Below are 72089 nucleotides of genomic sequence, written 5' to 3' on the forward strand. Positions count from 1 at the left end.
TGACAGGAGCTTATCACTCAGGCACAGACTTACTCCATTTGTTGCCAGTCGCCCTAATGATCTCTTGAGTTTGGGCCATCCCCATATTCTACAAGGGAAAATTAGACCTGTTACTTGTCCAAGGACTCATTATGGTCCTATTTGTATTAGACAAACAAACAAACATGGAAATCTGGACCTGGAAATCACTTGTTTAGTTTCACCAAAAGAAATGTTCTTTCCCTCAAAGGAATGAGGAAGTTTATGGTATGGCTTGGGAATGAGAAGATTGAGGTGGGACCATGGAAGCAAGGCTGGTCCCTTTGAGGATGGTGAGCAAATTTGCCTTCAGGCACTGTCATCCACCTCTCACACTGAAAGAATATTTTGGGACCTTCTAAATTTCAATAGGGTGTGACTGATAGGAGCTGTGGGTTCTAATCTGAGTGGCTGCTGTGGTGAGTACTCCTGGCAGTCACTTAACCTCTGTTTACCCTTGCTTCCTTGATCGTAAAACAGCAGTGGCAGAATCCACTGTGTTTATCTGCTTAAGGCGGACACCATAATGATGGTGACACAGCACTGTAAATGTACCAACTGCTGAAATGGAGAACAGAATGATGTTGAAATGGGAAAATGGTGGGGCCTGAAGAATTCCTTTTTACACTTACAATTTCTATTCATTTTAATCTCAATGGATTACTGTCCTTTCATTCTACGAATGGAAATGAGGGAAAACAGCCCTCACAATCCTTAATTCTTTGATTACCAAATGTTTCAGAAGCTTTACTTAAGTGAAAAGTATTTTCCCCCTTTCCCATGTCTACCACCTCTCCAAACATATATTCAGCTTGGAAAATTATTCAGAATTTGAACAGGTTGAGCAAAGAAATGCAGTCAGAAGTAGCAGATTCTAATACCAGCTATTCTGTGTGTTCATTATGAGACCTTGGGCAAGCCGTTAACAGTGCCCATACCTTAGTTTCCCACCTGTGCAACTACAGTGATACTTATTAATTTCACAGAGGTAGGAGAGATGACTAATGGTAAGGCACTTTGAAATATTAATTGTAATATAGACTACAAAGTATCATGTAGGTGTTTTTGGCAAACTAAAGTGTGGTGTTAGTTTGTACACGACAACTAGGAGATATTTTTGTAACAGAGAGAGTACTCTGGCACAATATCTGTGGCCAGGGTGATACCACCCACAAAACAATGACAGCTTATTGCATTTGAATGAAAATGCCACTGTTCCATATGAGAGTTATATTGCTACAGACCCAACTAAGTAAAAAATACGATAACAGAAATGGGTGGGGAAGGGAAGCTTCTATTCCACAAAAACATGGGATTTCCTCACACATGCCCCAGAAGAAAAACTACATTAAACTTCTTAAAAATGGATGCCACTATGTGAGTACAAGTCTGATGAAAGACTAGAATGATCGTGAGAAAATGGCCTGATATAAAAATTAGACAGACTGGTCAGAAGTACATCAGAAGATAGAAAAATAGTCTTAATTTTAAAATTTCATAACAAAATGAGTAACACAGGAATTAGACATTGGGGAAGGGAGGATCATGTGCTCAGGGAGGAAAAATGGACTCCTAACCTAAGTAAAAAATAGGAACAGTAAGGCTACTAAGAAACAGGGCAAAGAATATGGGCTCTGGAAATACCATAGACCAAGGGTTGGATTTTCTTTCCAGTGCTTCCTAACTTTGAGACCTTGGACAAGTATTTTAGTTTCTCAGAGCCAGATGGAGTGGGGGTGGAAGGTGATAAGGTTTTTCTTACTGGCTTGTTATGAGTCTCAAGAGTCTCAAACTCTCAGCACAGGGCCAGGCTGATAGTGGGCCCTCTACCAGTAATAATAACCTCTAATATTAATTGAGCAATTACTTTATGCTCTGCACTGTTCTGAGCCTTTTCATCTAATGGCTCACTTGATCCTCACAACTACCTTATGATGTTGCTGCCATCTCTTCCTCACTTTCTATCTATGTGGAAGTACTATTCCAGGAATAGTATCCTGCTATGCAGTAAAAGTCAAAATTCTCTTTTTATAGGTACTGGAGATATTCCAAACATCTTATTTTTCTATAGGCAACCTCTTCCTTGAACATACTAAGAAAGAAAATAACATTTAAAACTACCATTGTCTTACTTTGATGTGGAGTGGGCTAATACAGCCTTTCCTGGTACCTAGAATATCAGGCTACAGTGAGCGCTCGGTAGCACATACATGACAGCAAAGCAAATGAGGGATTCAGAGTTTGGCAGAAAGAAGGCCGTAGAAAACAAGTGCTTCAAAACTCCAAACCAGTTTCCAGATCTCAGATGGTAAGCTCCTAGAAGATGTGGGCTTCTAGACAGTGTGCTCCTCATCTGGGTTTGGGTTTAGTGGAAGTTAGTTCCCTTGAGGCAATAATATTGGAATGATAACTGGCTAGCCAAAGAAGGAAAAAAATGGATGATCCCTTAGAAATGAATTCTATCATTAGTTATTATGAATACCCCAAATTATGACAAATTCATGTGTAAGTATGCCAGGGAAAAGTAGCCATGCACTATAATACACACAATCATTTATTACCCAAGAGAATTTAGGTGCTAATGTGCATGGTATTGCATCTGTGAAATTCTGAAACTCACAAAGGATTCCAAGATATAAAGCCAAATAAAACATAATACAGAGGGAAATGATTTTGATTATGTAACATTTATATATAGCATTTCATTTTACATTTCAAATTGCTTTTCAGTCATTGGTTTATTCTTCACAGCACACCTGGGGAGTACCTCTGTGCTGTTATCCTCTGTTCACAGCTGAGGCAGCTGAGACTGAAAGAGGCAAAGTGTTTTGTCCAAGAGCACAACAGGGGCAGGGTGACAAATCATGCATTCATTCAATCATGAGTCTATTCAGCACCTACTCTTGGCAAGGCACCATGGTCTGTGGTGTACACAGGTGGGTACTGTATACAAGGCCCCTGCATTGCAGGAGATTGCAGTCTGCTGGGACAATAAGTGGTTGGTGGATTATGTCTTCCGGAGTGATCTAGACAGCAAGGACCAGGGTTTAGAGGAGGAGAGGGTGAGTCCCCTAAGATTCCTAGAGACAGTGGGATTTGAGACCCTTGAGAGATGGGTAGAATTTTGGCAAATAGAGGCTGAGGGTGGTGGGAATGACACAGAGACACAAAGATGGGCAAATTCAAGATGTATTAGAGAATGTTTGACTGAAGCAGGGCAGTTGAGGAAAAAGGGCTGGAGAGTGGAAAGGAGATTTTCCAGGGCACTGAATTCCCAGCTAAATATATAGATTTTAGCCTGTGGGCAATGGGCACTGGACTCATTTCTGACTTCTCCCATTCACTCGTTATTCTAACTTAGTACGAGTGCTATTGTTATATGCTTAGTTTTCAGGTATTTTCCCATACATCAGCTTTTCTAAACTTCACAGAATTCCAACAAGGTACATGTTATTTTTCCCTCCTTAAGTGGATGAAAAAACGATCATGTAGGTAATAACTGACAGATGAGGAATTCCAAAGGAGCACTCTTCACTTCCTCATGAATATGTACTTATGGGAGAATGAGTGCAAATTCCAGACAGTGTACTCAGGATGCCCATCTAATAGTATGCCCCTCACTCTAGCCATTGTCTTTCCAGAAACAAAAAGTAAACAGGCTAGAAATAAATCTAATTTCTTAACATGTAAGTTATTCCGTATCTAAAGTCAGCTCCAAGTTAAAAAGAAAGACAAAGGGTATTTCCCCCTATTCTCTCTGCCCTACAATTAACAACAAATGTCTGCATTTTTATAACTTTAGTCTTGTGAGTATCTTTAATACATTCTGACCTCAGCTTAGTGTTTCCACTAAACCAGAATCTCTTTCTGGAGTTGGTCAATTCTATCCCTCATCCCTTCCCCTTAGCATGTAACCTAACCTGTTTATCTTAGTGCCCTGTGAGGTCTCCATCTCAGCTTGAATTTTGGCCATCAAGAAATAGCTTTTTCTCTCCAGATACAGGCTACTAATTAGCATTTTTACTGTTTAATCATCAGGACTAAAATACAAGTGAGAGAAGCATTACTGTTAACCCAAAAATATTTAGAAAGGAAAAAGATTGCTTACTTAAATCTTTCTGTAAAGGAATAAAGAGATGCTCTAAGGAGGTGGGTGGATGTTTAGGTGACGTAAAAATTAAAAGTGAAAAAATTTAACGTCTGTTAAGTAGGGTGCTTTTTATCTCAATCTGGTTTTGTGGAAGAGTTTTCTTTGAAAATGCCTATCCATGATCAGTCAGGGAAGTCTTCCTCTAGGGTAAATATCTACCACAAATGACAGGCCAGTTTTGACTTTCTGCATGAAGACAAGTGGGAACCACCAAAATGGGGCATTTAAAAATTCTAGATGCAATACACAACATTCTCCTATCTCTCGACCCTCTAGTGCCTTGTTTGGCTTTGCCCAGATTGTGTTTTATGACCCAAGCCATAGATTCATGAGTAAATGGTTGAGTGTTTCTCCATGTTTGTTTGTTTTTGTTTATGTGTATGTGTGTGTGTGTGTGTTTTAAGAAGTTGAAAGAAAGTACAGTTAATAGGTAAGGATGATTAAATTTCATCTCAGATCTTAAGATCTTAAGATCTTAAGGATCTCCTGTGAAAGATATGGGGACAAGCACTAGACCAGAAAATTGTACCTGATTTCTCCTGTCTTAAAATGCATGACTTTTCCCTCTGATTTCAAGTAAAGCAATGGGCTGGCACGTGGTGACCTGTGTTTCACTGAGGAAAGTGATGAAACTAATTCATAGTATTTTGACTTCTAGATCCGCAAAGCTGGCATGCTTACCTTGAGATATGGAGAAAACAAGACTTTGAAAGACTCACAGGAAATCAGATAACTTATTGTAACCTTTTGTATCTCTTTACAGAAGAAAAATCCACCATGGGTACTTCTGGGGATTCTCCATATTGATGGAGAAAGTGTTCAGAGTACCAAGTGAATCCCATTGAAGGCATGTATTAACATTAATTTCTCCTAACCATTGAAATGAAGCCTGCATGGCTCTTTCTCCTCTTAAGATGTTCAGCAAAAATGCTGAGACTCTCAAAGATTATTGAGGTAGAAACATGCTGGAATTAACCTTATTTAAAAAATAATAACTATGCAAAATAGATAATTTCCTCAACCAATAGGCTTCCTGTATGGAGGCTCTTTACACAGGAGCTTTTGAATTCTCACGGAGGGCTAATGGGATATCGCAGGTAGGAAAATGTTGTGTGAGAAGTTAAATGACATTTCAACTTGGTGTCTGCCAAAGGCCAGTCTAGGAGTCCCCAGGAAACCAGTATGTCAGCTGACCAAACCCTAGGAGTTTCTGTGGGGAGGTTGTTGGTCTTGTCCTGACTCAAGGACCCAAGGTCTTGAGTTATAGCAACCCTGTAAGCCTATCAAGGAACTCTTGATAGCCTCCACAATAAGCATTACTGTATTATCCACAGATATAAGTACTCAATAAATTTAATTGTTAGCAGGTCCTGAGCTTAATCAAAGGAGACAACTTCCCTTGGGAATAAAACCAAAACCCTCAGAGGCCCAAGGAGGAAAGAGCATGGTCAATGTCAAGTGGCCCCAGAAAGTTCATGCTTGCTTGGGATTCCTGGCTCAAATCTGCTGGGGTGGGCGTGAGGGCACTAATTCGCATTCAGAGTCACAGAAACTATTCAATTGTAAATGAACTGGAATATGTAATTGGACCTGGCCCTTGAAATTTTTGTGGCCCTTTCAAAGCAAAATGGAAAAAAAGAAAAATCATGTCTGTTTTCTGACCTTTTCCAAGAAGCTGAAAATATAGTGCAAATGAGTCCTTAGTTGTGGGTCATCATCCTTACGAGATTTGTCTCTGATTCCAAGGCTGGAGACTGTTCTTCTGCCTCCCCATTTTTACCTACCTCCAACTTGAGATAGGTCTCAAAGTCTCATTTTGACCATATATTCTTCCAGCCACGTGAGGGAGACAGGAGAGGCTAAATATAACCACATTAAAAACCATCAGCAATGTTGGAAACAGCTTCAAGCTTAACATCAACAGTGAGTATGCAGCAGCAGCTTAAAGACTTGTGTGAACATGCCCAAATGTTTTCTAAGAATATTTTTCAGAAGAGTGTATTTATAGATATAATCTTTAATTGCATTATGAATGATAAATGAGAAGGTTAACAAACTATATTTCAGGACTGTTTTATATATTTATTTGCTGCTATCATTAGCTCTTTCTTTGTGACTGCAGATTATTTCTGCTTACTAGTCTTAGTGGAAAGAGAGAATTGCTGTACTTTAGTGCTGGGAAAGGATGTTTCAGTTGACAATGAAGGTTGCAGGAAGTCTTGTTTAAGAGTTTATTTTGGTATTTGTCTCATTTTAAAGGCTGTGACTAGGACTTCATATCTGTCTAATAAGCATGCATGTAACATTTTTATGTTTGCTGAGTGCCTTACAGTTCCCCATTAGTCTCCACAGTACCCCTTGAGGGTGGGTCAGTATTACCGCCTACAGTTTACATTTGAGGAAATTTAAGATACTAAGGGATTATGTGATTTGTACAAGGTCACCCAGCATGCAAGCCTAGCTAATAAAAGATGACTTCAAAGCTCTTTCCAAATAAAAGCGCCTTATAAATGTTAGGTAGTATTAATGGGCATGATCCCACGATGAGTAAGATACACTCCAGGAGTAAAGTGCTCATACATGCTCTATAAAATTAATTCTTTTTAACCTCAGAGCAACTTTTGAAATAGGAATTCTTGAACCTGGCTGTGTATCAGAAACATCATTATAGCTTTAAGAACATGTGAGCACCTGGGCCCCTACCCAAAGTACAGAATCATAATCTGGGAAGTGGGACCCAGATAATGTGTATCTTGAAAAAGCTCCAGGGAGGGGATTCTGATGCTCAGCCAAGGTTGGGAGCCACTACTGTAGATTAGAATAATAACCTCAGTCAAGCAACAATAAGACATCGTGGAGTCAATTTAGGAGAAAAGGTCTGGTGTCTCCCAGGTTCTGCCCACCAGTTCACAACTATTATTAGCAAAAGAACTACCTCCATGAAATAATCAGCTGTGGAATACATGTGTGGAATTCCAGGAAATAATGCAGAGATGAAAGTTTATTTAAGAACTAACATTGTTTGAATGTTATAATTACCTGGGTAAACTTACCGGGTCTACTCTTGGATTATTATTGGGTCCACCCTAATGTTTTTATTCTGAGTACCTTGTATGATATCAGCATACTAAGAACCTGTAGTATCTGCCTTTTCATCCATTTTTCAAACACTTATTTAATACTTGCTATGTGGAGACTGCAGAGTAAAATAATGGTTTTGGTCCACAGGGAGTTTATAATCAAGTGATAGAACAAGACATAGGCCAAAAAACCCAAAACCCTATAATACTAAGCTGCACATATTAAGTGGTAATCAAAGTGTATATGAGGCATTATTCATAATCACTAAAAAGCTGAAACAACCCAAATGTCCATCAGTTGATAAATGGATAAATAAAATGTGGTATATCTATACAACAAACTATTATTCAACAATAAAATGGAATGAAGTACTGATACATGCTACAACATGAAAAAATTATGCTAAATGAAAGAAGCCAGTCAGAAAGAACCACATATTGTATGATTCCATTTATATAAAATGTCCTGAATAGGCAAATCTATAGAGATAGAAAATAGAAAATAGATTAGTGGTTGCCTAGGGCTAGGGAGTTGGGCCGGGGGAGGAGATGGGGAGGAACCGTTAGTAGGTACAGGGTTTCTTTTGGGGGTGATTAAAATGTTTTAAAATTGTGGTGATAGTTGCACAACTCTGTGACTATTCTAAAAGATGATTAAATCATATACTTTAAATGGGTGAGTTGTATGGTATGTGAACCATATCTCAGTAAATATATATATATATATATATATATACACTTTATATGTGTGTGCTATATGAACTTGGTGAAAAGAGTGATTAATTAGTATGTACTGGAAGAAAGTGGTGGAAAATTTCCTGGAGGAAATGGCATTGAGCTAAGTCAAAAAGGGTGATTTTTGTAAAGAAGGAAGGCACGCTCAAATATGTAGTCAAAATGATGATGCTTTCATGCAAGGGCAAGTTATCTGGAAAAGATGAAGTTTAGGATACGTGAAGGGTACAGGAGATGGGGGCTAGGTGCAGAGCTTTTACTGCCATACTAAATTCTGCAGTTTGGTTTTCATTTTTGTAGAGCCATGATAGGTTTGTGAGTGGTTTGATTAGGGCTGTGATTTGGAAGGATAATTGGAGGTGGTGATGAGGTCGATGGCGGATGGGGTGGGAGGGCAGTGAGCGGGGGAGACCATTTAGGAGACTAGGCTAGTGTAGTGTATAGGCAAGAGATGATGGAGCCCTCAACTATGACAGCAGCGGTGAGCACTGAAACAAGGACAGATTTGAGAAAATATTTAAGAAGTAGAATCATAAAATTTTGTGAACTGAGGAGTAGGTGAGAAAGCACAGGATATATACAGCAGGGTATTTTAGACCACAGAAAGGCTGGGTCCTTTTTTGTTCAGTTATTTAGAATCATAATGTAAAAACTGTTGTTGAAATAACACCAAGCAGCCAAATTATAGCTTTTTAACACCTTGTCAACAAGGGTTTGATTACAGAGATTCTTACATTTCTTTTTTTTTTTTTTTTACATCTTTATTGGGGTATAATTGCTTTACAATGTGTGTTAGTTTCTGCTGTATAACAAAGTGAATCAGCTATACGTATACATATATCCCCATATCCCTTCCCTCTCGTGCCTCACTCCCACCTTGCCTATCCCACCCCTCTAGGTGGTCACAAAGCACGGAGCTGATCTCCCTGTGCTATGCGGCTGCTTCCCGCTAGCTATCTATTTTACATTTGGTAGTGTATATATGTCAATGCCATTCTCTCACTTCATCCCAGCTTACCCTTCCCCCTCCCCGTGTCCTCAAGTCCATTCTCTATGTCTGTGTCTTTATTCCTGTCCTGCCCCTAGGTTCATCAGAACCATTTTTTTTTAGATTCCATATATATGTGTTAGCATACGGTATTTGTTTTTCTCTTTCTGACTTACTCTGTATGACAGACTCTGTAGGTCCATCCACCTCACTACAAATAACTCAGTTTCGTTTCTTTTTATGGCTGAGTAATATTCCATTGTTATGTGCCACATCTTCTTTATCCATTCATCTGTTGAGGGACACTTAGGTTGCTTCCATGTCCTGGCTATTGTAAATACAGCTGCAATGAACATTGTGATACATGTCTCTTTTTGAATTATGGTTTTCTCAGGGTATATGCCCAGCAGTGGGATTGCTGGGTCATATGGTAGTTCTATTTTTAGTTTTTTAAGGAACCTCCATGCTGTTCTCCATAGTGGCTGTATCAATTTACATTCCCACCAACAGTGCAAGAGGATTCCCTTTTCTCCACACCCTCTCCTGCATTTATTGTTTGTAGATTTTTTGATGAAGGAATGTATATTGTGAATAAAGGGTGGAATGAATAGAAATGCTATCACCCCATTTTGTGAGCTCTTTGGAATCAGACCTCCACTTGTTGGAGACGAAGCAGTTATTTATGACCTGTTGAATGACTAAGTATTTACCTCTTGCTCAGATAGCTTCCCTAGAAACACTTCCTTTGGTGTGAGCAACTTGGATTTACTGCCAGGGCAACACCTTCCTTCCAACACCCACGCTGCCTCTTGGCTCGGTCCTCATGGGCAGGTGTTAGTAAGCAGCATTTTGTTTTGCTTCTAATAAGAGCACAGCCTCTGAAAAGCATAGGCTGAATGTACCACACATTGTAACTTTCCCTTACAAGTGTTCTTATAGGGAAGATCTGAAACTGTGGGAGTCTTAAGGATCAGGAAGATGAAGACTGCTTTTTCTCATAATCGTGCAGGGCCACACCTATGTTTTCCATCTGAAGGAGGGGCAACCAGTTCCTGGGCAAGGTCAAAATACACCAAGTCTCTCTCATTGCATGGCGTTACACTCACTGGGGATCTGTTATGGCCTTCTCTGGGGACTGTGGAAGGTGTTGCCATGACACTGCCTGCTGCTAGCCGAGTTTGGGAACAGCATTTCCGATAAGTGCCTTACATGAGTTTACCCAAGCCTGGACCACCGTTTAGAACACCAGTTGCTAACTTGTGGCTCATATCTGTGCCTGTCGGTGAACAATGACTACAGCTAGCTGTGTTCAGTCACAGTTGTTAGCAGAGCTAATTACAGCAGTCTCGGGTGGGAGGAATCCTAGAAGATACCTCTAAGGGACTTCTACCACACATTCAAACTTTGGCTTTGTAGGTAAACAATGGAAACAGGCCCCTTGGGGAACCTTTAAACAACAGTTCTCTGCAACTCTGAACAGGGATCCATCTTCACTCCACAGTTGGTGAGGGATCATGTTCAAAAGAGAACCACCAAAGGGAAAAGGAGGAAAGGGACGCTTAAAGCCAGTAGGGTAAATGTTCTGGATTAAATGAGAGCAGAACTGGGTATTCTTCCTTGGGATGCCTTTTACTCACTGCATGACCTGATGGAGGCCACTTCCCCTTTCTGGGCCTCACTGTTCTCATCTCAAAAATAAGGATAACAATTGTGGCCCTATTTATATCCCAGGATTTCTGAAAGGAAAAAGTAAAAAATATATATTTAAAAAATAAAGGTTGGGGGAACATAGAAAATGCAATATAACTCTAGGTAGTGTAACTATTATTTCCTATTGCTTGTTCCACATTTTACTTATAAATGATGAAAAGGAACAAGGAAAAAAAGTCTGGGCTGTTTTAGAATCTCAGACTACATTTTCTGATGCCTCTGAGGGATTCTGCGGTTTGCTCGTCTTAAGTCTTCAGATTTGCCTCCCTCTCCCCCAGTGCACCGATTCTCGTGTAAACTCATCTCCAGTTTGAGGGGTGGAGAAGACCTCAGGAATATAAAGAGGCAAGGCCCTGCAGTCATCTGGTCTTGAATCTTAATGTCACCTGCTGAAGCCCAAGTCCCAAAGGCTTCCTCTCTCCCCTCACTGAGACACCCGATTTGGGAGGACGTCAGCTATGAATGAGTCACACAGTCAAACTGGGGCTTCAGGGGATACCTCCAGGATAGAACCAAAAAGAATTTGTAATGTGCTCTGAATGTGTCTCAGTCTGGATCTCTAACTACAGTCTTGTTCTTGCTGAAAATCACAGCACACTTCTAACCAAGCAAGGCAGGTCTACTTATCTGATGGTGCTGTCAGTGATAGACTAGGATCACATTATGGATTTGGCAGGGAGGAAAAAGATTTATTTCCAAAATTTGAAGATTTATCTTTTCCACATATGCAAAACCAGTCAGAGCATTAAAAAATATCAGTGAAAAGTGATCATGTTTTGTGAGCAGGAGGAACCATTCTTGACTTCAGAATAATACAGAAGATTTTTAAGGATCCCAAATTCATGGTTTAAAAAAAAATGATTTGACGAAAGGATACCAGCAGGATTATCAGACTCTTAACTGCTCCCTTATGGTGAGGTGCTATCTCCATTTAAATGAACGCCTTACATTGAATGCTTAAATTTCCCCCTTTCTTTTTTTCTCCTCCCCATCATTTAGCTTTTTTCAGTGTTCAGCATAACTAAAAAGTCTAAGTAGGGAATTGCACATAATTGTAGGCTCTGCACCATTAGCAAAGTGATGCTTCTTTCTAAGTATTTGTAATCATCTATTCCACTCTTCCTTCCTCCTCCTGGAAAATTTACTTGGAGTGATTGTAGTGTCCTTTATTTCTCTTGAAGGCATCCTTTTGACCTCACTTTGTGTACAGGCTATAAAAAATATCAAGAAATGAAATATTGTATTTTCCATGTAGTCACAATATACACAAATAGAAAACACCACTTTAAATGAATAGAGCAAAAGGGGGGGCTAATCTCTAAATTGCGTTTTATCTTTCAAAGTTATTTGGTAAGGTAAAGAGATTTAAAAAAATACTTTTGTAACTCAAAGGTCATGATCACCCTGGATGTACGGCCTGCACCTGCCAGCTAGGAGGTTGTTTTGTGCTATTCGGTGAGAACTCAATGGCATCCTTTGCCCTCTCAACCTTTATTACTGGCTTAGAGAAATGTGACATTGCTAAAAAACTCTAACTTGAAAATGCTTCACAGAGCAGGATCCTTGCCACAGTCAGGAATCTTGCTAGTTTGCAAGACGAGAGCTGTCATGCAGAACAAAAGGCTGATACTAGAAGTCAGCAATCACAGTGGGAATAAATACCACAAACTGTGGTTTCCTAATGTCTTAATCTCCCCCAACCTTAAAAGAGTGATGCTGGCCTTACTTTGAAGATAACTTTACAAAGAAAATGTAGGGACAGGTGGAGTTAATTCCTGAATCTTAGCTCCTCTGGCAGTTCTTCCCCAATTTCTAATGCCTCTTTATTACCCAGATTATAAATAGATGCCCATTTTTCTTGTCTTGACATTAAGTTCCTGACAAAGAACATACAATAACACCTTCCTTACCTGGTCAAGGAATAAGTTGTCCCGAGTAAGGGAGTTTGCCAACTGATAGTTAACGTAGTCCCATGATGCAATCGTATGTTTTAACCCAGTTTTGAGGAAAGTGTTTTTTTATGATTTGTTTCTCTCTCTCTCCTGCTTTGGTAGGCAGAGCATGGACTGACCTTGTTGAGAGGACGTGGGATCATTGCTGGGTTTTTGTACAATGCAATGCTGCAGTAAGGCCATCAATGTTTCTCAGGGGAGTTGGGTCACACTGGTACATTGTGAGTAGCACAATGAGACCTTAGGCTGAACTTGCCTTTAACTTGTATCCTTTCTACTTCTTCATGTTTCTGAATCATTAAGAAAAGTTCTACTTAATATGCTGTGTACCCTGTTTCTGAGGGTAGAAAACTTTCCATCAAGAATTGTTCAAATACAGCATTTTGGCATGAGGAAGGGATGCCTATGGCTGGATTCTTCTTATTATGTGTAATCTATTGGTTGGCACTGATCCTATGAGTTGTTCTCCATCTTTTGTATGATTTTAATATTTCCCCCTTTTTCCGAAGCTCTATGCTCCTCTAGGCTTTAGAATTCAGAAGTATTGTGGCTTTGGTGGTCATTCTTTTTGAACCTGAAAGGGGAGGTAAAATGTGAAACATCAGTGCCTAAATTAAAGACTGGCCAGATGAGGCCATTCTCTGTTGGCTCTACCTCAGTGGTTTGGCATGGGTTTCTGTGTTAGTGGAGAGATATAAGATCTGTGCCAGATGCAGGACTTTGGCTCACAGTATCAAAGTATTCTGGTCTCTGTGGTGAGCAAGAGTCTTGGGTTTGGTGCATGTCTGCAGACTAGAATGGATTGCCATGGTTTACTCTCCAGTGTCAGGGTTGCTCTGGAAGCCCCTAAACTCTGCTGCCCAGTTGCTTAGCTCTTCTAAGATAGGTTGAAGGTTATGGTACTTGCCCATCACTGCTTACCATTTTGGGGATTTGAGCTAATCAATTAATCAGGTCTTCAGCTCTTCTCTGATGCTTTTTCTTAGAGGGTCAATTGAAGTATGTTTGAAAACTTCCTGGAAGATATGTACCCTGCCATCTCTTCTGAACCTTTCACTCATCAGCCACATGCAATTTTCTTTGTCTACGTCTTCTTCCCTCTCCCCACCAAAATTGTTCTCAATAAGGTCAAGTTACCTGTTGTATTAGTTTCCTATTGCTGTTGAAACAAATTACCACACACTTGGTGGCTTAAAACCACACAAGTTTATTCTGCGACAGTTCTGTTGGCCAGAAATCTGAGAGCAGTTTCACTGGGCTAAAGTCAAGATGTTGGCAGGGCTTGCCCCTTCTGAAGTCTCTGGGGAAGAATCTGTTTCTTTGCCTTTTCTAGCTTCTGTAGCCACTTGCATTCCTTGGCTCAGGGCCCCTTTCATGCATCACTCCAACCTCTTGCTTCCTTTGGCACATTTCCTGCTTCCTCTCTGTAGTCAAATCCTTCTCTTTCTCCCTTTTATAAGCACACTTGTGGTTCATTTAGAACTCATCTGGATAATCCACAATAATTTCCTCATCTCAAGATTCTTAACTTAATTGCATCTGCAAAGTCCCTTTTCCATATTACATTAACAGGTTCCATGGATTAGGTACTGGATATTTGTGGGGGGGGGCATTATTCAACCTACCACAGCATTGATTTCCTAATTTTCAAATCCAGTATCTTCTTTTCAGTCCCCATCCTAGCTGGATTGACATTTGATACTGTCAATTACTCTGGGAAAAACTCCTCCTCTGACCTCAAGATATAGGTTATTTTATTTTGTTATTCTTGTTGGGATATTTTTATTGTCTGTCTCTCCCTCTAGAATGCAAGCCCCTGAGTAGAGTCCTAGGTTATCTTGTTTCTAAGCTCTATCCCCAGAGCTTAGAATAGTTCCTACTACTATCAAATAATGAAAGACATTGGATAATACAAATTGGATGAACTTTCCCACTCCTAGGTCTATTACCTTTCATTATTATTTTCCTTCAGTGGCCCTTCCTCTTCCCATGCAGTCAAGATTGGTATTCCCTTCAGGACTTGGTCCTAGTCTGCTTTTCTCCTCATCTGCCAGGTAAATGCTGCTCCTACCATATTCTGGGGTCTCTCAAATCTGTACCTCAAGCCCAGACCTCTGATTTGAACTTCCAGCTTTGATCTTTACCTGGATGTCTCACAAGCACAGCCCACCTTTCCCATCTAGATCCAAATACAACCAAAAACTAACCTCACCTTCCTCTTATACTCTCAGGGAATGAGAAGTGCCAAGATTTACTCAATAGCCATAGCAAGAAGACTGGGAGCCATCCCAGACTTCATGCTTTCTCTCTACTCACTCTTCCCCTACCCCCTCCAGTCAGTCATGAAGTTTTGTCAACCTGACTCCTAAATATCTCTTTCTGTCTAACTCCCATTGCCCTGGTTCAAATCCTTATCACTCCCATGAGTAGGAGTGATGAACTTACCGAACTCTTGACTTCTCTTGAATATGATAGAATGACATGCTCTTAAACTTTTGGGATGTGTACCAGAGCTGCTGATCATTGCCAGACATGCTCTCAGGCTCTGCTGAGTGGGCAGTGACTATGATTTGCATACCACATGAGCTTGGTCACCATAGCTGACTGGGCCAGGGATGGGTGCCTGATCCAAGGGTGGCTCTTTCTATGGGCTTGATCAGCCAACATATGATTTGGGTGGCTGGTTGTAAAATATAAGTTGAGTAAAATTCCTCTTTTGGAGTTTCAGAATAGAGAAGTTGAGAGACTAGGATCACTGTATTGCTGAACAGAAGGGTCAGCAGGAATGGCGGGCATGAGCAAGCTGCGGTTATAAGAAAGCAGATACTGTGAGTAAGGAGGGGAGCCGGTGAGCAAGATGAGAACAGGAAAAGAAAGAAGCTGAGGCACTGTGAGTAGGGTGCTGCCTCAGTTTCTGTGGTTCTTTTTTTAAAAAATTTACCATTTATATTTAATAGAATTTTAAAAATTCATATTAATCCAATGCTTTATTTTTCAAGTTTTATTGAGATATAGTTGACATATAGGACTGAATGTTAAAGGTGTACAGCATAATGATTTGACTTACATACATCATGAAATGATTACCACAGTAAGTTTTGTTGAACATCTATCTTCTCATATAGATACAAAACAAAAGAAAAAGGAAAAAAATATTTTTTCCTTGTGATGAGAACTCTTAGGATTTACTGCCTTAACAACTTTCATACATAACATACAGCAGTGTTCATTATATTTATTGCATTGTACATTACATCCCTCTGTGGCTCTCTAAGAGTATTTCCTGAGGCCTGGCCCTACTGTGATTCCTATTGTCAGGTTTCTATGAGTCTCTGCATTATTATAAGCAAACAAACAAAATAACCCTCGTCTGAGTGAACCCCTGCTTCCTTCAAGAAATTGGCCAAAGAGTTATGTGTTCTGGTAAGCCTTTACGATGTTATGATGAGACATCTGGAAGAAAGCAGCACTGTAATCAAGAGCAGCAATATGCAGTCCCAAACTCAATGTTAATTCCACTTCTTTTTAAAGCATTAGCTTAGGAAAAAAAGAGGTTATATCACTATTTCCTTTGGGAGTGGGAGAATATTATGAGCTTGTGTCAAAATCAGTCTTTATTTAAAAACAAATCAATCCCTAAACATAGTTTTAGAAAGGAAAAGTAATTGCTGCTACAAATATCATAGGAAAATGACTATAATAATTGACATAACATCGTCTGATGCTTATCAACAGTGGGATAATCAAACCACCTTTTTAGAGGACATGTTTCTAGATAGCTGCCTTTCCATTTGCCAGCTGTTGGGACCAGAGGGATTACTGAAAGTCTCCAGAATTCTTAGTCACATGACCACATTCCTCTCTCAAATAAGAATAATTAAATTCATTGAAGATCTTTAGGTAAAAAACATTAGGCACATGTAATCAATGCTCTGAATATGGAATACAATTAGGAAGCATTTTTATTTATGTCTCCCACTATCCCTATAAAATGTATTCACTGGGGAGTTTCTCACTCTGTCTAGGATAAAATAAAAACTAGGTAGTGTTAGGACTGTTTCAAGCATTCTTAGGCAACAGAAGGTCCTTGGTCACTCTAAATACTGTTTAGTGCATCTATTCCTGTGTTATATAATGTGGAACTTCGTTGAAAATTAAGTCTTACCCTTATCCCAGTGAGAAGCCACTTGCAGGTGGGCAGCTGTGGAAGGGGAAGGTCTTTCTCTTCTTGCTCCTGGCAGGAGCAAGATCCTTCTGGGGCTGGGGTGGGGCAAGGTGGGAGAAGCAGGGAGGGGCAGGAGTGTGGTCCCTTGAGTGATGAAGTTGTAAGATGGCCTTCAGCTTTCTGGGCCTGAGAAACATTTAAAGCAGACCACATTTCACAGAGACTTTTGCAGGTTCTTGGGAGATTGCACTCATAGCTGGTGTTGTCTCACTTGCCATTTCCTTGATTCAGGCAAATGCGCTCTCCACTTGAGCAGCCGCCTACTTCCTCAACCCCGAGGAGCCAGTCTTGTTGCTCTGCTTTGCCTCTTCTGAGCCCTGCCCACACCCAAGTCTCTCCCCAGCCAGCCCTCTCTCCCGTTTGGCACACATCAATCCATGAAGATACACACACACACTCCCTTTCTTCCCTTCTTCCTTGGACAAACTCAGGGCAGCAGCCTCCCTCCTTCGCTCTGCACCAGAAGTGCTTGCAAGCTCTTCTTTCACATGATTTTCCAGAAGGGAGCTAAACCACCATGTTCTTCCTACCCAGAGACATACATTAGGCTTTCTGATGAGTTCCACTTATGTCCCTTTTTCTTGACATTACATGACCTCAAGCTTTTACTTTGGTGGGAGGTGAGAGCACATTTTTCTCTTAAAAAATCCTCCAAATATCCAACAGTCCTTATGTGATCTCGTATTTCCTTTGGAATGTAGCACCTTGTGTGTCTTGGTGCCTCAGCCAACACTTTAGTTTTAACACCCTGTTAAGTTTGTGGTGGATTTTGTTTGCTTGTTTGAAATTCTAACGTCAGAAATGTGTTGTTTGCATGAAGTCTGTGTACATCCTACACACCTGTGACCACACAGCTATACTCAAGCAAGAATTGCTCCAAAAAACAAACCTACAGCGTCTCTGGCCAGCCCTGATTTCTGAAGGGAACCAATGGATTCTCTCCTCCTTAGCTCAGCAGACCCTGAAACTCTCTGATCAACAACCCTAGGACACGGCCCACATAGCTTTAAAGCTGTCTGGAGCAGGAAGAAAGGAACACATGGTGCCAAGATACATGAGAGGGCGATCTGGTCTATGGCCCTCTCACTCCTGGTTGTATTGAAGATGTGAATGTCCTGCAGGGCTACTCGGGGGACTTCTGAGCTTAGCATGCTTGAGGACTAGAAAGACTGAGAAAGGCTGGAATAGAGAGGCCAGAAACCTCTGAGGAATCAGGAGACAGAAAGGCTGACTCTGGATGAGGGCAGAAAATAAGGGAGGATACTGCTGCAGGGAAAAAACCTTACCTGAGGTCCTTCACAATGTGAACCCCAATCTTTCTTATCAGTCTCATGTTCTTCACTCCCCTCGCCTTCACTCCAGCCACACAAAGCCACCCGATATTTTCTAAATATGCCATTCCCTTCCACACTCTTTTATTTTTCACCTAATTTAAGTCTAATTTTCTACGATGCCTTCCTGCCACTTTCCTCATCTGGCTACTGTACCATTTTTTACATGTCTCAGCTCCAGCTCTCACAGCACTATGTTGTAGTGCTTTATTAACTTGCCTCTCTCTGCTGCCCAAGACAGTGAGTGTCTCTAAGACAAAGACTGTGCCTTATTCATTTTTATACTCCCACCACCTTCCACTGTGCTTCAGTGTTGTAGGGACTTCTATTAGTTTTCTACTGCTGTGTAAAAAATTACCATAAACTTAGCAGCTTGAAATAACACACATTTATTATCTCACAGTGTCTGTAGATCAGATGTCTAGGCGTGGTGTGGCTGGATTCTTTGATCAAATTCCCACTGCGCTGAACCCAAGATGTAAGCCAGGGCTGTGATTCTCACATGGGTTTCATGGTCCTCTTCTAGGATCACTAATTGTTGACAGGATTCATCTCCTTGAAGCTGTAGGACTGATGTCTCCATTTCCCTGCTGGCTGTTGGCCAAGAACTACTCTTAGCTCCTAGAGGTTGCCCACAGTTTCTTGGCTTGTTGGCAGTTCACAACATGGAAGGAAGCATGTTTGCTTCCTTCCAGGCTAGCTGGAGCACATCTCTTTGATTTCATCTTCTGCAGCCAGCGAGAGAGAACACTCTGCTTTTAAAGGGCTCACCTGATTAGACCAGGCCCACCCCGGATAATCTTCCTTTTGCCCTGTACTGTAATGTAACATAATCACAGCAGGGATATTTCATCATATCCATAAGTTCCACCCATATTCAAAGGGGAGGGACTACAAGGGTAATGGTTCATTGGGGTCACCCTAGAATTTTGCCTACCACAGGGCTCAATGAATATTACAAAATCAAATAAGATGTGTTCCAAAAATTTATAAATTAGAAACAGTGGCATTCAATTGTAAGATTTCTTTCTCCTGCTGTTACTTTGGAAGGCTTTTAAAGTTGTTTCTTAATTTGTGTTGGATCCACAATGGTTAAGAATGCTTTATGTGAGATAACATGAGGCCCCCACAGGGAACCCAGGTAGTACAAGAAATTTGGGGTGGGTGGCAAGACCTGGTCTGATATCTGACTGTCTGTGTGACCTTAGCTAACTTCCTGAAACTCTCTGAATGTCAGAGTCCTCTTCAGGTATAAAATGAGGGGGGCGGGACTAAACAATGTCTAAGGTTGGCCAGCTTTAAAATTCTCTAATTTCTAAGACTAACTCATACTGATAAAGTTAAAATCTAGCTAAGTGAATCACAATATTCAAATTCATTGAAATAGTTCTCAAAAGAATTTCATTACAGATGAAATTGCAATGATGCGATTTTAAGAGGAAGAGGCAGTTTTGTTTTTAAATGAATCCATTCCTCTATTGGCTGAACCTGACTAAATACAAATTAGAGTACACAACTACATTTTTAATACTTCACATAAAATGGTGAAGAATATTTTTTTCTTTAGATGACATATCTGTTCAGTTATGGTCAGATGTGAATTTTCCCCAAGATATTAAAACTTGATAAAACCACTGTCTTAAAAATAGCTGAATTAACTCAGTTGATGATAACTGAAAAACTATCAAAGGCAGTACTCAAATATTACAAATCAGTTTACTGACTACCTGTAAAGCACGTTGAGATTCTTATATACATTTTGGGGTTTAAGTCTTTTGTTTTTCTCAAACGAAGCGTCTTTGGCTAGGATAATTATTCTCTTCTATCCAAAAAAAATGAGCTCTAATTTTAAACAGGTATTATTAAATTCCTCTGAGATAGACTTCATGCAGATGTATTTGTTAAAACATCCTTTTATTGACTGTGCACAGTTATTAACAATTCATATTTCACTTTATCTACCAAGTGGAAGAACATTTATTCTTTCATTAAAAAGTTAAGCCCTTAGGGCAGCAACGGGAACACAGAGCATTCTTCCTATAAACGGCTCTGTCCAGTGAATGTGAAATGCTTCCATATTAATACAAAAGAGAAAAATAAATAAAACAAGTAGATTTCTCCCACCTTCCATCATCCCCTCCCTGCCAATACACTCCTCTTATTTTATAAAATGCCAACAGGTGAACAGTTCCCACATTGGTACTTCCATTAATCACAAGAGGAATATTACCATTTATTTGGCACCACTGAGTTCAGAACATCCTTAGAGCTGTGTGAAAGTGACAAAAGGAGCATGAGGCCACAGTCATTTCCTCAGGAAAATGAGTTCCGGACAGAGAGGGTAGAAAATCATGAAGGCGTTCATCAGCCTCCCGCACCTTGCTGCTCAAGTTTCTGGAGCTGTTTTTCAAGTTTTGAGACGTCTACTCGATGCATCATCAGAAACTGGCCATTCAAATGAAAGACGGGGATGTCAAATTTATACCTGTCATACCAAGCAGAGTTTTCTGGAAGTGTGATGTCCACCTCCTGTAAAATAAACTGAAACAGAGACAGACTAAAGCTCTAGATTTCAGAGAACATGGAACAACGCAACGGCTGTAGTGACAAACTGATCCCCAGACTGGTTCTAATGCTGAGAGGTTTTTACTGTTGTTGTTTGAGGTCCACAGTCAGCTAATGACCCTGAATTCTGTAACCTGATTGATTTCTTTACATTCCCTAATTTTGCTACTTTTCTGTTACATCTGTTAGGTTCAGCATCCACCTACTACTTAGTTTCCAATGAAATAAACAATGTCCCAACTGGGAAGCTGCCTGAGAATCAAGAAAGACATGTTTTGGCTGTAAGATTGGGAAAGGTATCATGGTTTGCTACAGGAAAACACTTTCATGGAAATGACAACATAAGATAAAAGGAATAGGGACAAAAACTTAACAGAAGGCCCAAATGCTGTACCTGCTAGTTAACTTTGATCATTTTAAGAGTCAGAGTAGGAAAACCAGTACTGCTCAGAGAAAAACACTTAGGTGTAATGACTTTTATGGAAATCAGCACTAAAATCTCTCTCTGAAGAACAGAAAGAAAATTTAAATGAAAAATCATTCAATCTCTTTTCTTAAAGGAAGGATCCAGGCAGATACTTTATACTACATGCAGTATCTATTCCATATACATAAAGCCACACTGTATTATATTACCCTGTTTTTGTAAGGCTCCAGTACTTCCTTGGCTTCATCACAAAGGGGGCACGGATCCTACAGGATGAAAAAAGCCATTAAACCCAAAGAATGGCATTCAGCCTGACAAAAACCACAAGAAGCAGATTATACTTATTTTAAAGGACAGTTTTCTCCCAGGTTAATTATACTGTTTTATTTTCCAAAGCAAAACACTGCCACAGAATCTTATAAATAGCTAGTATTTCATGGTAAATGGGCTTTCAGCATTTTTTAGCTGTGTTTTGATTTTTCTTGACAAATAAATCAATCTAGTAAATGTTGATGCTTTTATTTGTTACACATATATGTGTGTATATATGTATATATGTGTATATATATGTACACACAATACATTTAGATGCTTACATTTTTTTGTTACTGGCTTCATCTAATTGATATCTGGGAAGATTATTTTCCATATCATCTATAGTCCTAGGGCTTTGTCCTTCCTAGGTCAGGAGCACCTTCCAGACCTGGCTGACATCACCAGAATGTCTTAAAGTCTGTTTTGATTTGGGGGGGGCACTGAGATTTGCCAGTCTGTTTTTCCGTTTTTTGTTTTTGTTTTTTTTGGCCGTGCCGCGCGGCTTGCAGGATCTTAGTTTGCCGACCAGGGATTGAACCCGGGCCCATGGCAGTGAAAGCACGAAGTCATAACCACTGGACTGCCAGGGGATTCCCCAGCCTGTTTTTCCTAATAACCCATTGGGATGGAGTTAGATAGTGATCGTCCCATCTTTAAAAGGGAAAAATCTCTTTACTTTGGGTGATGACTGTACCAACTCCTCAATGTTTTGTCAGTTTTCTCATTACAAGTGTCAGCAATAGGTTTCCCAGACTAACTCTCCACCTCTGGAGCAGGCGAGTTTTAGTGCCCATTGTTGTTTGCACCCTAACCATCTAGAGGAGAAGTCTGCCGAGAATGCTATGGATCATTGGCAGATTTTAAAGGCTTCTCAGGCCTTGACTCAATGAACAGGGACTACTATAGGTTCTCCTGTATGAGCTAAAAATAGATTCAACATTACTGATGCTTATATAAAACTTGCTTTTTAACATGACAGGAAAAGATGAGCTGCTATGGAGGCCCTTCCTCCAGCTTAACTCACCTTATTTTGAAATAAGAACCTGGATCATCAAAAGACAGTTTTCCTTCAGAAAGGTCTTTTTGGCCGTATTTTCCTGCTTCAGGGCTCATTATGTTATTTTAGCATTATCAATAAACAGATTATGGATAGTCTGTGACTTTTTTAAAAAATTTTAATTTATTTATTTATCTTTGGTTGTGTTAGGTCTTTGTTGCTGTGCACAGGCTTTCTCTGGTTGCAGCAAGCGGGGGCTACTCTTTGTTGCAGTGCACGGGCTTCTCATTGCGGTGGCTTCTCTTGTTGCGGAGCACGGGCTCTAGGCACGTGGGCTTCAGTAGTTGTGGCACGTGGGCTCAGTAGTTGTGGCGCATGGGCTTAGTTGCTCTACGGCATGTGGGGTCTTCCCGGACCAGGGCTCCAACCCATGTCCCTTGCATTGGCAGGCGAATTCTTAACCACTGAGCCACCAGGGAAGCCCAGTCTGTGATTTTTAAGATAACCATGTTGAAATTCTCTGAGAAAGTTTCAGAAAGTCAAGAGAGGATCTTAAAAGCAAAAGCAAAACAAGAACCAGTAAAATTGCAGAAGTACCAAATTTGGTACTATTTGCTTTTATAATAAAAAAAACTTTAGTAGAGCTAGGATCAGGTTTTTTATTTTGTTTTTTTTAAAACACAGGGAACGGGAATTCCCTGGTGGTCCAGTGGTTAAGACTCCACGCTTTCACTGCTGTGAGCAGCCCGGGTTCCATCCCTGGTTGGGGAACTAAGATCCCCCAAGCTGTGCGGTGCAGCCAGAAACAAAACAAAACAAACAACCCAGGGACTATGGAAGCCTGGGCAAATTATCACGTGTGTATGTATTTTTATGAGGAAAGGTCATCAAATTTTAAAGAAATCTATGAGCTGAAAAATGACAAGACCCAGTGGTCTGGAACATTTGTACATCCTTGTCTAGGATTTTCAGTGGTGCCAATACAGCACTTATTTACCCTATCCCTGAATTGTAGTGGACATTTGGTGGGTTGGCTGTCTACCACCCACTCTTCTTTCTTGTAGCAAGAATGCTGTGATTTTGCCTCACAGAACTGCTCTCAGCATGTGGCTGACTCCTCCCTGAACGGGGGTGGAATACCTAATTTAGGCTGAGGCATCCAGCACATCACAGCCCTTCGACTACAAATGGCTCAGGGATCGGCCAATCAGAGCCAAAGGATAGTGTGAGGGTTTTGCTGGAGTTTCTGTAGATACCTGAAATGTGAGATCTGAGGCTTGGGATCGCTGCAGTTATCCATATGAAGAGCCAGAGTGTGAACTGATTTAACCTAGAGAATGGAGTGCTGAAGAGACTGGTAATGTGCTTAAGTTTCAGAATCAAGCTACTCCTGAAACCAGACTAACCCATAAAATCCCTTTTTTGTTTAAGCCACTCTGGGTAGTACTTTCTGTTATTTATAACTGAAAGAGACCTGATACTGTACTTTTCCTTTCAGAGGACTGTGAACTCCGGGAGGTGAGAGTAATGTCTTATTATATGTCTAATGACACAAATGAAGGGTTTGGTACAAATTTTAAGCTGAATGGAAGATTAGTGTGTTTTGCTTTGGCGCATGTTTCTGGCTAACTTGGCTATTGTTCAAACTGAAAAATAGTGCAGAATAGTTAGGCTGAGTGAGCACCATTAGCCTTAAGGGATTATTTTATTTTTGTGGTTAATTTTCACACACATTTCTCATATGTAGACACAAATGATGAAATATTTTTGTTCCATAATAATGCAATATATACTTATGAATATGAAAAGTAAAGATAAACTATTTTCAATAAGAAATTTTTAAAAGACTTAAACTTTGTTATTAGATAACTGTCAGATATATTCAAATTGCTAAAATGCCTGGAATGTGAAAAAAATCTATCAAACAAGAGACCTTTTTTGTTTGAATTGCAGTATTATTCACTAAAGGTAATTCTATTACCCTGCACTTTATTTCTTTTTTGATTACAAATCACACAAAGTAATGTTAACTAGCAAAAGGAAATCCATGATGTTTGTCTTATAAATTTTAGAGGAAAAAGTTCTTAAAAATTTAAACTTGCTTTATAGCTTAAAACCAGTGTTAGGGATAAGAAAATAAGTACAGTCAGTCCCATTATTTGTGGATTCTGTATTTGCGAATTCATCTATTAGCTAAAACTTATTTGTAACCCTAAAATCAATACCCAAGTTTTTGTAGTCATTCCCAGACATGCAGGTGCATAGAGCAGCGAAAAATTTGAGTTGCTCAAAGTGCACATTTCTGGCTGAGGTGGGACAGGATGATGCTCTGCCTTCTTGTTCCCGCTCTCATACTGTAAACAAGTGTCCTTTTCTACTTAGTGCCACTCTTTTTGCATTTTTGTGCTTTTTCTTGGTTATTTTGCCATTTAAAATGGCCCAAGCATAGTGCTGAAGTGCTGTCCAGTGTTCTAAGCATAAGAAGGCTGTGATGTGCCTTACGGAGAAAATACTGTGTTAGATAAGCTTTGTTCAGGCATAAGTTACAGTGCTGTTGGCCCTGAGCTCAGTGTTAATGAATCAACAATATATGTTAAATAAGGTGCCTTTAAATAGAAACACACATAAAACAAGGTTATATATTGATCAGTTCAAAAATGTTGTGACCAGAAGCTCACAGGAACCTAACCCTATATTTGCCCTAGGAGCAGTGGTTCAGTACTTGCTAATTCAGTGTTCCTGGTGACTTTATAGAACATGACTATCACAAATAATAAGAGTTGACTATATTTCTAAGTGATACACTTGTAAACATCTGATAGTTCTTTTCTTTCAATGTATGGATCAGATGACGATTAAATATATTAATTTACCTCCTGATAACAGTGACACAATGAAGTATCTGGGTAGGATAAAGAGTTACCACTGTTGTAACTGGAACTGAAAAATTGAGGAGCATGTCTGAAGAAAATTTATACCATTGCTTTCCTTTCAACATTTTTCCCCTTTCTTAAATGTACAACTTTCTTCACCCAACATTTTAATTCTTTATGTTTTTAAAGTAGTGATTTTACTTTTCACTCTGTACCTTTGTGAATAAGGTTAGCACCGGCAGAGCAGTCTTAGAGGCAGATAGATTTCTCAAGAGCCGTTGAAAGGAGTGTTTGGCAAGTTGCATGCTATTTCCTTGAAACCAGAGCATCTTAATTCTGCCAAAAGAAAAATAGACCAGTAAACTTATGTGCCCTAGACTTTGCTCTTTATAATAGAAACAGTAAGCTGCAAATCTATCATGGAATTTGAAGACTTCAGATGTGCTTCTTGGAGTCCAGGAGTGTCAGAGAGGCCAAATGTTTGGCAAGTCTTCATGATGCCTCAATATTCACTGTATTCCAAATTTAGAATTTAGAATGGGAAAAAATCCAAATGTATGGATTAGTTGTGTGTCTAATCACTTGGTTTCTGTAAGCAAATTCCATGGGTTTGTTAATTAGAATAAAAAATTAAATTTCACCTGCAGATTTTGCTAGCATCCTGATGATCCCCTAAAATGTGGGAAGTTTCCTGAAATGGTTTTTATTCGCAGAGATAGCTTATCTTATAGGTACGCATTCAACAATGCCCAGCCACCTTCACGGTAAAGGAGATAGTAAGCAAGAAGCACAAGTCTCCAGCTGAAGGTTAAGGCTATTACTTATGAGATTTATGCCCCTCTGCTGCAAGAGGTGGGGAAACACAGAGCTGTCCTTAGAGGAACTTATAGGGGAGATTAGGCTGAGTTAACCTGTCAAAAACAAAAATCTGCTCAGCTCTTCTAAGAAGTATTTTAAAAGGAGATGGTCATCATTTTTGAAAACATCCACAAATGTACTAGTGTTTCTACTGGAGATATTCCAATAAGAACAGCTTGGTAATAGCAGCATGTCAAACACTAGGCTTTGAAGCTCTCTCATCCTGCTACTTTGCTCGACATAAGACACCCTACTTATTCCTAGTTATTCTACTGAGCCTCCAGCTTTGTCCTTTAAACTACAGATATGATGATTTCACTTTTAAAACACATATGCACTGTTGACTTTATCACTTATCAATATTCCCTGCATGAATTCATTCCTGGTATCTTCATTTCTTAACTTCTCTTTACGCTATCTCTCCAACTTCATCTATCAGTTTCCCCTCCCTTATCTTGGCAACTTGCAGCACAAAGATTCTCTTTCTGTTCCTTGAATAACCAAAGATCATTTCTTCATCAGGATTTCTGTACTTGCTGTTCCTCTGCATGAAAAACTCTTAAGTAGCTTCTCATCTGGCCTGGGCTTATGTCACCTCCTTAGAGATGCCTTAGTGACTACCTTACCAATGTGGGCCAGTCCACCACTCTTCTTCCTCATATCTTGCTGTGGTTTTCTTTTATCCTTCACTATCTAAAATTATTTTTTTACCTATATGTCCCCTCTACTACAACATGAGTTACATAGGAGCAGACACTTGTTCACCCCAATATTCCCGAGCATCTACAATTAACCTGGTACATAGTAGATGTTCAAATAGTTGTTGGAATGTTAATAGTACTGGACTGAGCCTTTCCCCCCCTCTTTAGTCTCACCTCTAACCCTGATCAGACACTCAGTGTGCACAGCAGTCACTATGTGGGCGGATCTCATATCCCAACTAAAGGTCAGTGCTCCTCACGGTGTCCACAAGATGCAGGCCAGGGCGCTGCAGCTGGTCCCAGCCCCTTCACCACCACCTTGAATCTCCTCCTGCTCTGCTCCAGAGAGCATGCCTGTAATAATTATGTACTAATCTCTACTGGTGACCAAGCTTCTCAGCATAAGATTAGCTTTAAACTCATTTCAAACAGAATGATATGACTTTAGAGAAAAGCACTAAATCCATATCAAACCAGAGTAAAGAAGACAGGACAAAAGGATTGGATTCTGATCTGTGAAAACAATAATCTTTCCTTCTCTCTTAAATCCTTAGTCTTCCACTTCTCCCTGGATCTCCCTGCTAACTAAATGGTCCTGATAATGCATAAAAAAGGAATGTGATAAGGATTTTACAAGGACCCAGCGTTATTCTAAGGAGGAAAATGGATCTAAACAATTTCACAATATGCTGTGCTACTTTCAACTAAGTGATAAGCCCTGGTATATATATTTTCCATAAATTCAGGAGAACCAACACTCCAATAGGTGAATGTGGTTGGAGACAATAGCTTCCAAACATGGCTCTGTCTACAGAGGATATAAAGGAAGGGGAAGTATCAATGGAATGCTAGCCATGTTTACGACAGGTAGAAATTTCTGCATCGTTGGTTTTGGCAAGGCCTTATGCCAACAGTGGTACACCCTCCTAGGGTATGAAGTTAAAGAAACTGTATTAAATGAAGGAGAAAGAAAATTTTAAAAATCAGTTTTGTGAGAGTAAAGGCAGAAAGATAGCTCTTGGAAATGAGAAGGAGCAGGCTATCTAAGGCAGTGACCTAAGGTTACAACCAGGACAGTGAACGGCAGCTGTGTGCTTTTGGTGGAGGGATTTAAGATTTATTGATGTCAGGCTGGTAAGGAATGGAAAACTTACTGCTTTCACCTAACTGAGTTGAGACTGAGGTGTTAAGGCTTTTGTTAAAAAAAAAAAAAAATTCACATTCACAATGGAAATCTGCTTCAGTATTTCCAACATGACAAAACACAGCATGTGGTCTTGGTTGCACCCAAGACAAATAAAACCTGTCAGAGTAAACAGAGTTGCTCTTCATTCCAGATTTGCTAGAATACTTGTTCAACCAACCCAAAAAGCTAAGTAAAGTCTTCAGAGATGCCACAACCATTTTGTTAAATACTAGTTCTCTTTTCCATGTTAGTCTCTATTTCTCCTTTTTTTTAAATATGTATTTAATCACTTAAACATGGCACATTTGTTTACTGAAAAATGCATTAGCATTATGCAATTTTACTACCTGCATATTTTCCAAATGCCCTAGCACACTAGGGCACATGCGTTTTACCACATTGTTAAATTAACATTTCTTTGTAGGCACTGTATTATAAAATTATATTAGAGTCTGATACAAAAAGAAATTCCCATACCTCTCCTAGGCAGAAATAAGATATTATGGCTAAAGTTCTGAACACTGGAGTTCACTTAGTTCTAGAAATACAAAGTAAAATGAAAAATGATACACTCCAACTGGAACACCCCAAACCCTAACACCACTGCTGTCAACGTCACAGTCACCCCATCATGCTTTCTTGAAGTAAAATCTTAATATTGGCTACTCTGACAATGTGACATTTTCATTAGTTCTATTATTTTTGAACAGCATCTCAGCACTATAAGAAATACTCTGAACGGCGGTCTATGCCTGTTGGCTCATGACTGTGGGAGGACAACACCTTTTTGATTATGTCACTGAATTTAGTCATGAAGTGTGTGTCCTTACTACACACAAAGACACAATTTTATCCTTTGTATTTTGTTACATGCCTCTGTGATATGAGCAAAAAGAGCTGTGTTCATAATATCAAAGAAGCACAACTGGGTCACCTTTGTCACAGACAAAAAAAAAAAAGCATAAGACTGGATTTAGAATGTGCCTAAAACAAATTCCACAGCCTAACAATAAAGATGGTGACTCCTGCTGTTTCAAGTCCACTGCCGCTCAGAGGCACGGATCACCCTGAAAGAGAAAGGGAATGCTGGCTTTTCAACAAAACTGAGGCCGACTTCAGTGGTCTTTATGGCAGAATCAAATACAACATGGAGGAGGACTGACTGGACCAATTCAGCCCTCCTTGAAGCAAGATAAGGAAGATAACTTTATAGCATTTTCCCTGCGAAGCACTGAAGGACATACCATTGAAACAACTGACTGCTGCACAGAAAGAAGCCAGGGTCATTTGAGCCTTTATTAAGGATTATTCATTTCTTGCATGAGGAGCTGCCCAGGCTATGGCTGCACATCACTTATGTGGGGTTCCTGGATTCTTCAAACGCTGTGTGTGTCTGACTAGAAGGGAAATAACATTGTTCTCGCTTGAGTAGAGAAACTGACCTTCACTGACCAGAATTTTTATTCATATGAAGAGTCCTTGGGCACACCGAATCTCCAAGCTCACGTGATCCCTCATCAGCAAGCTGCAGTGTTCTTAGCTCATGTGCAAAATCAAAAAGTTTATATCAACTCAGGTACCGCCTCCAGATAATGCTGGAGCTTCTTCACAAGAATACAATGTAAATTTAATGCTGAGTTGACATTAACCAAACACTATTACCGTCACTCTCGCTGAACCTGTGTTCCAGAAAGAGAGGCTCAGGGCTTCTGTCCCGTCATTTATGCCATGTGAGATGTTAAGTGCTCCATTTCACATTCATTACCATCTAAGTACAACATTCCTATTTTTACACAATGACTAGAAACACATGTGCACGCACACACACACAAACACATCCCTCTCTTGGGAACGAAATCCATTATTTTAGATTACTGAAAGTTTATGTAACGAGGTGAGGTTGCTCTTAGGGGACTCATCTGGGTCACTGGGCTCTACCTAATCCAGGGAAACAGGGACAAATGATGCCTCCCCAGTGGTCTTATATGCTTTTGGTCAGTCAGCTGTGTCCAAACCTCCCTCTCTCCCAAACAAGTGAGAGCCTACCCTAGGATCTTGGGTCCAAGTGTGGAGCCAAGAGTGACAAGGAGACGCAGCATATAGAGACACAATCAAAGCTGCAAATTGAGCAGATACTTTGAGGTGTCAATTCCAAGGGGCTAAGCAGGGTTAGAATGAGGCTATAGAACAGAAACAGAGGGTAGGGGGTGGAAGGCAACCTGGAGCGGGGCCCTCACTCCCTGCATGCGTGAGATCTCAGGTGCTTTTTCAGCACCTCAGCCACAGCAGTCAGGGCACCTGGCCAGGGGAACTGCCAAGGAGGTAGCACCAACTCAGACTTGATGTTACAACAGGATCCCCAGCTCACCACCCATCTGTGGGCCCACTTGTACATGGCCTCATGCTCAGCTTCATTCTTTCTTTTTTTTTTTAAATAACATAACATTATATTAGTTTCAGGTGTAAAACATAATGATTTGATATTTGCATACATTGCGAAATGATCACCACAGCCTCGCCTGGCTATGCATTTGGACTGCTGATTTGATCCCACATAACACATGAAACCCTGAGCAGACATACCCTGCATGTCCACTCCATTCCCTGCAGCTTCTACTTCCAGGCTTCAGTGCCAACAGGTTTACCACATGGGGGCAGAGAAGCCTGTAGAGAATCAGTCCCAGAAAGGAATGACTGGTCATATGCGTTCCTAAAGACAAAACCCCTTTTTATTTTTTTTTAAATTATTACCATGACTGTGGGGTTTCCAAGTATCTGGATGTCTCTACTACACTGTTTGAATGCAATAGGTGCTCTGTTAATTTGCATTCAACACACTGATTTGTGCAAAAGTTTTCTAACTATTTGAAGTGTGGGCCTGGCCTAACCAGTAAGATTATAATTTCACTGAAGGTATATGGCATTTACATATCCATCACTTGGTACATACACTCTGCCCCCCTATCCCCCGGGGCCTCACCGCTTCAAATTCTTAGCAAAATAAGCCATTATTGTTTTTTCTTCATCCTGTCTGGTGTTTAGTCCATTTCTTTCCCTCCAAATAAAACTCTCGCATGGAGAAATCAACTCCACATTCTGTATACAAGCAACAAGAACTATAGAGATGTACTCCAGGGGATTCAGGAGGAGGGAGTTAAATTCTTCACTGAAACAATATAAATACAAGAGAGATCACAACAGGGACATCTAATGGGCAACTTTAAATGTCATAAGAGAAAGGAAGGGAAGAGTACTGTGGGCTGAGATTGGAAGTGGTTTCACGAGAGAAGGATCCTAAATCATGTAGGATTTCGATATGTAGAAAAAGGGGAAGCATTCCGAAGCCAGGGTTAGACACAAAGGCATGAAGTAGGTATGCTGTGGCCTTTTGGATGGGAGCCAATGAAGGGTTTTAAACGAGAGTGATAGGATAAAATTGGTGTTTTAGGAGATCTGGCAGCAGCGAGCAGGATGGCTGCAAAGGAAAGAAGAATGGCGACGGGAAAGAGTTCAATTATGAAAATCCAGGTGTGGGATGAGATCATTCATTCAACAATTACCTACTGTTTTCCATGTCTTAGATACTCATAGGTACTGGGTTCAGTGGTGAACAGAAAAGTCAGGTCCCTGGCCTCATGGGGTCCATATTATAGGGAAGTTAAAGAGACTCTTTTATGTCTCTCAACATAAGACAGTGGTAAGCAGAGGGGAGGGAGTGAAACAGGGTGATGTGATGGTGACTAAGGCAGGTCCTTTAAATAAAATGCTCTGAGCAGGTGTCATTTTTGCTGAGACTAAAGGCTGAGAAGGTACAAAGATCTGAAGGAAGAGCATTTTGGGGAGAGGGAACAGTAAGTGCAAAGACTCTGGGGTAAGGACAACCTTGACTTAGTGGAAGAAACAGAAAGGACCATGTGGCTAAAGCACAGTAAGCAAGGGGAAGAGTGGAGGAGACAGGTCACTGGGGGTTGGATCACCTAAGGCCTCACAGGCTATGTTAAAGAACTGAGGTTCTATTTTCACACAGATTTAGAGGAGGGAAGTGATGGGTCTCATGTACATTTTACACTTATTTATTTAAAAGATTTTTTTTGATGTGGACCATTTTTAAAGTCTTTATTGAATTTGTTACAATATTGTTTCTGTTTTATGTTTTGGTGTTTTGGCCACGAGGCATGTGGGATCTTAGCTCCCTGACCAGGGATCGAACCCTCACCCCCTGCATTGGAAGGTGAAGTCTTAACCACTGGACCGCCAGGGAAGTCCCTCATGTACATCTTAAAAAAGATGACTTTAATGCTGTGTGAGAATGGATGGCAAGAGTGGAAGCAGGGACCCAGTTAGGGGCTACTGCCGTAGTCCAGGTGAGAAAGGAGGGTGGTGTGGACAGGGCCAAAAGGACCTGCCAATGAACTGGATATGAGGAATTAAAAATGACAGTAAGGACTATTCTAGTTTTGGTTTTGAGCTGCTGGGTGGGTGGCAGTGCCATTTACTAAAATGGCAGCTGAGGCAGGAACAGATTGAGGGATGTATGGGTCTGCGAGCTCAGTGAGGGACAAGCTGAGACTCAAGTAGAAAGTCGCGTGTACAGGTTTGGTAGTCAGAGAAACCAGGGCTGAAGATAAAAATTTGAGACTCCGTCAGTTTAAGGGCTGTAATTACACCTGAGATCATGAGATCATCTAAATAGCAGAGAAAAAGAAGAGGACCCAGGACAAATCTCTGAGGCAATCCAACATTCAGAAGTTGGGTACAGAGGAGCCAGCAAAGGAGGCAGAAAGAAAGGTTGGTGAGGTAGGAGGAAAATCAGAAAAGTGGGCCATCATGGAAGCCAACAGGAGAAAGTGTCTCCAGAAAGAGGGGAGTGGCCCACTGTCAAAAAGAGTGATGAGGGCTTGGACTAGAATAGGGGTAGTCAAAGAAGCTACCACAAATCAGATGAGATGCGTCTCATGTTGCTCCAAAAGAATGAAACCTTCCAACCAATGCCTACCCCTAAAATGAACTACCTTGTCTGACTCTTGCCTAATTTCACATCTTAAGTAAAAGGGGATATTTCTGGTGAGGATGGAGGCAGTGGGGTAGGGAAGAAGAGTAAAAGCAAAATTTGGTTGGGTGTCTTAAAAAGAGATAATAAATGTAAAAATCATTGTATAAGTTAAAAAGCAGAATAGAGAAATAAGGCTTAACTATTTATTACTAAATAATACAAAAAATAAGGTATTGTTATTAATAATGATAATGATGATGTTTCTACTGACTGAAATGTGCTTTTACTGGCCCCAAAAGGAAGATTTAAAACTCTAGGTATAATAGTCTCAGAAATAGGGAACTGCAAAACTGAAAAATATTTCAAACAGAAATAGCTGAAAACTTCAGATTGTGAACATCACTTAAATAGGAATTCCTAAGACATGATATCACTGATTAAAGACCCAGCATATTTGTCTTCTACTAAGACTGAATACCTAGACCAGCAAATACCTCGGCACCAGGTACTGGCTTACTTTACTCAGGTCTCACATAGTTACAGAACAGGGCACTGAAATTCAGTTTGCAAGGGGTAGAGGTTTCCCCTTGATAGGTTCTGAACAAAAGTCACTTCCCTTCCAGTTGCTCCTTCCAAATACTTGCCTTTATATTTTCAAGGAAGAGAAAATTCAGTACCACTATTATTTTACCAATGATATCCTCAACCCAACCCTGGTACATCAAAACAGAAGCTGCCTAGGCAGTGGTAAAGTTGGATTTATTAATAATCTTTAAAGACAAAACTTGTTCCAAAGTATTTTTGAATAAATTGTGTAGAAAGGTCAAAGTAAATTTAAATGAACATAGTTCCCACGAACTCATCAGTCAGGGGAATTAAGCACAAATGGTATGATTCTTCATCTAGAGCTTTAAAGTTACTCTTTCTTACAGAGTTTCAGTTGGAATTCAGCAATGTTTGAATTCCTGGGTGCATTTCTCTGTGCAGATTTCATAAATATAAACCCCAAAGACAGGCAACTCCACTAATTAGTTCTCTGATGCTAGGCAATTCCTCATCTCTTTAAGCCTGTTTCATCAACTGTAAAATGGAAATACAACCCCCTGTCCTGTTCTCTCGTTTTACAGAGACTAGGAGAAACTCTGCCCATAGGCTTTGCTTATTAAATATCCTCCAGATCAGAGAAGGGGAAACCACATACAGAAGAAATGCCATGGCAATAGCTCAAGACGTCAAAGGTCTCCAAAGAAAGGCTTGGAAGTAGTTACCTGTAGGAGTCTAAAATGCTAGGCCATTTAAAGAGGACCAAAATTCATACATAGATCTGGGCAGAAGTGTAAACGGGCTTGCTCTTCGCAAACTCGCTTCTCTAGCTCCTCAGTCATAACTGGGAAGCCTTGGCATCAGAAAAGACCCAGCAGGAAAATGGGGGAGGCGACATTAGGGTGGCCGGACACTGATCTTGCAACTGTTTGAGCATCTGAGGTGGAAAAGTGCCTCCGAAAAGGAAGAATAATGTGTTTCTTTCTTATTGATGGACCCATTTAAAGAATGATTTTTAATGGCAGACCCTCATCATCTTGGCATTCTCCTCCATGTCCAGAAGTGCTGCTGTGTTTGCCTAGGCATATAGCAAGCTGACAAACGTGAAATGAAAGGGAGGAGGAATCTTCAGAGTAAGCAAGAGTTTGCTTTAGAATCTTTGGACCTTAGCAGTCACATTTTCCAGATCGTTGCTTCAGAGGAGTCTACTTGGTAATGGGGTTGGTTTCCAGAAAAACATTCAGCTAAGAAAAATAAAATGAAGATGCTGATCAAGAACAGTAATATACTGTTACTATACACTCCCTCTAGCACCCAGGGGTCCAGAGGGGATTCTGGACTAATTCTTGTTAACACAGTGGGGCTTGCACACACTGTACCCCTCCCCTTATCCTCAACCCTGAGGATACTGACTCAGCATCTGGCCTAGAGCCAGAGGCATATTCTGAATTCAGAGTGTGCAACAATGTTCAGTACTATTAAGACATAATGGCTGCTCTTCAATAAGTGGTGCTGGGAAAACTGGACAGCTACATGTAAAAGAATGAAATTAGAACACTCCCTAACACCATACACGAAAATAAACTCAAAATGGATTAAAGACCTAAATGTAAGGCCAGACACTATCAAACTCTTAGAGGAAAACATAGGCAGAACACTCTATGACATAAATCACAGCAAGATCCTTTTTGACCCACCTCCTAGAGAAATGGAAATAAAAACAAAAATAAACAAATGGGACCTAATGAAACTTAAAAGCTTTTGCACAGCAAAGGAAACCATAAACAAGACGAAAAGACAACCCTCAGAATGGGAGAAAATATTTGCAAACGAAGCAACTGACAATGGATTAATCTCCAAAATATACAAGCAGCTCAATATCAAAAAAACAAACAACCCAATCCAAAAATGGGCAGAAGACCTAAATAGACATTTCTCCAAAGAAGATATACAGATTGCCAACAAACACATGAAAGGATGCTCAACATTACTAATCACTAGAGAAATACAAATCAAAACTACAATGAGGTATCACCTCACACCCGTCAGAATGGCCATCATCAAAAAATCTACAAACAATAAATGCTGGAGAGGGTGTGGAGAAAAGGGAACCCTCTTGCACTGCTGGTGTTAATGTAAATTGATACAGCCACTATGGAGAACAGTATGGAGGTGTCTTAAAAAACTAAAAATAGAACTACCATATGACCCAGCAATCCCACTACTGGGCATATACCCTGAGAAAACCATAATTCAAAAAGAGACATGTACCACAATGTTCATTGCAGCACTATTTACAATAGCCAGGACATGGAAGCAACCTAAGTGTCCATTGACAGATGAATGGATAAAGAAGATGTGGCACATATATACAATGGAATATTACTCAGCCATAAAAAGAAACAAAACTGAGTTATTTGTAGTGAGGTGGATGGACCTACAGAGTCTGTCATACAGAGTGAAGTAAGTCAGAAAGAGAAAAATACCGTATGCTAACACATATATATGGAATCTAAAAAAAAAAATGGTTCTGATGAACCTAGGGGCAGGACAGGAATAAAGATGCAGACGTAGAGAATGAACTTGAGGACACGGGGAGGGGGAAGGGTAAGCTGGGATGAAGTGAGAGAGTGGCATGGACATATATACACTACCAAATGTAAAATAGATAGCTAGTGGGAAGCAGCCGCATAGCACAGGGAGATCAGCTAGGTGCTTTGTGACCACCTAGAGGGGTGGGATAGGGAGGGTGGGAGGGAGGCGCAAGAGGGAGGGGATATGGGGATATATGTATACGTATAGCTGATTCACTTTGTTATACAGCAGCAACTAACACAACAATGTAAAGCAATTATACTCCAATAAAGATGTTAAAAAAAAAAAAAAAAAGACATAATGGCTGCAAAGCTGTTCCTGAAAGCCAAGAAAGCCTGAATAATGTGGTTGGGTTATATCATACATGAGGGCTTAACAGAGTTTAAAAACCAATTTGAAAATTCCCTCATTCCATAAAGATAGCATTTAAGATGAGGGCAAAATCATGCTAGTTCAAGGGATGGGAACAAAGTACATAAGGAATTATGCAGACTCCTCTCCACATTATCCTTCTTAACCAAAATGACCCATTCCCTTTGAAGGTATATCTGATACTTAATACTGACCCAGAAAGAAGTCAATTTCATTAAAACATCTTAGTCTTATTGTACCCAGCTAGTAATGCCAGTTTCCTTGCTATTTAAAAAGCACACAACTTTATTTCCAAAAGTAATTGTTTGCAATTCAAACTCCATCCGCCCAGGCAATGCCTTCCATTTGTCACTAATACTCCACCATTTCCAATTCATCTTGCCAAAGAGGCACGTTATCCACATGACCACACAAGACCTGAAAGATGTTTCATTCATTTTTAGCCATTTTGTAGCAGATGACTTTGGAACATTTGAGATATTAAATCCAGCATTTCTTTGGACTTGTGACACTAATACCTGAATGTTAGGAACTATCCACTCTTGAGGTCATGCCCCAGCCACCCTCAGTTATGTGAGATTCTGCAATTCTCTGAGTCCTATTCTGTTACTTAAAACTTGTCACTGATAGAAAATCTTAATATTTTGGAACTGGATTCCAAGACACTTTGGAGATTTCCCTTGCTTTATGGATAAAGGAACTGTTTTACCAAAGCCTTTTATACTGCAGTTTTTTTCTCTATATTTTCTCTTTGAACAGTGCCTATTTTTATGTATAATGAGACCAACACAGAATTCTCAGAACTGCAAGGGACCTCCAAGTTCAACCCCCTTTTTTCCAAAAAAAGTCTCAAAAAGTTTTATACATTAATCCTCAGAGTATACTGAATAACAGATACCACATTTTGTTTAAGATTTAATTTAAAGATGGAGAGAATGAGGAAAAGTCTCAGCTTCGGATGGCAGAATTCTTTTACTATAAGAACGAGGTTCTGATCTCTAAATCTAAGATGATACAGATTAACTTTATTTTTGAACTTGGAGAAACAGAGCTGAATTTAGATCTATCTCTTTTTGTTTTTTTTCCAGTCTATATCCTAAGCTGCTTCGGCTGACTGAATTTCTATTAAATAACAGTATCCTTTCTCTTGGCTGACTGGAAGAACTACAGGTTTTAAGAAGAAAAGAGTTTAAAAAATTAAATAATTCAGTCTTATGTCCTTCCCCCTGACTAAAGTAGAAGCCACTTCCCCATTATTTCATGATTAATATGAAAAAGTACAGAAACAATGAGAGGAAGTTCATCTGTTTCCAGTAGTAACATTCTGGTTTCTGTTGGAATTCCATTGGCAACAGAAGGAAGCAGCATATACCACATGCCTGCCCTATTACAATACAAAAAGCTGTCAACTTTGAACTCTTTTGAAATGTTAGTAAAGTAGAAAAGATGACTGTGGCTTTCCTTCAACATTATTTGGGTAACCTAGCCTTAAAATAGTGAACAAACATAAGTCCTTTATCCTTAAGGCAGGACCAAACCAAGATATTAGTGACCTAGGTAAGCTAATAATTTGGCATACCTTCAAATGGATACTTTTCAAATATTCACTCAACAGGTGTTTGGGTGAGGAGTTGGGCATGGCAGGCCTTGAGAGAGAGTGGAAAGGGGGCTGGCGGGGCCTTTCAGTTTGCATACTCTATTCAGTATAACAAAGACCACACAACTGATCAGGCTAGATCTCCTTGGAAGGCAGTTTGTTGACCATCTGTAGATTTTCAAATATGCCCTTCCCTACTCCAAGCTGTTTATCAAGGCATTAGTAACTGCAGCATTTATAACTGCACTGGTAGCTCCTTGAAAGTTTACTGCTTTATATTCTTTTCTCTACCTTGTTGCATTCCCAATGATGCTTTCACAGTCCTTATAGATCCAGCCTCCCTTCTGTACCATGTACTGAGTGTTTGTTATGTGCCAGATACTAGAAATATAAAAGTGATTAAGATACTTTCCCTGCCCTTAAGGACACACCTTGGGTAGGGGAAAGATTTACAAACAAATAATACAATACCACAGTGATGAAGCCTATAGCAGTAAAATGGTTATTACTAGATATTACAGGTAAAATGCTCTAAAATCCTTTCTTAAAATAGAAGGTATTTTGAATCTGCCTCTATCTCTGGAAATCTTATCTTGGGTAAGGATTGGAATAAAAAGAGAGTAATGTTTTCATGCCTCCAGTTCTCTGCGGCTGTAACTGAGACGGGAAGGTAGGGATGTGGAATAATATCTACGTGAAACTTAGCCCAAACCTTTCATTTTGCATATTCTTCCTCAAATAATTTTGTCTCTCAAACTTGCTATGTGATACTAGGGGAAGGATGAAGGAAGCTCACCTAGTCCCTGCTACCTGTGTAGCTACACATCCCTGGATCCAGATAGTTTCTCCCCTTCAAAATAATTGCAAACAAGATTAAAACTGCATGCAGGAACGATTCCAGCTGGCTTTTGGCTTCCTCTGATGTACACTCCTTGAATAAAGCAGTGGCAAAATTAGATTTAAAATAAGAAACATAAAAAAAAAACGTACTACTTGTACCAGATCTCCTCAAGGTCCTGCTACGTGTGAACCCTGAGCCCTGAGCCCTGGCATTAGAGTAACTAAATGCATCAGCCAGCTGGAGTATGCACATGTTATGAAATACAAAAACCTTAATAATAATAAAAAACTTATTTTGAAGGCATACTTCCACATTGCCTCTGGGTACTTAAGAGTCCGCGAGAACCAGGCATCTGGAATAAAATTGAAATACAGTCCAATAAATTCCGAAGTTGGAAAATCCTCCTCTCTATTTCCTTACCTGCCATCAATCCATCTAAAGAAAACCACATAGCCATATTTTCCTCCAATAAAGGAGACATAAAAATATTGATCCTTCCTTGGCAGGTAGCTACTACTGACCACAATAAGCATGAAGAAAGAAACTCTGCGGAGTCTGCCTTTCTAAAACACCAGCCCCGCCAACCTTAATTTTCACAGCAGGCCCTTTCTGGTTCCAGGCAATTCCTCAGCAGAACAGGACCCAGGTTATTAGGCTACGACATTTCACACAGAACCATGATTAGTTCTGCCTTACCCCCAATATTACTATAACCACTTAGTATTTCCAGGGCACACCTCTTTTTCCAAGTGTTTTAAATCTCAATGCATACAGCTGTAAATATTGGTAGAGAGCCTCATAAGCATTTTCACACAGTATTCCTGAGATAATTAGTAAATGAGAAGACTGTGGCCTCTAACAGCCACTTCATCTTTAGCAGTCCCACACTGAGACATGGCTCTCATGGCTGCCTAACCAAGGTAATGTGTGGTTAAGGAGACGTGCTCATGCTGGGAAATGTGCTAGGAAGTGTGGGGGGCATAACAGATCTTAGACACTATCCCTGTCCTGGAGGAGCTGAGAATCTTGGGCTTTAGCTGGGCCATACTGTGGATTTTTCTTTTAAGTGCTCTAAAATATAAAGTACGACGTAAAATACTTTCTGTTAAGAAACAAGAATAAAGATCTGCCAGGCAAAAAACTCCTTGTTCTTCAACAGAACAGCCTTAGAAACAGACACTTGCCTATTCATGTTAGTAGCAATTTAGTAGGGACTTTGTAACTCTGGACTTACTTAAAAAAACTGTATGAGCGGTATTTGTCAGCGGTGACTGACAAGGCTGAGTATTTGAGAACTGTACAGTCTTTGATTTATTCTCTCATGGTTCAGCACCCAGAGGGCTGCTTTTGCCCAACAAAGGCAGACAGGAGGTCCAGAGAGCCCCAGGACTCACAGTGCTCCTGCCAGCACCCACGATTAAACCTTTCAGCCCTCAATTAAAGGTCAACATGGTTGCTCAAAAATATTTATTTAAAAAGGCAGTCATCTCAGCCAGTCGAGATTATATTACCACGTCACAGAACTCGAATAAATCCGAAGCAGGGCATCTGTGAATCACGGAAGAAGCATGAAGTTGTGATGTTTTCTGCTTCCTCTTAAAAAGCTACCTTTCCCACCCGTGATTCTGTTCACTTCTCAGAGCGCCATCGCGCGCGCGCGCGCGCGCGCGCACACACACACACACACACACACTCACGCTTATAATTTGACCCCGGAGGTTCACGGATTTATGGCTCCCGGTTTAATTAAATTTCCTGTAGTGACAATCGAAACCGGCAGCGTGCGGCACAGTGTGGGGGTCCCGTGCCCCCCTCTCCAGCCCGCGTGCCGGCTCCAGGAGGGGTCCCGCGAGCGCCCACCTGCCGGCGCCCGACCACCAGCACCCACCTGAGGTTCGGCTGCTCGGGTCGCCGCTTCCGCTGTGCGCCGGCACTTCCGCCCCGGCCGCCAGGCGCCCGCCCCGCACTTCCGCCCCGGCCCGCAGCCGCTGGGGCTGGCGTCAGTGGATCGCAGGTCCGAGCCGATCGTCCCTCGGAAGGCTGGCCGCGCTTGGGCTGTTACGCATGAAAAGAGAGATACAAGAACCAAGGCCACACTGTTTAAAAAAAAAAAGTCCACGGAAAAGTGACCTGGCATGTTTGGGAACCATTAATAACGAGCATCAGGTGTGAGAAAATAATAATACTCAAAACTAACACGTATTGATTGCTCACCATCAGCTTTACGTTCATAACTTGATTAATCCTGAGAATAATCCTATTAAGTATTATTAGTACCATTTTACAGAAGACGAAATGGAGGCTTAGTAGCTTGCCCTAGTTCTCAGAACTAGAAAATGGCATAGTTGAGATTCCACCCCATGCAGTCTGATGTCGGTATCCCTGAGCTTACCACTGTGCACTCAGTATGTATTCAATGCTTTAAGAGAAGATACAAAACAAACCAAGGTCAGGAATGAATCCCCTAAACAAACCACACTGGTTATGTGATAACTTTCAGAGGGCGCATCTAGAAAGTAGAGTTTTCAAATTCTAACTTTATCACTTCAACATGTGCTGATAATAAAAGAGGGGATTTTGTGACTGTCAACAGACTACCTATGATTATTTTTGAGTTGATACACTTTGATAAGACCTAATTTATCTGAAGAAAATTAAAAAAAAGAAAAAAAGATCAATCTACAAAGTATGCTCCACCTAACAGTTGCTGATACGTTATCTTTAAAGAAGTTATCTTGGGTCTAGTTAAAAACACCTTGGTGGTACACGCATACCTTTGTGGAGTGATAGAAAAGCTTCCTAGAAATGCAACTCCAAATCAACTTCCAAATCTCATTTCTTGTTGGAGAATGGAAATACTGTAAATTGAATTTATGACACCTGATTTCATCCACCGAATGAGAAGAATGACTCCACCCAAGGCCACCAGTGAAGACTTTTAGCATTGGTTACTGGTAAATTTCTCCAAAGAGCCAAAAATTCACAAATTCTCAGAATTTGAATTCAATTAGTAAGAATTTCTTGGGTTGTTCAGACCTCCTCATGATTGTTTTAGTTGAGGGTGGAAGTCCCGTGAAATGGCTGGGCATCCCTGAGAACTCACTGTAATCGATGCCCAATCACTTTGGGAGAGCTTGGCTGAGTGCTGCGAGCCCAGAGGACCAGTTTACCTCTAGGTGTAAGACTCACAGTGCTGGGTATATGAGCTAAGCTTGGGAAAATGTCTGAAGTCTGACCAGGAAAAATTATTGTCTCCAAAATAAAAAAAAAAAAATCTGCCAAAGCAAAATTAATAAACATTTATTAATGGTCACAAACTGTAATACTGCATCAGCTATATTAATTGCTGGATTCATGTTCAAAACAATTTCATTATATTTGAAAACAGTTTTTAGATGAGATGCTCTTCCTGAGGGAGAGTTCTTAAATATACATGATGAGTGTTGAGAAATCACAGCATATTTTAGTTACTTTAGCCAAATTATTTCAAAAGCAAAATTATAAAATCTTACATAGCAAAATTATGAAGTGTGAGATGTATATAGATTTTAACATGGTTCACGTGATGTGAAAAGTAAGAGTCTTAAGAGAATATGAAGGTCTTGGGACTTCCCTGGTGGTCCAGTGGTTAAGACTCCCCACTCCCAACGCAGGGGGCCTGGGTTCGATCCTTGGTCAGGGAACTAGATTGCACATGCCGCAACTAAAGATCCCGCACACTACAATGAAGATCCCGAGTGCTGAAACTAAGATCCAGTGCAGCCAAATAAATAAATTAAAAAAAAAAAAAAAAAAGAGAATATGAAGGTCTTAGTGTAGCCATGGGTCTTGTGCAATTTTGTTCACTCAAAACGGGCTTGTCATAGGCATTTGATCTCCATCTTGTCCTCTAGGTCTGGACTCTAATTCCAAGCTATGCTCTAGGAATCTGGATAGGACCGGTGCAAGGATCTCTGTGTCCTAGAACATCCGTTCAGAACTCACATGGGTTGAGTTGTCTCTTAGATCTCAAGGCCCTGCCAGCTTTGCTGTCAGTTCTGAGACAGAAGCCTGCTCTAGAGGAAGCCTGCTGGTAGAGCCTGGTCTGCAACTCCTGAGTTAACTCCAAGGGTACTTTAGAAAACACATTACCTGTTCTTCCAGCGATGACCTGGAGCCAGGCTGCCTTCAAGACCTCCTAAGGGCTGGACGTGTGGTGAGGAGTGAGGCATCTTCACTTCCGCCTGCCAGGCTTTGCCTCTGAGAGAGCAGGAGCAAAGAAATGGCTTTTGATGTTAACACTTTCTCTTGAGAACACCTTAGAAAAATAATGTATGTCCTGACAGTTAATGACTGTCATGCCAACTCTATTTTACAGTAACCTGGCTCTGTGCTGCCACTGAAGAAACATGCAGTATGAACTTTGACTAGGAGGGACAGCCCCAATAATTGCCCCAACTGGGTGATGTGATCATGATGGTGGAGGTATTTAGAAACCTGGTAGGTTTCCTTCCCTGGTTTTTTTCTGGTCTTTATAGTGAGCTTATTTGTTTATCTCATGAACGTCTCATCCCCAGTACTGCAAGCTCTGCGGGAAGTCATCTGTAGGGACCAGATATTGTGTTATGTTTAAGGTCATGAGAAAAACAGTGGCAACCTCCCAAAGAAAAGACTGGCTTCTGAGTCTGGATGTGTTGGGTCAGTGGGGTCGCTGTTGACTCCCCCAGGCCAACCATTACAGGAAACAGAATTATAAGTCTGTCTTACTAGGGAAGAATGGAGCTCCGTAGCCTGATTTCTATATTCCCCTTGACATTTAAAAAACTCTGCTCTTCTGCCAGACATTCAGAGGAGAGTGAAGAAAATTTTAAAAGGAGAAAAATGTTTATTTGTTTTAAGGCTTTCTCAGTAATCCACTTATGCCATTTACATTAGCTAGAGAAACTTTCCATGTAAACACCATTAATTATGTAGCATAAGAGCCAAATAAAAATGCTAAAAAATAAAAGTAATTGTAGAATAAATTAGTGTAGCTTGAGTGCACATATATTATACAGAGACTGCAGACTTAATACATTTTATTGAGGGAGGTGGATTTGTAATTTTCTATTGTTTGAACTACTAGGATGGAACCAACAGAAATGACATTTTACAGATGGATACCAAAGCTGTTAAAGTTTAAACCCATACTGGCAATGAAATTATGGTTTTCACAGGGGCCTTGACTCATGCTCCCTCTCTATATCTGTCTTGAAAAGACTATGGGAGGAGTTACAGATTGAGTGTTCCATGGATTTCCCCAGAAGATTTGCTGGAGCAGGACCTGACTGTCTACCCCCAAATCAGTAGACTCCAGCATCTTCTCAAGTGCAGTAACAGAAGATGGCCTGTGTCTGTGCGAAAGGCAATGAGTTGCGTGTACCCTGCCAGGCAGAGAAGGGCAGAGACTGAAGCTGCTGAGGAAATCTGGTGTGGGGACCTTGTAGTAACAATGACAGGAAAAATGTACTTTACCTTTTGTAGTATTTTAGAAGTTTTCATGTATATTATTTATTTTGATCCTTCACAGGAATGCTGTAACATAGGTAGGGCATGTATTTTTACCAAGCCCATTTTCCAGACAAGGAAATTGATGCTTTAGGGAGGGAGATCACAGTGAAAGCATGTCCTAATTCCTATCTGTATTTTTTCCACTACCACACTCATATTTCTTTTTAAATGTAAATGAAAAACTCGTGGTTTAGTGTATAGCAATATTTTGTGCTATGTGGCATCTTTTAAGAACATTTGAGTGCATTTACATCATTTCCTCAGGGAAAGCTTTGTTTTACTTAGAGAAGCAGGAAATGGAGTTGAAGTGGGAAAAGTTTTTCATTTTTATGGATTAAACCCATCTGTTATGTTCACTAAGCCTGGATCATGGAGGAGGATAGATTTCTCACAGCATAAAGAGAGGAGAGAAGAGGAAAAAGTGCTTCCTTCATTCCCTGATTCAGATCCACACCTATCCAGGGAGTCCTGTTCAGACAAAGCAGGGCAGCCAGCCCATCAGTCAGAAAGAAACACGTCCCCACATTCTGTGGAAGAACAGTCTTCCACAGGGTTGAAGTTAACACTCACTGCTCAGAAGAGTCCTGAGGGATAATTTTTTCCACTGCTTTCAGCATCTTTCAGAAATCTGCTTAAATATTTTGCTACTCTGTCTGCACAACACAAAGTAAGGGAAATTATCTTTCATTCATTTTTTCGGAGTAATGCTTACTGAGTATGTACATTCCAGTGCTAGGCGCTAGAACTCTGGGGTTGAACCTGGTAGACATGCCCCTTGGTGTAATGGAACTCACAGTCAAATCTATAATCAAATGATCACATCAGTAAATATTTACTGATCTTTACTGTAGAAGTCCCTTTATCCAATGAGAGGGAGACTGGTAGCTGATTAGGTGATTGGAAAATGCAGGTAGAATGGGAAATCATTAAAATGTGTATAGGGGTATATGTGTGTGTGTATGTATGTTTATGTATATATAACAATTTTATTTTTTACTTAAAACACATAAATGAAAATTTATTTGCCAAATTTGGTAGGACCAAGGTGCTTTCTTTGAGGATCAGTCTGGTAACTGAAGGTTTACATTATCTTTCTTGCACAAAGCCCACTCAAAATGTATATCATCTATAATTTTCAGTTTTAGACACTTAAGTAGAGGGAGAACGTAAAGACACTTGTGAAGTAATTTGAACTCATTTAGATTTTTATTATTTTTCCCCAGTCTTTTATACTTGTCTTGCCTACAGTTTAAGAGCAAATTTTTCTCCAGCTTTTTCAAGTTTTTTCATAGCATTGAACTTAAGTTTTCATAGAAACAGTGACTCTCTTTTTATGCTCATATTCGATCAGTTTATGTGATATTTAATTAAACTATATAATTACAGTAATCAAGTTCAACTGCCATAAACAGGTTTGGGAACAAAAACAACCCTCTCTTAGTAAGGCTAGAGCTCAGCTGGTGGGGTGGAAGTGATGAAGGTATTAGGTGGCAGAAGTCACAAGCGTTTATCATACTCTGGCAATCAGTCAATACATTTTCCAGATGGAGTTGAAAACATCAGTTAATTTCCCAGAGGAGCTCAATTAAAAGAGTTTCTATTATGATTAAAAACTAATAAACATTAGTAAGGAAAAGCAGTGGGTGCCATAAGGGTCTGTAATTGGGGGGATGTGACTCAGTCCTGGGGTGTCAGGAAAGGCCTGGCAGAGAACGTGACAGTTGAGTGAGATCGGAGGATGATTAGGCAGCTGCTCAGAGAGCGGCTGGGGCAGGGGTGCGGAGAGAAAAGAGTTCCAGGCAGCAGGAGCAGCAGAGTCAATGGTGTGAGGGCGGAGGGAGTATGTGTTGAAAAGGAGGAAGTGAAAGAAGCCAGTGTTGTCAGAGCCAAGAGCAGACGCTGGGGAGCAGTCCAGGATGAGGCACAGGGGGGCGGAGGCCAGTTCACACCAGCTTTCTAGGCTCTGAAAAGCAGGAGGATCTTCCTCTCTATTGACCACGGGAAGCTGTCAATGGTTATGAAGCAAGAGTCGGCTTATTTGATCAAGAGCAACAGCTGATTTGTGGAGTTTTGACCTCCAAATCTGATTTGGGCACTTCAGATTGTTTTTACAATCTCAATACACTAGAGGTAGTGGAGAAAAAAATATTTTCTTAACCTCTGGCACCAGGATATCTCTTAGGGATGGAACTATCCTTGAATAGGAAAATACATGCATCAGCTGCTGGTGGGCAAATTTGAGGATCTGAGCGTAGATGTCAAGATCATAAGAGATGCTAAATATCTCTGCTGAGAAAGTGGGAGGGAGGGAGAAAGAAGGAAGAGGCAGGTATTGTATTAGTTTCCTAGGGCTGCCATAACAAAGTGGGGGCTTAAAGTATCAGACATTTATTCTCTCACAGTTTGGGAGGCTAGAATTCTGAAATCAAGGTGTCAGCAGGGCCATGTTTCCTCTAAGAAGCTGTGGGTAGAATCTTTCCTTGCCTCTTCCTAGCTTCTGGTGGTGGCTGGCCATCCTGGTTGTGTCTTGGCTTGCAGCCGTATCACTCCACTCCCTGGCTCTGTGGTCACATGGCATTCTCGCCATGCTTCTCTGTGCCTCTTCTCCTCTTCTTATAAGGACATCAGTTATATTGGATTAGGGGCCACCCTAATGACTTCATCTTAACTTGACTACATCTGCAAAGACCGTATTTCTAAATAAAGTCACATCCACAGATACTAGGGCTTAGGACTTGAATGTGTCTTTGGGGTGACATAATTCATCCCATGACAGGGATGAGGAGGCAAGAAGGATTAGCAAAATGGTGGGAGGTTAAATGGCTAGGATGGATACAGCCAGTAAGAAATTGATGATACTAGGATGGCAGAAAGGACTAATTCAGGGTTTTCAAGTGCTTTTCTTACAGTGTAAGATGTAGCAGCCTGCATAACATCTCCCCCATTGTATCCATGTGTTGGCTCCCACCTTTCTGTTGAAATTTCTGGTACCTGTGTTTGCTGGTGCTTTGGAGGTAAAAGGGAGAGAGCACGTGACAAGTGGAGTCATGGAGAAGGATTTGGGTCCCATGTTAGGGTGATGGACACCAAGGGTGTAAACACAGGAAACCTCACAGAGAACAATTCAATAGAGGCTGGAAAGCTGAACAAAAGTACTTCTGTGACTGTAAATCCCCCCACACCTAGGTACTCAGAGAACTATTGGATTTCCACAGTCTCCAGCATGGGGGTTTGGGTCAACCTTATCTCCATCTTATTGGGCTAGGATCAGGGTTTCAAATACAATTATTAAAAACCTTCCGCTTCACTTTGTACTGTCAGCCTTTTTAAGGTATGTGCATGACTTTAGCTAAATTAGGAGTGTTTGTGAGTTGCTTAAAAAAAAAAGATGGGACTTCCCTAGTGGTCTAGTGGTTAAGAATCTGCCTTCCAATGCAAGGGACGCAGGTTTGATCCCTGGTCGGGGAGCTAAGATCCCACCTGCTGCAGGGCAACTAAGCTTGCGCACTGCAGCTACTGAGCCCACGTGCTCTAGACCCCACACGCCACAACTAGAGAGAAGCCTGCATGCCGCAACAAGGAGCCCGCCCACCGCAATGAAAGATCCCGCATGCCACAACGATGATCCTGTGTGCCGCAGCTAGGACCCAACGGGGCCAAATAAATAAATAAATAAATAAATATTTTTTAAAAAAAGATTAAAAATCCTGTCTTCTAAATCTCTTGCCCTAGCATTTTCTGAATATAAAAACTCCATGTGGGGACTTCCCTGGTGGTCCAGTGGTTAAGACTCCGTGCTCCCAATGCAGGGGGCCCAGGTTCGATCCCTGGTTGGGGAACTAGATCCCGCATGCCGCAGCTAAGATCCTGCATGCCGCAACTAAGACCCAGTGCAGCCAAATAAATAAATAAATATTGAAAAACAAAAAAAAAAAACCCAAAACAAAAACCGAAATGCAGTCTCAGCCCCAGTCCTGGATGGACTGAATCAGAATCTGCATTAAAAAACAAAAACCAAAAACTCCATGTGGAATCTCACTTTGATGGCAGGAGAATGTTCTCTGAAGGTTAGTTCTCATTTCTTGTCAGTCTCTCCTTCCTTCTCAGAACACCCTTCTATTGCAGTTCTCCGTTGGTGGCTGAGGCATGGAAGCTCTTACCCACCTTTCACTCAAGTTGGCGTCAGACTCTCAAAATGAGGGAAAGGATTTCCTGTAGTGAGTCCAGATGTTTGTGCTCGCATTATTGCTATTAGCCATCAAGTCTGAGCATTGTACAAAATTAAATCCGTCCTTGAGGCCTGGAAGGGAAGACGATCTTGATAACAGTTTAACATCCTCAGAGTGAAATAGCAGAAATGGGGGAAGAACCATTATCTCCATTAACTATGATCTCACACGACAGCATTGCTGTTTATTTCTGTGCTTCATTTACGCTGGGATTTAACGTAAATGTGGTTTTAAAACACATAGAAGCCCCCTTAAAACCTAAGTAATTGGCAAATGGTTAGAATAATTAATAAAGCAGCTTTTTCTGTAAGCAGCTTGAAGAAAATGGGAAAATTTGCAGTTGGCAAAGGCGTTATTTGTGGCTAATCCATTATGCCTCTGTGCAGGTTTTCACCCCATATTGTAGGTATTTCATGAGTGCTGAGGCTGCTCAGGCAAAATGAAGCAAAAAGCAGAGCAATTATCCAGAGCCTATGAACGCAGTATGAGCTTATGGTTAGATATTTAGGCAAGAAGTCTCTAGGGTCTTCTCCTACTTTGTGAATCCTGCGTGAGTTGTCAGCTGGGGTAGCTGGATAATGCTCTTCTTTACCCCTGAAGGAGTTGGCTTACCCATCCTTTCCTCACCTTATGCCAGAGAAATCGTGTCCTCTGGCTGCCGAGGGAAGATGGACCCTCTTGGTAAACCTGATAGTCATCCCCTTGTGCTTTCAAGAACCAGCCTGTCTCCCCCTTGAACCAAACTATCTCTGCATGACTCCTGTCTGCTGAGGGAAGGTGTCCTCTACAGAGAAGACACCCATGTCAGGGCCAGGAGTTCTGAGAAGGCCCAGAGCATGCTGGAGGAATGGCCTCTGAGGCTGGACCCAAGGCCTATGCCGTGTGCTGGGCTCTCTCGTTCTGGACAGGGTTCTTTTCTATAATTCCTGTGTGAGGTTCTATTTCCACAGTTCCTGCTCTTCCCTTATTAGTCCTCATAGCAACCCTTTCATGACAATTATTCAGCAGATATAAGAGGTGTCAGTCTTCTCTGACATCCACATTTTGACCATACCTTAAGCCCCAGACCATCTTCTCATAACTCTATACAAACTCTCAGTGGCTAACTCATGTTAAAAAGACTAAAGCAGAGAAAGAAAAAAAAAAAAAAATCTCAGCTTGAACTAGCTCATTGGTGCTAGTTACCCTGAAGGCATAAAGCATTCTCAAGTTTTAAACATTTCATTTTTTTAAAATAACAGCAAGTCAAGTGGGCCAGGTTTCAGAAATCTCTTGAAATAGTAATACATTTTAAAAGATTCTTTCAAAATCAAGAGTGTTAGCTACTTTCTGGGAAAAAGCAGGAAGACTGAAAAATAACAGTACTTGGGCAGGTGTGAATGTTAGAAAGAAAGTGGGGATCAGTTATTCCCCATTAGTCAAAGAGACAAGTCAGGAGTAATTGGCATAAGCTTGGTGAAAAAAAAGACATTTAATATAAGAAGAAAACTCATTATAAGTACAAGGAAATTTTGGCATTGCCCTCTTATACTGCTGGTGACAATTCAATCATAGTATAGTCATATTTCTTATTTTGTAATTGTTAATCGGTTAAGGCATAGATCATCTTTATGAAATTTCTCTTTGTGCGTGCACGTGTGTGTGTATATGTGTGTGTGTGTGTGTGTGTGTGTAAATGAAGAAACAGAGACACAGGAGGGACCTAAGTTACTAGCTTCATTCAGCTGGGGAAAGCTCACAACCCAGAACTACTCTTTGCTTCCACTACTGTTAATGAGGTAGATGGTTGCTTGTGAAGGCATCTACTCAGTTTTTTGCCCCCCAGGGTGTAATTCTGGGGTTATTCGTGCCTTCTTGGTTTAGCACTGGTCTCCTTTATGATCATCGCTGTCTATCACGTAAGAGCAGATGATGAGGCAGAATCTAAGCAAATGGAATGGTCAGTTCATGTTTCATTGCGTTATCTCTGCCCATCACCCATTTTTAAAGCTTTTCTGGTTGTATATTCTCTCATAGCTTGCTTGGATTTCTTTCCTCTTGGTCTGGAAAGAGAGAGAGGGGAAGAGCGAGAGCGAGAGCGAGAGCGAGAGAGAGAGCGAGAGAGAGGCATTTGAAGGTTGCTGCCACCTCATGTCAGCTGCGCTTCTGCAGGTGATTTGCATGCCACTGTCTGTGTGCTGTAACTCAGTAACTCAGTGGTAGCCTGACCTTCAACAGCTGCTGAACCTCTTTGTCTCTAAGCAGGGGCAGAGGAGGCCATTATTGCAAGGAAATAACATGTGGCTTTCCAAGCTGCATGAAATACATCTGTTGTGACTAGGTGAATTACATATTCATGAAAACTTTGAAATGGAAGATCCTCCACTTGCCAAGCACTCACCTTGACTGAGCACAGGGCCCGGCAAACAGTGCAAAACTCTGGCTTGCTCATTTCTTTACGTGTGCATCACGAGCGCAGGTTTCTAAGACATGCCATGAAAAGAAATCTGGGAAGAGTTCTACATTTCCATGAATTTCCAATGGAATTCCATGATGATTACATTTTTATTTCATATCAACAAGTACTTATTAAGTTCCCACCATTCTAACATTATCGTAACAAACCTGCAATACTGTATTATTAGGAAAGGAATTTACTGGTCACATGATGAGTTTCTGCAAATACTATGAAGATCACCCTTCTCCCATTAAACAGAGTATCTAACTAGCCTGTGTAAAACTATTCACACCAAGATGATGAGTTTTGATGTTTCTGTGTCTTATTAATTTCTGATTAATTAGTAGAGAATCATAGAAACTCTCCCTATCTTACAGATGGGAAAAATGAAGCCAGTAACATTGATGACCAAAAAGATTATGACATTTAAAATGCTGTCCTTTGTTCTGTTCATAGCTCATCAGGGTGTTGTTCCAATGCTGGTTAGGTTCATGTACACGCTGTTCCTCCTACCTTCGGCCATCCCTTTCTCGGCCCTAAGATCTCTCCATTTTTACATTCTCTGCTGGGCTGACTGTGCTGGATGGATGAGTCCACTCGCAGCTGTTCACACCGCCTTCCAGTGCTCCAGTACTGCAGGGGCTGGAAAGAGACTCTCTTGCAACTAGGGGTCCAGGTGTGATTTAGGGCTCTGCTAATCAGATGCATTCACACAAGACAAATTCAGAACTGAGTTAAATGGTGAGAGCAATGGTGGTATATTAGCCTCCCCACCGCCCCAGCAAGGGTCTAGTAGGAGCCAACAGTTGTGATCCCTGGAGAGCTGCTAGTGAGGCCTATTCTTAGAGCCAACATTGCATTGGCAGCCTCTTGATTCCCAAGCTCCCTGAGTTTGGCAGAGAGGACACTCCCCTTGGGGGGTGGGGAGAGCTCTGCAGTGTTGTTCTAGAATTCTTCTCTCCAGGCTCAGCATAGAGACTGCTCCTCCTGACCGTTCAGTGATTCTGTTAGCATCTCGGTCTCTGTAGTAAATCTCTTTCTACTTACTAGCTAGAGTGGTCCCTCAGATCTGCAACGGAGTCCTGACTCATCCACTGCTCAAAGATCACCTGGGAGCCCAGTGCACCCTGAGTCAGCCCTTGTTCTGTCACATCAGATTACACTTAAGTTGCTCTCTCTCTCTGTCCTTCCCACCACCCCCTCGACCTCAGGCTGTAAGGTTATTCATCTTTTAGTCCTGCTCTATCTGTGATAAAGCCTGGCCCATAATATTCACTTAAGAGATGTTTGTTTAAATAAATGGATGGATGACTAAATGCACAGGACCAAATGTCCTGTGACACTGAGTTCATGGCAGAATGAAAAACTTGTTAAAAATGCAATTTTACTTCATACATATGCCATGAGTGTATTTTATTTAATAAAATGTAGCAAGGCACACACTTTTAGCTTGATATTAATCATTACCTTTTACTTAAATAGTCAAATGGGATTTGCCGCTCAGCAGTTAAATATCTTGCTGTCCCCGGAAGACAAGCAATGCGCATTGATGAATGTGAGCCTTGCCTCTTGGCTCCTGCCTCCTGCCCGTTACATTTCTTCCTGGGTAAATTCCAAACAGGTGGTACTAGATGCCTCATTAACTGCATGGAGCTATCGAAATTGTGGGTGAGATGATCTCTCACCAGAAACTAAGCCCTGCCTTTTTTAAACACCACACTGGACTTAAGGCATTGATTCTCTCTGTGTTGCCATCAGCAACAGACACTGGCTTATGGTGCCAAGAGCCTGAATTGATGTTACATCTTACCTTCCCTCTTATCCTCCCTTCTTGTTATTATTCAGTCTGCTCTCCGTCATTTATCTGTTTCATTTCCCCATTAATGTGTATTAAGTGCCTACAGGTTACATTGTAATAATAATAATATAATTTTTTAAACCATTTTAAAAGGCTTTCTCAATTTGTAACTCATTTAATTCTTGTTAAAACTTTCTGAGATCGGGTGGGTAGGCACTGTTATTCTCATTTTATTGGTGAGTGCAGAGAGATGCAGAAAGGGTAAGTGTCCTGTTAAAAGTTATTCAGCAGAACTGGGCCTACATGGTACCAGCTGACCTTACTTATAGGTTCAGTGTTTGCCTTGATCCCATACTTTTTATGGCAAGAAATAAGATAAAGATAGAGACATAAAATAGATGATATCAAATCTTTTAAGGCTTTGCACTGCAAACCAATATATCACATAGGAGAAGACATAAAAGGAATATCTAGATGAGAGTTTGAAAATACCTCAGCTAAATTACATAAGGTGTTACTACTGTCAATGAATGTACGTGGTGCATCTACATGAAGCACCCGTATGGAGAGGATACAGGAAGCTTAGCTGGCGATGATGAATTTCTTTGGCATTAATGATGCCACTGCAGCAGCAGCGGCAGAGAAGGTCACACGCTCACGGCGTCCTGACCTGGTCTGATGACACGTGGGATATTGAACAACATTCCCAAGTCGGAGAGCAGCCAGGGGAATCGGAAGGGCAAAACATCCCAGAAACCAAGTCAAATGGGGATTGCTCGAATAGTCTGGGGAGGAGATAGGAGGAATGGGGGACGGAGGAGATGGTGTGAAGTGTTTTCTATGTGACACCAGAATGTAAAATACTCACACCAGTGGGAAAATTACAGGGAGGTAGAACATTTTCTGACAATTACAGGAATCCAAAAATGAGATGAGCTATGCTGAAAGGTAATAAACTCCTTGTCACTGGAAATGTTCAAGAAGATGACCACCTGTCAAGGCTACAGGAAGGAAGCCTCCCTCGTGAGGAGCTTAGATAGTCATCTAGTTGTCAGACCAACACAGGCTGGGATCTGGTTGAGAAGCAGGCCACGCCTGGGAGTCTGATTCAGCAGCTCTGCGTGGAATCCAGAGAATCTCTGCTGGGAAACCACTGGACAGATCAGTGGACTCCACGGTGGAGGGAAGAATGAAGAGGACAACTCCTTCATATTTACATTTTTATCTAAAAGTTAAAAAAAGGAAGTAAGCTTACTGATGTTTGAGGTCTGGTGAATCAGATGGTCCCGTCTCACAACTGAGATGCCACATAGGATACTATAGGCAGAGCAGGAGTACTCCAGCACTGAAAGTTGCAGCAGTATCTTCATTGTTCATTCACATTAACATGTTTCCATATATTGTAGTTTATTGGGACCTGTTAAAGAAATTTATGAAAAAAATAAAAAAAGAAATTTATGGACGATATTATTTTAAATAAAAGAATTGCAAATAGTAGAGTCTTTACAATATTTTGAATGAAATGGGTAATAACCATGACAATCTTTTGTGTCACAGAGAGGTTTGTAGCTTATCTTAGGTCAAAATAATTAAAGCATAGTCAAACATAAAGTTGTGCTTTTTTTTTTTATGAAAAGACGTGTGTCCAATTATGCTGACCTTCTGTGATGACAACTAGCTGTTGGTAGTAGAACTCTTGGCAGAAATTTTTGTAAAGCAAAACACACTTCATACGTTCCATTTATATAGGGTTTAGTATGGGCCTGGCGTTGTTCTGTTTTAATGAGTTAAGTCACTGATTCTTCACACAGTCTTAGAAGGTAGAGACTGCCAACTCCTTTTTATAGATGAGGAAAAAGAGGCACAGAAAGATGAAGTGACTTCCCCAAGATCACTCAGTTAATGAAAGAGTGGAGTTTAAATGAAGACCTTTAATCAGTCAACTAAACTAATTTACTCCTTCTCTAAAATGAGAAATCAGATGTTTTTTGACAGTAACTTGTGCTTTGGAGAAAGCATTTTGAAAATAATGGCTGAAAATGTTTCCATTATTAATGTTATTTTTGTTTCCAAAGCTGTATAAGTGTTTAAACTTTAAAAACCATAACATCACAAACTCAGAAAATTTAGAAATAGAATTTCAAAACTGATTTAAAAATGAAGAGTTTCAGTATATTTTGAGCTCATTTATTAGATATATAAAACCACAGAAAGTTTCAGTTTGTTGACAAGAACAAATGATAGAGCAGGAAAAATATAAATTTACTAGCAAATTTCTATAAAAACTTTCACATAATTGGTGAATGAGATTAGAAATAAGTTTCATAATTTAGTAAGCCCAGCCAGCATCTTTTTCCCCATTTTGTTGGATATATTTTTGAGAAGTAGCTTTCTCACCAGTGGCAACCATTAAAGCAGTGCCAAACTATCTAATCCCAGTATCACAAAGTATTAAACTAAGATTTAAAAAAATAATGAATCATATTCAATTGCATTATTCTCAGCAGAGAAATGTTATCAATAGAGGTATCTTTTTAGTGAGAGAAAAAAATTCTTTGTTCCTATTAATAAAATATAATAAAATAAAAATTATTTTAAAACATTTTATCTCCATGTTACATGTTACCTTTTTAAATTTTCTCATTTTGTGGCTTTAAAGATTGTAATATATTGATACAATAGTGTGTGTGTATATATATATATATATATATATATATATATATATATATATATATATATATATATATATATAAAACGTATAAGTGAATATATAAAAATAACAGGGTGCATGCTCAGATAGTTTACTGAGATGGGCCCATGGTCAGCAAAGGTCGGAGCGGGGTTGGAGACCACTGGATGTGATGTCCTTCAAGGTCCATTCCCTAGTTTGGAATCTTCAATTCTCAGGTAAATGCTCTGTTCCTATTTGGTGGGTGATAAAACCTAAGTGCCAGAAAGACACTTCCCTCCAGGGCAGGCAGCACCTCATTATCCAGCTCACTGCCCAAAATCCTGTCAAAAACAAAAAACAAGGCTAAAGACCCACATTTCTGAGTCAACTTGATTTAAGACTTGGAGCTCTATGTGTATTGTACAACATCTAATGCACTGTTGATACCCAATAAATAAGAAATCATGATGTTAATAATTAAAATTTGATGTTACTGCTCCTGTGAAATGATTTTCTGAAGAATTATTCCCTATTCACTCATGAAGAAAAATGACAGGTAGAGACAGAGCAATAGCTTTTAAGAAAATTTAGTTCCAACTACTCTGCCCTTGGTTTTACTCCCCCATCTTTGGTAAATCTGATGAATAACTGAGCAAGACAGACCCAGAACCAGCCTAAGCTGCTCCATACCCCCCCAACCTTTTGTCTTTCAGTGTTTAGGTGGGAATGTCTAGGATGTTGAATTGTATGATTTTAAAGTGCTGACAAACATTAATTAACTAGGGGTACTTCTTTGTTTGAAGAGAGTTATGTCTAATTGTGAATATGTCTCCAATTATCTGCTGTCCTTTTTTGACTATATTATTATCTGAAATCTGCAGTGTCTAATTTGCTTGTACACTTATTTTAGCATGCTTTTTGAAATAAGTGGCAACCATGAAAAAATGGACATATAGTCACCTTAATGAGACAAATCATAATTGTACAAGATTTATGTTTATGCTCATGTATGTGCATACATGTATTTACACACACACATACACACACACATCCTTACTTCTATCTGTAACCTGTTCCCTTTCAAGGTGTGAATTTTGACAGTTGTCATACCCACATTGAACTGGACTTCATTCCTTCTGAGCTGAGATTTTGTTGAGATTTGTTTAACAGCAGAAATCAGAAAAATGCTCCAGAAAAGTAAATTAATCCTCCTGCAGAAGCGAGTGTAATTAATCATGAGAGAAAACCAGCCATGCATGTCAACAGAGTCCAGAGAATTAGCTGAGCCTTATTGATTTATTACCTACCATGGATCCCTCCTCCCACCCCATGCAGGAAGAGAGGTGACATGCAGACGGCAGCCATACCTGACACTGGCAGCATGGACCTGGAGACCAGATGGATTACAAACTGCAAGAGATGCTGGGCTCGTGTTTTGGCATAAGCAGCGCATACTGTTAATTAGGAGCATAGCTTTGAACAATGTCTTAAATAATTAACCAGGGCAGGTATGTGCTTGTGCAGGGGCGGATTACAGATTTTTCTGTTGCTTAGAGAAATTTTCTCTAGTAACGAAGGAACAAAATGTAAATTAATCTACAACTGCAGGACTTGCATTTATTATGAATTTCAAAGTAAGCTTCTAAGAAAACCATCTACCAAAACCTTCTAGACATAACAGTAGCGTATAAATACTGATGTTGATGTCACACCTAGCCTAGTGTCTGCACACTGCTAATCAGATTTTAGAGGCAGTGTTATATGGTGGACATAACAGACTTTCGTGTCAAACAGACCCAAATTCAAGGCCTGCCTTTACCATTTACTAGCTCTGTTAGACACAGCAGATTTTAAAATCCTCATAAGTAAGATAGGAATCATAGTACTTGTTATGGGCTGAATTGTGTCCCCCCCAAATTCGTATGTTGAAGTCCTAACCCCCAGTGCCTCAGAATGTGACTGGGTTTGGAGATAGGGTTTTTATTTTTTTAATTATTTTTATTTTTTAAAATTCTTTTTAAAAAAATTTTTATTGGAGTATAGTTGATTTACAATGTTGTGTTAGTTTCAGGAGTACAGCAAAGTGAATCAGTTACACATATACATATGTCCACTCTTTTTTTTAGATTCTTTTCCCATATTGGCCATTACAGAGTATTGAGTAGAGTTCCCTGTGCTATACAGCAGGTTCTTATTAGTTATCTATAGTAGTGTGTATATGTCAATCCCAGTGTTCCAATTTATCCCTCCCCCTCTTTATCCCCTGGTAACCATAAGTTTGTTTTCTTTTTTTTTTTTTTAACTGGGGTATAGTTGTTTTACAATGTTGTGTTAGTTTCTACTGTACAACGAAGTGGAGTTCCATGTGCTATACAGTAGGCTCTTATTAGTTATCTATTTTATACACATTAGTGTATATATGTCAATCCCAATCTCCCAGTTCATCCCACCTCCCACCCCCCGCTTTCCCCCCTTGGTGTCCATACATTTGTTCTCTACATCTATGTCTCTATTTCTGCCTTGCAAACTGGTTCATCTGTACCATTTTTGTAGATTCCACATATATGCCCTAATATACGATATTTGTTTTTCTCTTTCTTACTGATTCACTCTGTATGACAGTCTCTAGGTCCATCCACATCTCTACAAATGACCCAATTTCGTTCCTTTTTATGGCTGAGTAATATTCCATTGTATATATGTACCACAACTTCTTTATCCATTTGTCTGTCGATGGACATTTAGGTTGCTTCCATGTCCTGGCTATTGTAAATAGTGCTGCAATGAACATTGGGGTGCATGTCTCTTTTTGAATTATGGTTTTCTCTGGGTATATGCCCAGTGGTGGGCTTGCTGGGTCATACGGTAATTCTATTTTTAGTTTTTTAAGGAACCTCCATACTGTTCTCCATAGTGGCTGTATCAATTTACATTAACACCAACAGTGCAAGAGGGTTCCCTTTTCCCCACAGAAGATAGGTTTTTTTTTTTTTTTAATTAATTAATTTTATTTTATTTATTTTTGGCTGTGTTGGGTCTTCATTGCTGCCCGCACGCTTTCTCTAGTTGTGGCGAGCAGGGGCTACTCTTCGTTGCAGTGTGTGGGCTTCTCATTGTGGTGGCTTCTCTTGTTGCAGAGCATGGGCTCTAGGCGTGCGAGCTTCAGTAGTTGCAGCATACTGGCTCAGTAGTTGTGGCTCGTGGGCTCTAGAGCGCAGGCTCAGTAGTTGTGGCGCACTGGCTTAGTTGCTCAGCGGCATGTGGGATCTTCCCGGACCAGGGCTTGAACCCGTGTCCCCTGCATTGGCAGGTGGATTCTTCACTACTGCGCCACCAGGGAAGCCCGGAGGTAGGGTTTTTAAAGAGGTAGAATGAAGCTGTTAGGGTAGGCCCTAATCCAATCTGACTGGTGTCCTTATAAGAAAAGGAAATTGGACACACACAGGAGTCTCCAGGGATGCAGATGTACAGAGGGAAGACCATGTGAAGAGGCAGCAAGAGGGTTGCCATCTGCAAGCCAAGGAGAGAGGCCTGGAGGACATCCTTCCATTATGACCCCAAGAGGAAACCAACCTGCTGTCACCTTCATCTTGGACTTCCAGCCTCCAGACCACTGAGATAATGTATTTCTGTTGTTGAAGCCACCCAGTCTGTGATATTTTGTTATGGCAGCCCTAGGAAACTAATACAGGACTTGTTATAGGGTAATTGTGCAGATAAATGGGGTAATTTTTGTATTGGGTCTGCATATGTCCTTAATAAATGACCATTGCTATTATCATGTAAATATTCAGTAAATATCATCTCCCTTCTCTTCCTCACTGAAGAAGTTGTCCTTTCCCAGGATTCCTCACCATGCCCCTGTGGTATCTGTTGGAAATTGGACTTGGGGCAGTATGGTTCTTTCCCTTGTATCCAAGAGGATGCTGCCAACACGACCTCTTTATGGAACAGTAAGCCACCTCTGCCCAAACACCCCTCTTATCTCTGTTCTGGATTCTTCCCTCTGGCTTTTTTCAGGTTTAGCTCCAGGAGCCAGTGCCTCCTCTGGGATAGGCTTTCTGAGTAGGTAAATCCACCTTCTTCTGCCAGTTCAAAATCTACAAAAGAAGGGTTGTCTGCCAATGGTGGAGATCATGGTAAAGAGAGAGTGAGAATATCTCATTGGATACTGGTGGTGTCATATATTTCTGCACTTTTTTCATTGACGTGAAGAGGTGGATACCTAGTGGCTCCACAATTTGTGCAAAGTCAAAGTAGATGTCATCTTAGAAACAAACATGAATATCTGTGAGGTTCCCACTCTGACGCTTGGCTTTGGAGCCAGGTAAATTAACACAACCCCATGGTCACAATACTTATGCCCCAATTCCAGACAGAAACAGTTGGTAACTTACAGCCCTGCTGCTGCTGCTGGCCTCATGTCCAGCCTCTTGTCTGGAAGGCAGCGTGTGCCACCGACTGCTCTCCTCCTGGGCTGACAGGGGAGAAACTGCCATGATGACAGCATGGCAAATGAAACCTGGTCCGGGCTATGAACAGGTGTTACTTTTACGATGTTTAGGAGGTAAGGTATTCTTCAGGCATGGAATTCAGAAGAGTTCTCTTTCTTCTATGGGCCAAGAAGTTTGTTGGCTGCAACCGTTTGTGTATTCATTAAATTGACAAACATTTACTGCAAGCCTACCAACTGCAAACCACTGAAATGCCCTCTGAGGAGAATAATAATAATTATAGTAACAATAATAAATAGTTTATTATGTCATAGGCTCTGGGCTAGGCCCTTTACATATTATTATTGATTTTATTGATAACATTTGTTCAATGTCTGCTGTGTAGTAGGAACTGTGCTAAACAGTCTGCATGCATTTTATTCTTATAATACCTCATGAGGGGAGGTACTCTTGGTCTCATTTCACAGGTGGGAAAGCTGAGATTCGGGTGATGCTGAAGGTCACATAGCTGGTACATGCTGAAGCCAGGGGTAAAATTTAGGTTGTTCTGATCCCAAAGTGTATTCTTGCTTTATTTGGTTGTCCAAAAGATAGTTGAGAAAGAAACATTCTTTGATAATCGAGGCCCCTTGTGCGTTATGCTTGGAAGTCACTCTCAAGAGAAACATTCTATAAACAATGCTAGCTTTATTTCACCAAATCACGTGTCTGGTGTGGTTTTCAGACAATTGCTCAAATCTCCACCCCGCACCCTGCAACCAGCTTTTCATGGACATTTGAGAGCTATTACTTTGGTTTAAGGCTGTGCCCAGTGGTGTGTGTGTGGGGGATGTTTATGCCATTATGTCATTTGCACCTTCAGGTGAGAGTGTTTGTCATGTCGTATTCTCTTGGGGGTGCTGGAGAGGTCAGTGCATGTTGATAGGGAGAAATAGGACCACAGGATGTGTGAAGGTCTGAGGTGCAGGCCCCTCCAGGACAGAGCATACAGTGAGGCTCAAGTCTTCTGAGGAACTAGCTCGTTTGTGTCACTGTGAGCTGGGATTTCCTGAAGCTCAAGGCTGCTCTCTTTACAAATCCATCTAATCTCTAGATGGATGATGGCTTAGATAGAAATGTTAGGAAGTAGGCAGAGTCAAGCTGTTTGTGAATAAAAGAAAACTCCAAATCTCTGAAATTAATCTAACCATGGTCATGTCTACCTACATGCAGCCCATTTGAATGGAGATACGATCCTCTCTGTTTAATCCAACTACAACCTATTACTACTAAAACTAATGTTTATATCATGCTGACCACCTACAAAGCACTTTTATAGGCATCAGTTCATTTGGTTATTCCAGCAAACTCTGGGATGTATCATTTTCTTCCTTTTCCCTCTAAGGGAACAGAGGCTCACATCGTTGAGTGATTTGCCCAGGGTCACAGGGCCAGACTGTGGGGCATGTGAAGGGAAGCACACCTCATTTTTGGGCAAAGCCAGAAGTCCTTGGCCACATCAAGCTGCCTCCTTGACTGAATGCTCATTCCCCTTATGGAAACCTGAAAATGCTGGGCTCCCAAATCACAGACAAGTTTCAATAAACAAAAAGGCTGATGAAAGTCTTTCTACTCCTCCTGGGTATACACAGTCAGTCTGAAGGCCTAAATCATGGAAGCACTCCCTCTAACTCTGCTCTCACTGGAGATGACTCTCAAGGCTTTGCAGCTGGTTGAGTCAGCTCTGCTGCTGAATGGGTGGAGCAGATAAAGTCAGTGCTCTGGCCTGATTCCTCAGATCTCTCCTTACTGTTTGTGTGTGCCAGTGGGTTTGGTATGATTTGCTTTCAGAGGTCAGGACTGTGGCTTTTTTGTCTCAGGTGACGGCCCTGACTGACAGATGTGGCAGTACCTCTGGTTGGATGACTGTGAGGTGGAGCTAACGTTCCAGAGCTCCCCTGTAGGATCTGGTGAAGTCACTCCGGGAGTGTCTACCTAAGATCACACCTTTGCTTGATTTCCTGCCCTTCCCAGTCCTGCTTCCCTCAACCCCTATCAGTGGCCTCTGGGAGGTCTTCCTGGATAAATCACTTGCACTTGAATCCTTGTCTCTGATTCTGCTTCTAGAGACCCTGACCTAAAATAGAGTATCAGAAGTATATTCTAGAATCTTTCAGGTGCCCTAGTTTGGTGTTTATTTTCACATCTTCGATTAAGCAGTTTTGATGTATATTAGTTGTCCGACCTTAAATTATTTAAAATCTCCGAGACTTTTTTGGCATCTCTAACACGGGGATAATCACACCTGCCTCTCAGGGCCGTGGTAGGGATTTAATGAGATAAGGTAGGTGAAGCACTTAATATTTATAGGTGGTGTTCAGATATTATTACCTATTCTTCTAATATTCTGTGTGGAAATTTCTCTAGTGACATTGGATCAAAGTCACGGAATAATTCTACAATGGTGCAGCCTTGTATCTCTGTGAATTTCATAGACTTAAGAGACAAAAGCTGTTTATAGCATGTAATCCAAGTGTCTCAGGATTTAGCAGCTGCTGATTGCAAATGCAGTCACATCATATTAAACCCCAAATGTCAATAGCAGCAAGCAAACCCCCATTTGACTCAAAGAAGCCCAGTCATTTATAGAGCCCCTCCGAGGGGTGCTCACATATGTCCACAATTATTCCACGCTGCTGTTTGCCGAGCCTGGATTTACAGATTTATGTCCCATCGTTTGCACAGAGTTGCTGATCCCAGCCTACTGCTCTTCTCCTGTCAGTGCTGTCAGGTGCTGCTAGGGAAGATGGAGAGCCCCACACCTAATGTCATTTTCACAGTGGAGCAAACCCGCTGCCCCCTAAGGCCTAAGATCCTCATTATTGTTTTTGTGAGGATGGGAGGCTCTTTCTTTTTTATTTTTTGTGCTCAGCTGGGAGAGGTATGGCCAGGTTGCTTGAGCCCTCTGTGATTGCTGATAAAGTTCATTCAGCTGCAGATGGTAGTGCCAGGACTTGACAGCAGCCAGGCCCCATAATATGCACAGACTCTGGTAAAGCTGGAAACCCACTGCCCCCAGCATGAAGAATCAGGAATCTCTCCACTGTGCCTCAAGGTCGGGACCCCGATGGCCACCACATCTGATAGCCACCAAATGAACAGAATGCTCCTTTTTCTTTGTGTGTATGTGTTGGCAGGGTTGGGGATGGAGTGAGGTACAGGGGTGGGAAAGCAGGAACAGTGAAAAGTACCCATAATGAGTTCACCAGAGCCAAAAGAGTTTCAGAATGTATTTATTTATTCATTTTTGGCTGTGTTGGGTCTTTGGTGCTGTGTGCAGGCTTTCTCTAGTTGCGGCGAGCGGGAGCTACTCTTCGATGCGGTGCGCGGCCTTCTCATTGCGGTGGCTTCTCTTGTTACGGAGCTCGGGCTTGAGGCACACGGGCTTCACTAGTTGTGAAGCATGGGCTCAGTAGTTGTGGCTTGCGGGCTCTAGAGCGCAGGCTCACTAGTTGTGGCGCACAGGCTTAGTTGCTCCATAGCATGTGGGACCGGGATCGAATCCGTGACCCCCACATTCGCAGGCGTATTCTTAACCACTGTGCCACGAGGGAAGTCCCGAAAGAGTTTCAGAATTTTTTTATATTTTCAATTAACACACAGAACCCTTTTCTCCTCAGGATAAACACATGCTGTCAATCTCCTTGAGTGGCAATGAGTTCTTGAACCTGCCACCACCTATAACCATAATCACCTGTCCCTCCAAATTCAGGCCCTGTTGCTGGTCTTAGAGCACAGATAAAGCAATTACTATTTAAAACCACAAGTGGCTGCAGCAGCTTCAGTCTGTAAGTAAGTAGCATAATTTCTCTCTGGAGTAAGTAGCCTTTTATTTAAGCAAAGATGAGGCCTGCGGGGCATGATTTGGAAGGAGGAATTGAAAGAGAGAGATAGCTAAACCTATCAGCATAAAAAATAAACAAGGATTTTCTGGGGAGAAGAGCCCAGAAAGGAGAAGAAGGGAACAGGAGCCACAAGGGATTAAACTGCAGTGTGGAGGCCATGGGTCTCTGAGAACGGCATGCGTTAGACATCACCAGTGGCCAAAGGATGTTCAAAGGCAAGGGTGTTTTGTGTTTCATTTTAAGCTGCTTGCTCTGTGCTGAAAAGTAATTGCCTGAGGTGAGGCCTTGTGCCAGTGGTGTTTCTGGGAAAATCAAGGGAAAGAGTCTGTGTTACTGATCTAAGAACTAGAACGCAGAGCAAATGGAGCAGCCCTGGGACTGGCTGGGGAGAGAGAGGGAGACTTTTACTATGGAAAGGAGAAATCAGAGGGAGAGCCTCTGGGGAGTCGTGGCATCATGGATTTCCATTAACCATAGGGAGGGAGGGTGTCAGCCCATTTAATGTAATTCTCAGAGGACAAGGTGACCTCAACTAATACCTGGATGACAGCCTAACTAACCCCCCTTGTCATCTGACTGTCACCCACCCCAGCCCATCGAACATGGCTGTATATGTCTGATTCCCAGTTTGTTTCTGGGTTTTTGCCCTGTAAGGAAGCTCCTCAGATCCCAAATAAGTCACTGGATGCAAACGGCTAAGTGGGAGGAAAAGCGTGTGTAACTGATATGGTGACTGAGCAAGACTCATGGGGTGTGATCATACAGCAACTTTATTTTGTCTCCCACAACCATTGGAAAAATTTTTTTGGTTACCAAATACAATCTTTATTCAAAAAGTCCAGCTCATAAAATAACAAACACTCCAAGCTTGATTTGAAGTCACATCTTCTCCCTTCCCCAGTTAAGCCTGCAGAGGTGGGGAGCTGGGGTCCTTGCCACGTCTTCCTTTGCTAGAATCTGTTTCTGCTCTTCCAGGGCTTGAATACAGTAGGGGAAGAGCGAGAGTTGTTAATTGGGGCACAGAAAAGTTCTCATGTGACTGAAACTGTCTCGCGGGTTGGGTTTGTGGTCTGTGGGCTGGGCAGCCGTTTAAGTTAAGCTTTGGTTCTTTGGAGAACGCCATCACCGCGGGCCTTTCATCTGAAGCTCCCTTGACCCAGGGGGAGGCATCTCCATTATGGCCGATTGCTTCCTTTTTCTGCAGCCCCCAGACATATTGCAATGTCCTTAGCTTCTCGCCACTAGGGCCTCGTTGCCCCTCTGGGAAGTCTCACTGGACAGGACAGAAGCTGACCCCATGTTCATTCTTTGTTACATGACCCACTTCTGCCCATGGGAAATAGCGTCCATTTGCACCCTTGACAGACTCTGAGAGCATAGGCTGCCCCATGCACTTATTCTTTGACTCATTTGTCAGCTCATTTTAAGTTTTAAGTGAGAGTCAGACACCAGCTCATGCATTCTTCAATTGCTCTCCTCAAGTATATGTCCCCCACCCTTCCCAACTTTCCAGATGCAAAGGTTGCATAACACAGTTCTCTTCAAGGAAGACCTCTTTCCCCACGTCCTCTGAGTCCAGGTGTTTTTACGCCCTCTATATAAATGAAAAGTCTAAGATTTCTCACCCATACTTGTCACCAACTCTGACATTTCTGCGTGGAAATATAAAACAGTTTGGATTGTAGGATGTTGACTTTATGCTGTGGCTGAAATGTTCCCTCAGAAACCCCATTGCTCCTCTTTGTAATCTGACTTGCATGAGGGCCACCCACCCATCAGACATGGCGGTTTATGTCTGAGTTCCAATAGGATGATGGTTCAAGTCTTTTTTTCCTCAGGGAACTCTTCAATCCCAATGACAATAAGTGGGTACAAATGGTTAAGGGGAGGGAGGCTATTTCCTCAGTCATTCCCCAGAAACATTTGGGGCTCAGTGCCTGCCTCACTGAGCCTTCCTGTGACAATTAAAAAATGTCCAATTGTTCTCCTTTTTCACTCTTGGTGGAAGGACAGAAAGTGCTGAAGTGAAGGTATATCAGGATGCTTTTCTCTGACTGGTTTTGAAAATTTTTTCCTAAGTCTCATATAATGAACCTCACATGTTAGGATCTAGCAGAGTTTGGAGAAATACTGTAAGTCTATGTAACCATAGAGCAAGGTAGAAAGTGATTTTCACCACTCTCTTGTTCTTCTCATCCTCTTACCTGGAAAATACCCCTTGATTCTCATTCAGACTGATCTTTTCTTATACAATGTAGTGGCCTTCATTTTGAAGTTTTGAATTGAATATGATGCTTGGCTTAAAAGTTATGTTCTGAAGGCTGTGAAAGTTACATCAAATTACAGATATGTTTTGTGCAATGTGGTTGCTGGTATTGGTTGCCTGAAGCCAAAGAACCATGAAAGGTACACTAAGAAATAGGGCCTATGGTTTTGCCAATGTGTTATTTGAGATATAGCTCTCCTTCTAAGTTGGCCAACTAGGTTGAGATTAATGAGGAATGTGGTGTGTGTGTGTGGGTGAGAGGGTGGGTGGGTGGTTGTGTGTGTGTGTGCGTGCGCATACATTTCATTCACCCAATCAATTCCAGTGAGATAATACAGAAGTGGCCATAAGGGAGAAGAAATAGACAATGGGCACAGATAACCTCCTGTTCCATTCAGTGGCGTTAATTAGTAATGAGCATAATATTCATTTTTTTTTTTAAAAAAGGTTAGGCAGTGTAGTTTAGTAAAACAGAGAAACACCAAATGGAAACGTTGCTGCCATTTACTTAGAATCTGAAACCTTGGTTGCTAGTTCTACCTCCAGCTGGTACTGGCCATAGGACCCTAGACAAATTACTTCTTTGAGCCTCAGGTTTCTGCATCTATAAAATGGTGAAAAACCTATCTACTGTGTGGAACTGTCACTTAAAGGAGACACTGTTCAGGAAGTTCTCTGTGAACTGTACAGTGGGACCTGGTGTGATGGGTCATGGCCAGGTGATGGTTGAGTTGACTGGAGATGAGAAGATCTGACACTGGCAGCTCAGGGCCTTGAATCAGGTTTTCAATTTCAATTTGAGCGAGAACCCACTGCCTGTATTGACACAGCACAAAGCCAGGGGCAGATTTGACAGTGATTTGTTTAATTTGATTGATGAGGGCTGCAAAACTGGGTCATTCAGTCTGCAAAGTATCTAGGCTATAATGATCTGATATTGACTGTCTACATTCATCAAACTAAGTGGATAATTAGCATTTGACTTTGTGATGTATAGGCAGTAATTGTGGCTCTTTCTCAATTAAACATCTCATTCAAAGTCATGACTTTGGTTGTCACGTCTGTGCAGATGATTTCCACATTTGTTTGTACCTCCATCTCTGGCTTCTTTCTTAAAAAACTATTTCATTTTTCCGTCAGTCACCAGGCATCTTCTGTAGCCTCTCTTCAACATATGGTCCTTCCCAAATCTTCTCTCCATCTGTAGTCCTCATTTCAGCCAGTCTCAAACCCTTAATGTTAACTCTGACCCCTCCCTACTCCACCCCTTCCACATGCCATCAGATGCCAGACTCTATCAATTCTACCTATGAAATATCTTGAAATCGTTTTACTTCTGTCTAATTCTGCAGCCTTGCTATCCTATGATTTCATCAAGGCCCAGCCTATGATTACAGAAACCCTGTAATTGGCCTCTCTTTTCCGGGATGTTCTCATTCCAATCCATCCTATACATTAACGCTCTCATCTTTTCTTCTGCTCCAGAATCCCCTGGAGGATTCTCACTGCCTAAGCAATGGAGCCCGTAGCCTTCCACCTGGCCTTCTCAGCATGGCAAGGCCTGGCTCTAACTGGTCTTTCCAACTTCATCGTCTCCTGCTCCCCTTCCTGCCCAGTCCTGAGTGTTCTATCCCTGGTTCCCTGTGCTGACTCATGGCCTCCCAGATGCTGTTCTGTGTTCACACAGGTCCCTTCTCTGGAAGATTCCTCCCCTCATTCTAGCTCTCTAAACCTCACTCCAAATGCTACCTAACTTTCAAAGGTCATCACATACCTCTTCCTCACTGCCTTCCTTTAGGTTCCTGTTTAGAAAGAATCTCTCCATAATCTGTACTCCAGGCATGTTAACAAGATTTGCCCTATTTTCTCCTCTCCAGACTGTAAGTTCCTCCAGGGCAGGATTTGTGCCAGTCATCTTTGTATTTACCAGGGGCCCCCAGATCTTGCCTCTAATTCTTGCTTCTTAAATAACTGTTGAATAGATGAATGTCTGTAAAGAAAGCAAGTTTTCCAATATATTTGTTTCTTACTTTCTTGTGTGGGAAGCAACTTCTTATTTGAATATTGTAAACTCATGTGGTGGAATGTTTTGAGAATATGCAGTATGCTCCTATGGCTTTTTTCTTTCTGATAATGTAGGTCCTTTATCAGTGGTATGTGGCACTAATTATAGGGAAGAGGAAAGGAAATTCTGGAAAGTAGTTCACTGAAGAGGAAAATGAACATGAAAATTCTAACTATAAATGGAATAAATATGTTTACTGAGAAGGATGTCTTGAAAGGCAGTATTCTTCTAGGGCAATGCTGTTTTTAAGGGGAATACTATTGGGTTGGCAAAAAGTTCACTCGGGTTTTTCTGTAAAAACCTGAATGAACTTTTTGGACAATCCAATAATAATTTTAAAAAGCAGCATCTTGGAATTTTTTAGGAGAACTTGTAAGAACTGTAGAATAATCAAATCATTGAGAAATTGGGGCAGACTTTTCCTAGAATTCTGTAGCCCATTGGATCTGACAAGAGAGGAAAAATTGGCTGTTGGGCTGGGGAAAAGGACTAATGGAGACAAATTACAGGAATGGTAATGGTTTCACCCCGAGGATAGATGGATGGTGTTTTAAAAGACCATCATGTCATACAGATGGTGAACTGCTATTGTCACTCCCATCACACTGGGGAGCACAGCGGAAGAGAATATGGGCAAACCCAAGCATTGCATTTTGATGCGAAGGGTAGGATGAAAGATGGGATAAGTCTTGAGGATGGAGGTAGCATTTCATTTTGACACATTTCATAGTAATATAACAAAGTGTGCCTTTAATGCTTTATTTTTAGGTTCACCAAAAGAGCCCAAAGTCATGAAAATGTCCTGCACCAAGATCTCTCTAGGAGATCTGAGTTAGAGCTTTCTGATGATGCAGTGTTATCAGTGACTGAAGGAGAGCCTGATAAAGATCAATGCTCAGTATATTACTTTACACACAGTAGGCGTTAAGTTAAATGCTGTTGGGTAAAACAACCAAGATTAACTCTTAAATATTCACAAAGGTTCAGATGTAATTCTGCCTAAAGTCAAGAGGATGAGCTCCATGTAGACAAAACATCTATGATTTTTAAGTAACTTTGCTATTTTCAATACATGTATAAATGTAAAAGTAAAGTTTTGTGATTAAGTTCACAACTCAAAAAAAACAAAAAACAAAAAACTTTGGGCTTCCCTGGTGGCACAGTGGTTAAGAATCCGCCTGCCAATGCAGGGGACACAAGTTCGAGCCCTGGTCCGGGAAGATCCCACATGCCACGGAGCAACTAAGCCCGTGCGCCACAACTACTGAGCCTGCGCTCTAGAGCCCACATGCCACAACTACTGAAGCCCACGCGCCTAGAGCCCGTGCTCCGCAACAAGAGAAGCCACCGCAATGAGAAGCCCGCATACCGCAACGAAGACCCAACGTAGCCAAAAATAAATAAATAAATTAATTAATTAATTTTTTAAAAAAAACAAACTTTGTGGAACTTTTGGTACAGAAAATGTAGAGACTGTAATTATGTAGCCTATTGGGGTCCATTCTCTTTGGGGAATTGATTCCACTGTAATGGATTTTTAAAATTTTACAGAGACACTTTGTAAACTAAGATTGGGTTTGTTGGTCCTAATAGGGCCAAATTTAATTTCAGGGTCTCCGCCTCTCTCTTGTGTTCTCCCCACTTATTAAATGCGTGGGCTCAGGTTAAAAAGATAATCAAAGGACCAAGGGGAAGATAATATAAGGTCAACATCTTCTCCCCATTCCCACTTTCAGTTGCTTTCCAGTCTACTGAAGTTGTTCATGTCAAGGCCACTCCAGGTGGCTAGATCCATTGGCCAATTTTTCCTCCATATCTTACTTGACTTCTCAGCAGTATTTGACACAATTGACATTACCTGTTTCATGAACTGTTTTCCTCATTTTTCTTTCAGAACACTTTTCCTCCTACCTCAGGGGCTGATCTCCCTCAGTCTCCTTTATTGGATCATTCTCTTCTCCACAGCCTTGAAACATTAGTGGTTCCCACAGCTCAGACCTTAAATCCCTTGTCTAGCTATAGTCACTCTCATTTCCATGACTCAAAACCATCTATTGACTGATGACTCCGAAATATATGTATCCCCAGCCCCATCTTCTTCCTGAACTCTCTTGACTTATATAAGCAACTGACTACCCCACATCTCCACTTGGATCCCAATAGACATATTCACCATTTTCTCTGTGTTCTAACATAGATAAGTTCAGCTATTTTTACTTGCCTTAAAACTTTCAAGCTTCTAATTAAGCATATAAATGTTCAGAAGTACATATAATTATCATAAATACTGCAGTTTACTACATTCAAAAGAGGTGACTTGTTTAACCTTATACATTGTAGAAATTATAAGCCTAATTTTAAAATGATTAAGTAAATATCAGAAACTAATACCATTCTTAAAAATTGCTACCTGTCTTTCACTGTCAGTATCCACATTATAAATAGTGGTGTGATTTTCAGGTGATTGCTGCATGCTTTCTTATTCATCCATTAGCGTGATTATGTTCCAACCCAAATCCAGCTGAAACCCAATGGAGTTTGCTTATGTAATTGACAATTTATGATTGTACAGCTTTTTACAATTTTTCTCTTATAATGTATCCCTTGAGATACACTGAGAACACTGAGTGAAATAAGGCAGGTATCATTTTTTTTCCTGCCAAAAATTGAGGCTGAAAGAGACTTGGTGATTTGTCCTAATCACACAGTATAAATGTTATTGTTGCCTTTTGAACCCTGGGTCATCTGACTCCCAACTCCATTCTTCTCCCAATACCTTAAGGTATTTCCCCTTCAAAGTAACATTGACGAAGTTTTTCAGGCAAAACACACAGTAAAGTCATGACAAGAAGGATCAATTTTTTAATTTATAATTTTCAGTGATTATCCATACTATTAAGAAAATTGCACTATCCCCTTGCCATTTTTCCCGAGTGAGCAACCTGCATTAGATATTCCTCTCTGTTGATGTTTCCTAGTTTTAAAAATTATCTTTAATTATCCAAAAGATAAACAAATAAAATGGAGAAATAGAGAAAGAAGCAAATAACATTAACTTTCAAATGAACATTCCAAGTGAAAAGAATTGATTTTCCACACACATTTGGGCTTATATTCTGATAAGCAGGAGATCAGTGTTCAGCTTCTTGCTGTTTTTCTGAAGCCCCTTTATTTATTTTTCATTAATCTGTCTCCCTTGTGTGCCTGGTGCTCAGTAATCTGCTCACCTCTAGCGTGATCCATACTATAATCCATTGCTTCTCCTTCCATGCATTTTAATGAAGCCATTTTTACCTCCTTTATATAACTGCTGTCCTGATTTCATACTACAACCATTAGTATGGTTATGTCCTGATTTCATACTACAACCATTAGTAACCATTTCATACAATAACCATTCATTGTCACATCATTGAAAGCAAATCTTTAAAGAAATAACTCAAAAAAATGGGATGGATACAGATTTTTGATTCCTTTTTTTTTTTTTTTTTTTTTAAGAGAGCTTTGTGAACTCAGCAGCATTTTCATCATTTCGTCTTCAGTAGATGCTCAGGGTTGGAAATAGATATCCCCTGAACACCAATCCAAGTGAGAAAAACATTGGCAGTCAGAATCTGTGTGCCAGAGCTGCTGGGTCCCTCTGTCCTCTTCATGCCCCATCACTTGGCTGGATGCTCTGATCTCCTGCCCCCTGCCCTGGGCTG

At 40.9% G+C, this 72089-nt stretch overlaps 1 protein-coding gene across 3 annotated transcripts; it reads right to left on the reverse strand.

Moving 5' to 3' along the window:
* Positions 1 to 20082: 20082 nt before the first annotated feature.
* C4H5orf63 (chromosome 4 C5orf63 homolog) lies at positions 20083 to 40984 on the reverse strand. 3 transcript variants are annotated; one of them, XM_061188115.1, is made up of 4 exons: positions 40941 to 40984; positions 25582 to 25702; positions 21391 to 21447; positions 20083 to 20718 (listed from the first exon to the last, which is right to left on the reverse strand). In XM_061188115.1, the coding sequence occupies exons 2-4, from the start codon at positions 25693 to 25695 to the stop codon at positions 20554 to 20556; spliced, it is 336 nt and encodes a 111-aa protein (XP_061044098.1). In that variant the 5' UTR covers positions 25696 to 25702; positions 40941 to 40984; the 3' UTR covers positions 20083 to 20553. The 3 variants fall into 3 exon arrangements, with proteins under 3 accessions (XP_061044098.1, XP_061044096.1, XP_061044097.1); XM_061188113.1 differs by having other exon boundaries at positions 20083 to 20730; XM_061188114.1 differs by lacking the exon at positions 40941 to 40984 and adding an exon at positions 39008 to 39031 and having other exon boundaries at positions 20083 to 20730.
* Between the last annotated feature and the right edge of the window lie 31105 nt (positions 40985 to 72089).

This window comes from Eubalaena glacialis, chromosome 4, assembly GCF_028564815.1.
Source record: "Eubalaena glacialis isolate mEubGla1 chromosome 4, mEubGla1.1.hap2.+ XY, whole genome shotgun sequence".
NCBI classification, from domain to species: domain Eukaryota; kingdom Metazoa; phylum Chordata; class Mammalia; order Artiodactyla; family Balaenidae; genus Eubalaena; species Eubalaena glacialis.

Excerpts from the sequence above, each read along its gene's own strand:
- C4H5orf63 (XM_061188113.1), bottom strand. The coding sequence starts at position 25,695 with ATGCTCTGGTTTCAAGGAAATAGCATGCAACTTGCCAAACACTCCTTT. Across the intron at positions 21,448-25,581 it reads TGCTAACCTTATTCACAAAG|GATCCGTGCCCCCTTTGTGA; the intron begins GTACAGAGTGAA and ends TTCATCCTGTAG. Across the intron at positions 20,731-21,390 it reads TGGAGCCTTACAAAAACAGG|TTTATTTTACAGGAGGTGGA; the intron begins GTAATATAATAC and ends TCTCTGTTTCAG.